Below are 70,000 nucleotides of genomic sequence, written 5' to 3' on the forward strand. Positions count from 1 at the left end.
CGTCACCACCTCCACGCACCAGCCCTCCGGTGGCAGCCCCCCGCACCAGGCTGTCTCTCCGGCTCATCCTTATAGGGCCTCCTGCCTGTCCAGCGCTGCCGGAGCCTTCCTCCTCTCCAGCTCAGCCGGAGTCTCCCGCCTGTTCGGCGCTACCAGAGCTCCCGCCCCTCATTCCAGAGGCGCTAGAGCCCCTCATTCCAGAGGCGCCAGAGCTACTCAGTCCAGCGCTGCCAGAGCCTTCCTCTCCAGCGTTGCCGGAGCTTCCCGTCTGCCCAGCGCCATCTGAGCCTCCCGTCTGCCCAGCGCCGCCTGAGCCACCCTCAGCCCAGCGCCGCCTGACGCCACCACCCAGCCCAGTGCCGCCTGAGCCACCCCTCAGCCCAGCGCCGCCCTGAGCCACCCCTCAGCCCAGAGCCGCCTGAGCCACCCCTCAGCCATAGCCGCCTGAGCCACCCCTCAGCCCAGAGCCGCCCTGAGCCACCCCTCAGCCCAGAGCCGCCTGAGCCACCCCCCAGCCCAGCGCCGCCTGAGCCACCCCCCAGCCCAGCGCCGCCTGAGCCACCACCCCCCTCAAGCCCAGCGCGCCTGAGCCACCACCCCTCAGCCAGTGCCGCCTGAGCACCACTCAGCCCCAGCGCCGCTCCTGAGCCACCCCTCAGCCCAGAGGCGCCAGAGCCCCTCAGCCCAGAGGCGCCAGAGCCCCTCAGCCCAAGAGGCGCCAGAGCCCCTCAGCCCAGAGGCGCCAGAGCCCCTCAGCCCAGAGCTTCCACCCCCTCTCGTCCCGGACTGCCCTCAGTCCAGTGGGGTCCATTTAGAGGGGTCGCCGTGGTTAGGAGGCCACGGAGGCAGACAATAAGGCGGACTAAGACAATGGTGAAGTGGGGTCCGCGGTCCCGCGCCAGAGCCGCCACCGCGGACAGACGCCACCCAGACCCTCCCCTATAGGTTAAGGTTTTGGCGGCCGGAGTCCGCACCTTGGGGGGGGGGGGGTACTGTCACATTCTGACCTTTATTTCCTTTGTTGTGTATTTATTTAGTATGGTCAGGGCGTGAGTTGGGTGGGCAGTCTATGTTTGTTTTTCTAGGTTTTGGGTATTTCTATGTTTCGGCCTAGTAGGTTCTCAATCAGAGGCAGGTGTCATTAGTTGTCTCTGATTGAGAATCATACTTAGGTAGCCTGGGTTTCACTGTGTGTTTGTGGGTGATTGTTCCTGTCTCTGTGTTTGCACCAGATAGGACTGTTTTTGGTTTTCCACATTTATTGTTTTGTTAGTTTTTTCACGTCTAGTTCCTTTATTAAAGAACATGAATAACCACCACGCTGCATTTTGGTCCGCTTCTCCTTCACCACAGGAAAACCCTTACACAATGTGATTTTCTGGATTTTGTTTTAGATTCCGTCTCTCACAGTTGAAGTGTACCTATGTTAAAAATTACAGACCTCTACATGCTTTGTAAGTAGGTGAACCTGCAAAATCGGCAGTGTATCAAATATTTGTTCTTCCCACTGTATATCCATCCTACCCTGCCTTTCTAAGGTCTTCGAAAGCCAAGCTAACAAACAGATTACCGACCATTTCGAATCTCACCGTACCTTCTCCGCTGTGCAATCCGGTTTCTGAGCTGGTCGTGGGTGCACCTCAGCGACGCTCAAGGTCCGAAACAATATCATAACACCATCGATAAGAGACAATACTGTGCAGCTGTATTCATCGACCTGGCCAAGGCTTTCAACTCTGTCAATCACAAACATTCTTATCGGCAGACTCAACAGCCTTGGTTTCTCAAATGGCTGCCTCGCCTGGTTCCCCAACTACTTCTTAGACAGAGATCAGCGTGTCAAATCGGAGGGCCTGTTGTCCGGACCTCTGGCAGTCTCTATGGGGTGTGACATGGTTCAATTCTCGGGCCAACTCTTTTCTCTGTATACATCAATCATGTTGCTCTTGCTGCTGGTGATTCTGTGATCCACCTCTACGCAGACGACACCATTCTGTATACTTCTGGCCCTTCTTTGGACACTGTGTTAATTAACTAACCTCCAGACGAGCTTCAATGTCATACAACTCTCCTTCCATGGCTGCCAACTGCTCTTAAATGCAAGCTAAACTAAATGCATGCTCTTCAATCGATCGCTGCACACACCTACCCACCCGTCCTATTCTGGATGGTTCTGACTTAGAATATGTGGACAACTATAAATACCTAGGTGTCTGGCTAGACTGTAAACTCTCCTCTCCTTCAGACTAACATTAAGCATCTCGAATCCAAAATTAAATCTAGAATCGGCTTCCTATTTCGCAANTTTTTTTTATTTAGTTAGTATGGTCAGGGTGTGAGTTGGGTGGGCAGTCTATGTTTTTTTCTACGTTTTGGGTATTTCTATGTTTCGGCCTAGTATGGTTCTCAATCAGAGGCAGGTGTCATTAGTTGTCTCTGATTGAGAATCATACTTAGCCTGGGTTTCACTGTGTGTTTGTGGTGATTGTTCCAGTCTCTGTGTTTGCACCAGATAGGACTGTTTTTGGTTTTCCACATTTATTGTTTTGTTAGTTTTTAATGTCTAGTTCCTTTATTAAAGAACATGAATAACCACCACGCTGCATTTTGGTCCGCTTCTCCTTCACCACAGGAAAACCCTTACAGAATCACCCACCACAACAGGACCAAGCGGCGTGGTAACGGGTAGCAGCAGGAGCAGCGTAAAAAGGACTTCTGGACCTGGGAAGAAATCCTCGACGGGATAGGCACCCTGGGCAAAGCCAGGGGAGTGTCGCCGCCCCAAGGTGCAGCAGGAGAAACGGCAGCAGGAGCAGCGAGAGGAATGGACATGGGAGGACGAATTGGTCGGAGTAGGACCCTGGGCTCAGCCTGGTGAATATCGCCGCCCCAAAGAAGAACTGGAGGCGTGGAAAGCGAGAGGCGCTGGTATGAGGAGGCAGCACGGCGACGCGGATGGAAGCCAGAGAGTCAGCCCCCAAAATTTATTGGGGGGGCACACAGGAAGTGTGGCGAAACCAGGTAGGAGACCTGCGCCAACTTCCTGTGCTTACCGGGTGGCTAGAGAGACCGGACAGGCACCGTGTTATGCTGTGAAGTGCACGGTGTCCCCAGTGCGGGTGCATAGCCCGGTGCGGTACATTCCAGCTCCGCGTATCGGCCGGTCTAGAGTGAGCATTGAGCCAAGTGCCATGAAGCCGGCTCTACGCAGCTGGTCTCCAGTGCGTCTCCTTGGGCCGGCTTACATGGCACCAGCCTTGCGCACGGTTGTCCCCGGTTCGCCTGCATAGCCCAGTGCGGGCTATTCCACCTCGCCGCACTGGCAGGGCGACCGGGGACCATTCAACCGGGTAAGGTTGGGCAGGCTCGGTGCTCAAGAGCTCCAGTGCGCCTGCACGGTCCGGTCTATCCGTCACCACCTCCACGCACCAGCCCTCCGGTGGCAGCCCCCAGCACCAGGCTGTTCTCTCCGGCTCATCCTTATAGGGCCTCCTGCCTGTCCAGCGCTGCCGGAGCCTTCCTCCTCTCCAGCTCAGCCGGAGTCTCCCGCCTGTTCGGCGCTACCAGAGCTCCCGCCCCTCATTCCAGAGGCGCTAGAGCCCCTCATTCCAGAGGCGCCAGAGCTACTCAGTCCAGCGCTGCCAGAGCCTTCCTCTCCAGCGTTGCCGGAGCTTCCCGTCTGCCCAGCGCCATCTGAGCCTCCCGTCTGCCCAGCGCCGCATGAGCCACCCTCAGCCCAGCGCCGCCTGAGCCACCACCCAGCCCAGTGCCGCCTGAGCCACCCCTCAGCCCAGCGCCGCCTGAGCCACCCCTCAGCCCAGAGCCGCCTGAGCCACCCCTCAGCCCAGAGCCGCCTGAGCCACCCCTCAGCCCATAGCCGCCTGAGCCACCCCTCAGCCCAGAGCCGCCTGAGCCACCCCTCAGCCCAGAGCCGCCTGAGCCACCCCCCAGCCCAGCGCCGCCTGAGCCACCCCCCAGCCCAGCGCCGCCTGAGCCACCACCCCTCAGCCCAGCGCCGCCTGAGCCACCCCTCAGCCCAGTGCCGCCTGAGCCACCACTCAGCCCAGCGCCGCCTGAGCCACCCCTCAGCCCAGAGGCGCCAGAGCCCCTCAGCCCAGAGGCGCCAGAGCCCCTCAGCCCAGAGGCGCCAGAGCCCCTCAGCCCAGAGCTTCACCCCTCTGTCCCGAGCTGCCCCTCAGTCCAGTGGGGTCATTTAGAGGGGTCGCCGTGGTTAGGAGGCCACGGAGGCAGACAATAAGGCGGACTAAGACAATGGTGAAGTGGGGTCCGCGTCCCGCGCCAGAGCCGCCACCGCGGACAGACGCCCACCCAGACCCTCCCCTATAGGTTAAGGTTTTGCGGCCGGAGTCCGCACCTTTGGGGGGGGGGGTACTGTCACATTCTGACCTTTATTTCCTTTGTTTTGTATTTATTTAGTATGGTCAGGGCGTGAGTTGGGTGGGCAGTCTATGTTTGTTTTTCTAGGTTTTGGGTATTTCTATGTTTCGGCCTAGTATGGTTCTCAATCAGAGGCAGGTGTCATTAGTTGTCTCTGATTGAGAATCATACTTAGGTAGCCTGGGTTTCACTGTGTGTTTGTGGGTGATTGTTCCTGTCTCTGTGTTTGCACCAGATAGGACTGTTTTTGGTTTTCCACATTTATTGTTTTGTTAGTTTTTTCACGTCTAGTTCCTTTATTAAAGAACATGAATAACCACCACGCTGCATTTTGGTCCGCTTCTCCTTCACCACAGGAAAACCCTTACACAATGTGATTTTCTGGATTTTTGTTTTAGATTCCGTCTCTCACAGTTGAAGTGTACCTATGTTAAAAATTACAGACCTCTACATGCTTTGTAAGTAGGTGAACCTGCAAAATCGGCAGTGTATCAAATATTTGTTCTTCCCACTGTATATCCATCCTACCCTGCCTTTCTAAGGTCTTCGAAAGCCAAGCTAACAAACAGATTACCGACCATTTCGAATCTCACCGTACCTTCTCCGCTGTGCAATCCGGTTTCTGAGCTGGTCGTGGGTGCACCTCAGCGACGCTCAAGGTCCGAAACAATATCATAACCACCATCGATAAGAGACAATACTGTGCAGCTGTATTCATCGACCTGGCCAAGGCTTTCAACTCTGTCAATCACAACATTCTTATCGGCAGACTCAACAGCCTTGGTTTCTCAAATGGCTGCCTCGCCTGGTTCCCCAACTACTTCTTAGACAGAGATCAGCGTGTCAAATCGGAGGGCCTGTTGTCCGGACCTCTGGCAGTCTCTATGGGGGTGTGACATGGTTCAATTCTCGGGCCAACAACTTTTCTCTGTATACATCAATCATGTTGCTCTTGCTGCTGGTGATTCTGTGATCCACCTCTACGCAGACGACACCATTCTGTATAATTCTGGCCATTCTTTGGACACTGTGTTAATTAACTAACCTCCAGACGAGCTTCAATGTCATACAACTCTCCTTCCATGGCTGCCAACTGCTCTTAAATGCAAGCTAAACTAAATGCATGCTCTTCAATCGATCGCTGCACACACCTACCCACCCGTCCTATTCTGGATGGTTCTGACTTAGAATATGTGGACAACTATAAATACCTAGGTGTCTGGCTAGACTGTAAACTCTCCTTCCAGACTAACATTAAGCATCTCGAATCCAAAATTAAATCTAGAATCGGCTTCCTATTTCGCAACAAAGCATCCTTCACTCATGCTGCCAAACATACCCTCATAAAACTGACCATCCTACCGATCCTCGACTTCAGCGATGTCATTTACAAATTAGACTCCAACACTCTACTCAGTAAATTGGATGCAGTCTATCACAGTGCCATCTGTTTTGTCATTAAAGCCCCATATACTACCCACCACTGCGACCTGTATTCTTGTTGGCTGGCCCTCGCTTCATATCCGTCGCCTAACCCACTGGCTCCAGGTCATCTATAAGTCTCTGCTAGGTAAAGCCCCGCCTTATCTCAGCTCACTGGTCACCATAGCAGCACCCACCTGCAGCACGTGCTCCAGCAGGTATACTTCACTGTTCACCCCTAAAGCCAACTCCTCCGTTGGCCGCCTTTCCTTCCAGTTCTCTGCTGCCAATGACTGGAACGAATTGCAAAAATCACTGAAGCTGGAGACTCATATCTCCCTCACTAACTTTAAGCACCAGCTGTCAGAGCAGCTCACAGATCATTGCACCTGTACATAGCCTATCTGTAAATAGCCCACCCAACTTCCTCATCCCCATTCTGTATTTATATATGCTTATTTAGCTCCTTTGCACCCCAGTATCACTACTTGCACACTCATCTTCTGCACATCTATCACCCCAATGTTTAATTTGCCATACTGTAATTATTTCACCACTACGGCCTATTTATTGCCTCACCTACCTTATCTTACCTCATTTGCACACACTGTATATAGACTTTCTCTATTGTATTATTGACTGTACGTTTGTTTATTCCATGTGTAACTCTGTGATGTTGTTTGTGTCACACTGCTTTGCTTTATCTTGGCCAGGTCGCAGTTGTAAATGAGAACTTGTTCTCAACTAGCCCACCTGGTTAATTAAAGGTGATCTGGCCTAACCTGGTTAAATAAAGGTGATCTGGTCTACCTGGTTAAATAAAGGTGATCTGGCCTAACCTGGTTAAATAAAGGTGATCTGGTCTACCCGGTTAAATAAAGGTGATCTGGTTAAATAAAGGTGATCTGGTCTACCCGGTTAAATAAAGGTGATCTGGTTAAATAAAGGTGAACTGGTTAAATAAAGGTGATCTGGTTAAATAAAGGTGATCTGGTCTACCTGGTTAAATAAAGGTTAAATAAATACAAAAATATAAGCAGGAAGTGAACTGTACACAGTCAGGCAAGATAAAAACATGACAGAACAAGTTAGACACTTCCTCCAGTAACCGGAAGCTGTGGTCTTCATAAATACATACACTTTCGCTGTATAATTTCTCAAAGCTATTTTCTAAACTTTGTAACTGTGTAACATCACTATCTTGGATGTGAACTTGTTTTAAACGGAAATGTAAAGATATTTGCAAAAGGAACAGGACTGAAACTAGATGTAAAAAGCGAAACCTTCCTGACACGACACGGCCGACAGGAGCAACAGTGACTCGCCACAAACCACTGTCTGTATCTGACACCACAGTGTACGAAACATACAGGCATACAGTCTGATCATTTCACAAGGCTTCACTTGAGACAAACACTACCGTTCAAAAGTTTGAGGTCACTTCGAAATGTCCTTGTTTTTGAAAGAAAAGCACGTATTTTTTGTCCATTAAAATAGCATCAAATTGATCAGAAATACAGTGTAGACATTGTTAATGTTGTAAATGACTATTGTAGCTGGAAACGACAGATTTTTTATAGAATATCTACATAGGCATACAGAGGCCCATTATCAGCAACCATCACTCCTGTGTTCCAATGGCACGTTGTGTTAGCTAATCCAAGTGGATCATTTTAAAAGGCGAATTGATCATTAGAAAACCCTTTTGCAATTATGTTAGCACAGCTGAAAACTGTTGTCCTGATTAAAGAAGCAATAAAACAGGCCTTCTTTAGACTAGTTGAGTATCTGGAGCATCAGCTTTGGTGGGTTCGATTACAGGCTCTAAATTTGCCAGAAACAAAGAACTTTCTTCTGAAACACGTTAGTCTATTCATGTTCTGAGAAATGAAGGCTATTCCATGCGAGAAATTGCCAAGAAACTGAAGATCTGGTACAACACTATGTAGTACTCCCTTCACTGAACAGTGCCAACTGACAAATACATAGGAGTGTCTAGTTTGAGAAACGGATATTATCACAAGTCCTCAACTGGCAGCTTCATTAAATAGTACCCGCAAAACACCAGTCTCAATGTCAACAGTGAAGAGGCGACTATATTAATCCTTATATTAATCCTTCTAGGCAGAGTTCCTCTGTCCAGTCTCAACGTCAACAGTGAAGAGGTGACTCCGGGATGCTGGCCTTCTAGGCAGAGTTCCTCTGTTCAGTGTCTGTGTTCTTTTGCCTATATTCATCTTTTCTTTTTATTGGCCAGTCTGAGATATGCCTTTTTCTTTGCAACTCTGCCTAGAAGACCAGCATCCCGGAGTCGCCTCTTCACTGTTGACGTTGAGACTGGTGTTTTGCGGGTACTATTTAATGAAGCTGCCAGTTGAGGACTTGTGAGGCATCTGTTTCTCAAACTAGACACTCTATTGTACTTGCCCTCTTGCTCAGTTGCGCGCCGGGGCCTCCCACTCCTCTTTCTATTCTGGTTAGAGACAGTTTGCGCTGTTCTGTGAAGGGAGTAGTACACAGCACTGTATGTGATCTTCAGTTTAGCTAACACAACGTGCCATTGGAACATAGGAGTATTGGTTGCTGATAATGGGCCTCTGTACGCCTATATAGATATTCCATAAAAAATCAGCCATTTCCAGCTTCAATAGCCATTTACATTAACAATATTAACAATGTCTACACTGTATTTCCGATCAATTTGATGTTATTTTAATTAATGGACAAAAACCTTTTATTTTCTATCGAAAACAAGGACATTTCTAAGTGACCCCAAACCTTTTAACACTCGGTACTGACTACTGTTAACAGACTCTTCAATCAACTTAGAGGACTGACAAACATAACCATACTATGAGTCCGAAGTAACTTGCTGTTAAAGAGCTTGTTTTTGGTTTGTTACGATTGACCTCCATTTTGTTTTTTTTCTAGTGACAAAGATCCCGATGTAATGATCAGTCACTGGGGGACGTGCACCAAGATCTTCCTGGTACTGGTGTCGCTGAGGGTCATATACTATACCGTTCTGGAATATCCCAACAACCCAAACCACCCCTACCAGCGTCCCCGTTCCAGGAGGACTCCAGAGCCTTCAAGAGGAGAGGACTTGTCCCCCGAGAGCATCAGTTCAACGACTAACGATGAATCAACATATTATGTGGAATCTGAAACTCCAGACCCTTCAAGAGGAGAGGACTTGTCCTCCGAGAGCATCAGTTCAACGACTAACGATGAATCAACATATTATGTGGAATCTGAAACTCCAGACAACAAGGACACACCTACAATGTCTGTTGACGTTGAACCACAAGCTGAATAAGAAGATTACCTGGACACAATATCCATTCAGGACTGGCCATCAATAACACCGACCACTGGACTGGCCACTCCTCCTCCGTATGTGTCCCCAGGACCGTACCATGTAGAATACCCATCAGAGTACATCTTCATCCTGGATGAGCCAGAGAAATGCCGGGAGCAGAACCCCTTCCTGGTTCTGATGGTGCCAGTGGCGCCCTATAACAGGGAGGCCCGTGAGGCCGTCCGCAGGACTTGGGGCAGTGAGAGGCAGGTACTGGGCAGAGAGGTCCGTCTGTTCTTCCTGCTGGGACTGCCCAGTGGAGAGGAGACAGAGCAGCTCCAGGAGAAGGCGCTGCAGGAGAGCAAAGAGCACCAGGATCTGCTGCAGAGCGACTTCATAGACAGCTACAAAAACCTGACCATCAAGACCATGGTGATGATGGAGTGGCTGAGCTCTCGCTGCCCCAACGCCTCCTACGCCATGAAGATCGACTCAGACATATTCCTCAACGTGAACACCTTGGTCAACATGCTGCTTCAAGCTCCAACGCAGAACTTCATGACTGGACTGGTGGAAAGTAGCGCCGCAGTTCTCCGGGACCCGAGCTCCAAATGGTACCTTCCAAAGGAGGTGTTTCCTGAACCAGTATATCCACCTTATGCTCTGGGCCTGGGCTATGTCTTCACCTTAGACCTCCCCAGGAAGCTGGTGGAGGCGTCCAGGCATGTTAAAGCCGTCTACATAGAGGATGTGTATCTGGGACTGTGTATGAGACACCTGGGCATCCGGCCTACTGACCCCCCCAGTGGAAACCTTTTTCAGGGGTATGCAGGAGCCCAGGACCGCTGTCACTACATGGCTGTTATCACGACCATCCTCGACACTCCTCAGGAGTGTCTGGACGTATGGAGAAACTTGCACCAACCTGGGCCTGTCTGTTATTGAAAACAACACCCTGGGAAAGACAAATAGCCTTGAGGTTAGAGTGTTGGGCCAATAACCCAAAAGGGTGATGGTTCCAATCCCGGAGCTGACAAAATGGCAAATCTGTCACTCTGCCTTTGAGCAAACACTTAACCCCAGTGCTCCATGGGTGGTGGACAATGGTGTCCCTTACCGGGACCTCGCTCCCTGTGGGTGTCTTGTTTGAGCTGTGACTTCCTCTTGGATGCTTTTCTCTGGGTGTGGTAGAGAAGGGTCGCCTTATCTCTGTGTTTCTGTGGGTGTGGTAGAGAGGGATCACCTTATCGCTGTGTTTCTGTGGGTGTGGTAGAGAAGGGTCACATTATCTCTGTGTTTCTGTGGGTGTGGTAGAGAAGGATCACCTTATCCCTGTGTTTCTGTGGGTGTGGTAGAGAAAGGTCACCTTATCCCTGTGTTTCTGTGGGTGTGGTAGAGAAGGATCACCTTATCTCTGTGTTTCTGTGGGCGTGGTAGAGAAGGATCACCTTATCCCTGTGTTTCTGTGGGTGTGGTAGAGAGGGATCACCTTATCCCTGTGTTTCTGTGGGTGTGGTAGAGAGGGATCGCCTTATCTCTGTGTTTCTGTGGGTGTGGTAGAGAAGAGTCACCTTATCTCTGTGTTTCTGTGGGTGTGGTAGAGAAGGGTCACCTTATCTCTGTGTTTCTGTGGGTGTGGTAGAGAAGGGTCACCTTATCTCTGTGTTTCTGTGGGTGTGGTAGAGAAGGGTCACCTTATCTCTGTGTTTCTGTGGGTGTGGTAGAGAAGGGTCACCTTATCCCTGTGTTTCTGTGGGTGTGGTAGAGAGGGATCACCTTATCCCTGTGTTTCTGTGGGTGTGGTAGAGAAGGATCGCCTTATCTCTGTGTTTCTGTGGGTGTGGTAGAGAAGAGTCACCTTATCTCTGTGTTTCTGTGGGTGTGGTAGAGAAGGGTCACCTTATCTCTGTGTTTCTGTGGGTGTGGTAGAGAAGGGTCACCTTATTTCTGTGTTGCTGTGGGTGTGGTAGAGAAGGATCGCCTTATCTCTTTGTTTCTGTGGGTGTGGTAGAGAAGGATCACCTTATCTCTGTGTTTCTGTGGGTGTGGTAGAGAAGGATCACCTTATCTCTGTGTTTCTGTGGGTGTGGTAGAGAAGGGTCACCTTATCTCTGTGTTTCTGTGGGTGTGGTAGAGAAGGGTCGCCTTATCTCTGTGTTTCTGTGGGTGTGGTAGAGAAGGATCGCCTTATCCCTGTGTTTCTGTGGGTGTGGTAGAGAAGGGTCACATAATCTCTGTGTTTCTGTGGGTGTGGTAGAGAAGGATCACCTTATCCCTGTGTTTCTGTGGGTGTGGTAGAGAAGGGTCACCTTATCTCTGTGTTTCTGTGGGTGTGGTAGAGAAGGGTCACCTTATCCATGTGTTTCTGTGGGTGTGGTAGAGAAGGGTCACATTATCTCTGTGTTTCTGTGGGTGTGGTAGAGAAGGGTCACATTATCTCTGTGTTTCTGTGGGTGTGGTAGAGAAGGGTCACATTATCGCTGTGTTTCTGTGGGTGTGGTAGAGAAAGGTCACCTTATCCCTGTGTTTCTGTGGGTGTGGTAGAGAAGGATCACCTTATCTTTGTGTTTCTGTGGGTGTGGTAGAGAAGGATCACCTTATCCCTGTGTTTCTGTGGGTGTGGTAGAGAGGGATCACCTTATCCCTGTGTTTCTGTGGGTGTGGTAGAGAGGGATCACCTTATCTCTGTGTTTCTGTGGGTGTGGTAGAGAAGAGTCACCTTATCTCTGTGTTTCTGTGGGTGTGGTAGAGAAGGGTCACCTTATCTCTGTGTTGCTGTGGGTGTGGTAGAGAAGGATCGCCTTATCTCTGTGTTTCTGTGGGTGTGGTAGAGAAGGATCACCTTATCTCTGTGTTTCTGTGGGTGTGGTAGAGAAGGATCACATTATCTCTGTGTTTCTGTGGGTGTGGTAGAGAAGGGTCACCTTATCCCTGTGTTTCTATGGGTGTGGTAGAGAAGGGTCACCTTATCCCTGTGTTTCTGTGGGTGTGGTAGAGAAGGGTCACATTATCTCTATGTTTCTGTGGGTGTGGTAGAGAAGGGTCACCTTATCCCTGTGTTTCTGTGGGTGTGGTAGAGAAGGGTCACATTATCCCTGTGTTTCTGTGGGTGTGGTAGAGAAGGGTCACATTATCTCTGTGTTTCTGTGGGTGTGGTAGAGAAGGGTCACCTTATCCCTGTGTTTCTGTGGGTGTGGTAGAGAAGGGTCACCTTATCCCTGTGTTTCTGTGGGTGTGGTAGAGAAGGGTCACCTTATCCCTGTGTTTCTGTGGGTGTGGTAGAGAAGGGTCACCTTATCCCTGTGTTTCTGTGGGTGTGGTAGAGAAGGGTCACCTTATCCCTGTGTTTCTGTGGGTGTGGTAGAGAAGGGTCACATTATCTCTGTTTCTGCCAGGGGCACACTCCAATACTCAGACATAATTTACAGATATCCAGGGGCACACTCCAATACTCAGACATCATTTACAGATAGCCAGGGGCACACTCCAATACTCAGACATCATTTACAGATAGCCAGCGGCACACTCCAATACTCAGACATCATTTACAGATAGCCAGGGGCACACTCCAACACTCAGACATCATTTACAGATAGCCAGGGGCACACTCCAATACTCAGACATCATTTACAGATAGCCAGGGGCACACTCCAACACTCAGACGTCATTTACAAACAAAGACTTTATGTTAAGTGAGTCCTCCAGACCAGAGGCAGTAGGAATGACCAGGGATGTTCTCTGTTTAGTGAGTCCTCCAGACCAGAGGCAATAGGAATGACCAGGGATGTTCTCTGTTTAGTGAGTCCTCCAGACCAGAGGCAATAGGAATGACCAGGGATGTTCTCTGTTTAGTGAGTCCTCCAGACCAGAGGCAATAGGAATGACCAGGGATGTTCTCTGTTTAGTGAGTCCTCCAGACCAGAGGCAATAGGTATGACCAGGGATGTTCTCTGTTTAGTGAGTCCTCCAGACCAGAGGCAATAGGAATGACCAGGGATGTTCTCTGTTTAGTGAGTCCTCCAGACCAGAGGCAATAGGAATGACCAGGGATGTTCTCTGTTTAGTGAGTCCTCCAGACCAGAGGCAGTAGGAATGACCAGGGATGTTCTCTGTTTAGTGAGTCCTCCAGACCAGAGGCAATAGGAATGACCAGGGATGTTCTCTGTTTAGTGAGTCCTCCAGATCAGAGGCAATAGGAATGACCAGGGATGTTCTCTGTTTAGTGAGTCCTCCAGATCAGAGGCAATAGGAATGACCAGGGATGTTCTCTGTTTAGTGAGTCCTCCAGACCAGAGGCAATAGGAATGACCAGGGATGTTCTCTGTTTAGTGAGTCCTCCAGACCAGAGGCAATAGGAATGACCAGGGATGTTCTCTGTTTAGTGAGTCCTCCAGATCAGAGGCAATAGGAATGACCAGGGATGTTCTCTGTTTAGTGAGTCCTCCAGATCAGAGGCAGTAGGAATGACCAGGGATGTTCTCTGTTTAGTGAGTCCTCCAGACCAGAGGCAGTAGGAATGACCAGGGATGTTCTCTGTTTAGTGAGTCCTCCAGACCAGAGGCAGTAGGAATGACCAGGGATGTTCTCTGTTTAGTGAGTCCTCCAGACCAGAGGCAGTAGGAATGACCAGGGATGTTCTCTGTTTAGTGAGTCCTCCAGACCAGAGGCAATAGGAATGACCAGGGATGTTCTCTGTTTAGTGAGTCCTCCAGATCAGAGGCAGTAGGAATGACCAGGGATGTTCTCTGTTTAGTGAGTCCTCCAGACCAATGGCAGTAGGAATGACCAGGGATGTTCTCTATTTAGTGAGTCCTCCAGACCAGAGGCAATAGGAATGACCAGGGATGTTCTCTGTTTAGTGAGTCCTCCAGATCAGAGGCAGTAGGAATGACCAGGGATGTTCTCTGTTTAGTGAGTCCTCCAGACCAGAGGCAATAGGAATGACCAGGGATGTTCTCTGTTTAGTGAGTCCTCCAGACCAGAGGCAATAGGAATGACCAGGGATGTTCTCTGTTTAGTGAGTCCTCCAGACCAGAGGCAATAGGAATGACCAGGGATGTTCTCTGTTTAGTGAGTCCTCCAGACCAGAGGCAGTAGGAATGACCAGGGATGTTCTCTGTTTAGTGAGTCCTCCAGACCAGAGGCAATAGGAATGACCAGGGATGTTCTCTGTTTAGTGAGTCCTCCAGACCAGAGGCAATAGGAATGACCAGGGATGTTCTCTGTTTAGTGAGTCCTCCAGACCAGAGGCAATAGGAATGACCAGGGATGTTCTCTGTTTAGTGAGTCCTCCAGATCAGAGGCAGTAGGGAAGACCAGGGATGTTCTCTGTTTAGTGAGTCCTCCAGACCAGAGGCAGTAGGAATGACCAGGGATGTTCTCTGTTTATTGAGTCCTCCAGACCAGAGGCAGTAGGAATGACCAGGGATGTTCTCTGTTTAGTGAGTCCTCCAGATCAGAGGCAGTAGGGATGACCAGGGATGTTCTCTGTTTAGTGAGTCCTCCAGATCAGAGGCAGTAGGGATGACCAGGGATGTTCTCTGTTTAGTCAGTCCGCCAGATCAGAGGCAGTAGGGATGACCAGGGATGTTCTCTGTTTAGTGAGTCCTCCAGACCAGAGGCAATAGGAATGACCAGGGATGTTCTCTGTTTAGTGAGTCCTCCAGACCAGAGGCAATAGGGATGACCAGGGATGTTCTCTGTTTAGTGAGTCCTCCAGACCAGAGGCAATAGGAATGACCAGGGATGTTCTCTGTTTAGTGAGTCCTCCAGACCAGAGGCTGTAGGGATGACCAGGGATGTTCTCTGTTTAGTGAGTCCTCCAGACCAGAGGCAATAGGGATGACCAGGGATGTTCTCTGTTTAGTGAGTCCTCCAGACCAGAGGCAATAGGGATGACCAGGGATGTTCTCTGTTTAGTGAGTCCTCCAGATCAGAGGCAGTAGGGATGACCAGGGATGTTCTCTGTTTAGTGAGTCCTCCAGATCAGAGGCAATAGGAATGACCAGGGATGTTCTCTGTTTAGTGAGTCCTCCAGACCAGAGGCAGTAGGAATGACCAGGGATGTTCTCTGTTTAGTGAGTCCTCCAGACCAGAGGCAGTAGGAATGACCAGGGATGTTCTCTGTTTAGTGAGTCCTCCAGATCAGAGGCAGTAGGAATGACCAGGGATGTTCTCTGTTTAGTGAGTCCTCCAGACCAGAGGCAATAGGAATGACCAGGGATGTTCTCTGTTTAGTGAGTCCTCCAGACCAGAGGCTGTAGGGATGACCAGGGATGTTCTCTGTTTAGTGAGTCCTCCAGACCAGAGGCAATAGGAATGACCAGGGATGTTCTCTGTTTAGTGAGTCCTCCAGACCAGAGGCAATAGGAATGACCAGGGATGTTCTCTGTTTAGTGAGTCCTCCAGACCAGAGGCAATAGGAATGACCAGGGATGTTCTCTGTTTAGTGAGTCCTCCAGATCAGAGGCAGTAGGAATGACCAGGGATGTTCTCTGTTTAGTGAGTCCTCCAGACCAGAGGCAATAGGAATGACCAGGGATGTTCTCTGTTTAGTGAGTCCTCCAGATCAGAGGCAGTAGGAATGACCAGGGATGTTCTCTTGATAGGTGTGTGAATTGGACCATTTTCCTGTCCTGCTAAGAAAATTGAATGGAGTAAAAATAACATTATTTTCTTTAGGAATGTAGTGAAGTAAAGGTAAAAGTTGTCAAAAATGACCATATTTCCCTCAGATTACACAGACCCACAAAGAATTTGAAAACAAATCCAATTTTGAAAATCTGTCGTTCTGCCCCTTGAACAAGGCAGTTAACCCACTGTTCCTAGACCAGTTAACCCACTGTTCCCAGACCAGTTAACCCACTGTTCCTAGACCAGTTAACCCACTGTTCCTAGACCAGTTAACCCACTGTTCCTAGACCAGTTAACCCACTGTTCCTAGGCCAGTTAACCCACTGTTCCTAGGCCAGTTAACCCACTGTTCCTAGACCAGTTAACCCACTGTTCCTAGGCCAGTTAACCCACTGTTCCTAGGCCAGTTAACCCACTGTTCCTAGGCCAGTTAACCCACTGTTCCTAGGCCAGTTAACCCACTGTTCCTAGACCAGTTAACCCACTGTTCCTAGGCCAGTTAACCCACTCTTCCTAGACCAGTTAACCCACTGTTCCCAGACCAGTTAACCCACTGTTCCTAGACCAGTTAACCCACTGTTCCTAGGCCAGTTAACCCACTGTTCCTAGACCAGTTAACCCACTGTTCCTAGACCAGTTAACCCACTGTTCCTAGGCCAGTTAACCCACTGTTCCTAGACCAGTTAACCCACTGTTCCTAGACCAGTTAACCCACTGTTCCTAGGCCAGTTAACCCACTGTTCCTAGGCCAGTTAACCCACTGTTCCTAGGCCAGTTAACCCACTGTTCCTAGGCCAGTTAACCCACTGTTCCTAGACCAGTTAACCCACTGTTCCCAGACCAGTTAACCCACTGTTCCCAGACCAGTTGACCCACTGTTCCTAGACCAGTTAACCCACTGTTCCCAGACCAGTTGACCCACTGTTCCTAGACCAGTTAACCCACTGTTCCCAGACCAGTTAACCCACTGTTCCTAGGCCAGTTAACCCACTGTTCCTAGACCAGTTAACCCACTGTTCCTAGACCAGTTAACCCACTGTTCCTAGGCCAGTTAACCCACTGTTCCTAGGCCAGTTAACCCACTGTTCCTAGGCCAGTTAACCCACTGTTCCTAGGCCAGTTAACCCACTGTTCCTAGACCAGTTAACCCACTGTTCCCAGACCAGTTAACCCACTGTTCCCAGACCAGTTGACCCACTGTTCCTAGACCAGTTAACCCACTGTTCCCAGACCAGTTAACCCACTGTTCCTAGGCCAGTTAACCCACTGTTCCTAGGCCGTCATTGAAAATAAGAATTTGACCTTAACTGACTTCCCTAGTTAAATAAAAATATCTACTGGGTGAAATACCACAGTGCGACATCACAGCAGCAAGACGTGTGACTTTTTGCTACAACAAAAGGTCAACCAGTGAAGAAAAAACACCATTGTAAATACAACCCATATTTATGCTTATTTACTTTCCTTTTTGTACATGAACTATTTCCACATCATTACAACACTGTATATAGACATAATATGAGCTGACAAAATGGCAAATCTGTCGCTGTGCCCTTGAGCAAGGCACTTAACCCCAATGCTCCATGGGTGCTGGACAAAGGTGTCCCTGTCCGTGACCCCTCTCCCTGTGGGTGTCCTGGGGGCAGTTGGGATATGAAGAAACACTTTACCATTACACACCTGTGAGTAACAGGACAAATATATCCCCCTCATACTATTTCAACGCCTTTGTTTTCTCTTACTGACGTTCAGTGTCTAGAAACCAAGACAACAGTCACAGCTCAAACAAGACAACAGTCACAGCTCAAACAAGACAACAGCCACAGCTCAAACAAGACAACAGTCACAGCTCAAACAACACAACAGCCACAGCTCAAACAAGACAACAGTCACAGCTCAAACAAGACAACAGTCACAGCTCAAACAAGACAACAGTCACAGCTCAAACAAGACAACAGCCACAGCTCAAACAAGACAAACAACACAACAGCCACAGCTCAAACAACACAACAGCCACAGCTCAAACAACACAACAGCCACAGCTCAAACAAGACAACAGTCACAGCTCAAACAACACAACAGTCACAGCTCAAACAACACAACAGCCACAGCTCAAACAACACAACACAATAGCCACAGCTCAAACAACACAACAGCCACAGCTCAAACAAGACAAACAACACAACAGCCACAGCTCAAACAAGACAAACAACACAACAGTCACAGCTCAAACAACACAACAGCCACAGCTCAAACAACACAACAGCCACAGCTCAAACAATCATTATGTAGGGAATAGGGTGCCATATAGGGGATAAAAAGTAGTGTATTATATAGGGAATAGGGTGCCACTGAGATAATAGTGCACAAGGATGAGAACGATAAACAACACTGATCATTTGGTTCACAGTAGTTTACCGACAGATCAGGATCACCCTGGTTTGAGAGAACTTCAGGATTTCATTATTTACCAGGCAAGTCAGTTCAGAACAAATTCTTATTTTCAACGGCAGCCTAGGAACAGTGGGTAAACTGCCTAGTTCAGGGGAACAGTGGGTAAACTGCCTAGTTCAGGGGAACAGTGGGTAAACTGCCTTGTTCAGGGGAACAGTGGGTAAACTGCCTTGTTCAGGGGAACAGTGGGTAAACTGCCTTGTTCAGGGGAACAGTGGGTAAACTGCCTTGTTCAGGGGAACAGTGGGTAAACTGCCTTGTTCAGGGGAACAGTGGGTAAACTGCCTTGTTCAGGGGAACAGTGGGTAAACTGCCTTGTTCAGGGGAACAGTGGGTAAACTGCCTTGTTCAGGGGAACAGTAGGTTAAACTGCCTAGTTCAGGGGAACAGTGGGTAAACTGCCTTGTTCAGGGGAACAGTGGGTAAACTGCCTTGTTCAGGGGAACAGTGGGTAAACTGCCTTGTTCAGGGGAACAGTGGGTAAACTGCCTAGTTCAGGGGAACAGTAGGTTAAACTGCCTTGTTCAGGGGAACAGTGGGTTAAACTGCCTTGTTCAGGGGAACAGTGGGTAAACTGCCTTGTTCAGGGGAACAGTGGGTTAACTGCCTTGTTCAGGGGAACAGTGGGTAAACTGCCTTGTTCAGGGGAACAGTGGGTAAACTGCCTAGTTCAGGGGAACAGTAGGTTAACTGCCTTGTTCAGGGGAACAGTGGGTTAACTGCCTTGTTCAGGGGAACAGTGGGTAAACTGCCTTGTTCAGGGGGCAAAACGACAGATTTTCAGCTCAGCTCAGGGATTCGATCTTGCTACCTTTCGGTTACTAGTCCAATGCTATAACCACTAGGCTACCTGCCGCCCCTCCACTCTAACCACTAGGCTACCTGCCGCCCTCCACTCTAACCACTAGGCTACCTGCCGCCCCTCCACTCTAACCACTAGGCTACCTGCCGCCCCTCCACTCTAACCACTAGGCTACCTGCCGCCCCTCCACTCTAACCACTAGGCTACCTGCAGCCCCTCCACTCTAACCACTAGGCTACCTGCCGCCCCTCCACTCTAACCACTAGGCTACCTGCCGCCCCTCCACTCTAACCACTAGGCTACCTGCCGCCCCTCCACTCTAACCACTAGTCTACCTGCCGACCCTCCACTCTAACCACTAGTCTACCTGCAGCCCCTCCACTCTAACCACTAGTCTACCTGCCGCCCCTCCACTCTAACCACTAGGCTACCTGCCGCCCCTCCACTCTAACCACTAGGCTACCTGCCGCCCCTCCACTCTAACCACTAGTCTACCTGCCGCCCCTCCACTCTAACCTCTAGTCTACCTGCCGCCCCTCCACCCCTCCACTCTAACCACTAGGCTGCCGCCCCTCCACTCTAACCACTAGTCTACCTGGCGACCCTCCACTCTAACCACTAGGCTACCTGCCGCCCCTCCACTCTAACCACTAGGCTACCTGCCGCCCCTCCACTCTAACCACTAGTCTACCTGCCTCCCCTCCACTCTAACCACTAGTCTACCTGCCGCCCCTCCACTCTAACCACTAGGCTGCCGCCCCTCCACTCTAACCACTAGGCTACCTGCCGCCCCTCCACTCTAACCACTAGGCTACCTGCCGCCCCTCCACTCTAACCACTAGGCTACCTGCCTCCCCTCCACTCTAACCACTAGGCTACCTGCCGCCCCTCCACTCTAACCACTAGGCTACCTGCCGCCCCTCACTCTAACCACTAGGCTACCTGCAGCCCCTCCACTCTAACCACTAGGCTACCTGCCGCCCCTCCACTGTAACCACTAGGCTACCTGCCTCCCCTCCACTCTAACCACTAGGCTACCTGCCGCCCCTCCACTCTAACCACTAGGCTACCTGCCGCACCTCCACTGTAACCACTAGGCTACCTGCCTCCCCTCCACTCTAACCACTAGGCTACCTGCCGCCCCTCCACTCTAACCACTAGGCTACCTGCCGCCCCTCCACTCTAACCACTAGTCTACCTGCCTCCCCTCCACTCTAACCACTAGGCTACCTGCCGCCCCTCCACTCTAACCACTAGTCTACCTGCCTCCCCTCCACTCTAACCACTAGGCTACCTGCCGCCCCTCCACTCTAACCACTAGGCTACCTGCCGCCCCTCCACTCTAACCACTAGGCTACCTGCCACCCCTCCACTCTAACCACTAGGCTACCTGCCGCCCCTCCACTCTAACCACTAGGCTACCTGCCGACCCAGAATGGTGTATGAACTCTGAAATAAAGTTATTTTTTTATACATCTGGACATGAATGATTGTAGACGTAAGTCCTACATCAAATATTAGTCTATGTTGCCTATTTGTTTACCACTGTCAAGAACGGCAAGCAATTTTCGTTGAATATATTGACTTAGTTTTCATCCTGTATTTGAATATATACGTGGTTGGTTGTTCACATCCATGTGCTCTTTCAGATGTTGGCTAGGTGTCTACTCTCTCCTTGATCAACAGGGCTTGGTTTGGCCTGGCCCAACAGTCCTGTTCCAAGTTCCCTGTCTAAATCCACCAAGACACATTCAGCCGGGCGGTTGCCCGGAAACACAGCCTGGTCTCATAGACCGGACGTGACATAGTAAAGGTAAAAACACCAAGACACATTCAGCCGGGCGGTTGCCTGGAAACACAGCCTGGTCTCATAGACTGGACGTGACATAGTAAATGTAAAAACACCAAGACACATTCAGCCAGGCGGTTGCCTGGAAACACAGCCTGGTCTCATAGACTGGACGTGACATAGCAAATGTAAAAAACACCAAGACACATTCAGCCAGGCGGTTGCCCGGAAACACAGCCTGGTCTCATCGACTGGACGTGACATAGTAAATGTAAAAAAACAGACATTCAAATTAGAATGATATGTTTGGTATGGTTACATAAGACAGAAGGTTAGTCAGAAACGAGAGGAGGGTGGCTGGTCAGGGGTGGATAGGTGGGTGTGTAACGTGAACGTCTAGCAACCCAAAGGTTATGTGTTAGAATTTCATCACGTATTAGCAACTTTTCAACTACTTACTACTTTTTAGTCTTTTCTTTTTTTTTTTTTTGTACAGTCTTTTCAGAAATGGATCACTCAGATAGATATTTAGTGTAAAATCCGACTCAAAGGTTATAAATGAAGCCCATGATCCCCCACTGAACACTGTCTCATCATCATGTCCCTTAGCTTATCTCCCCTTCAGAAGAGTCCTGATGGACTGACTCATGAGATAGTTTATCTCCCCTTCAGTGTGTGTGTGTGTGTGTGTGTGTGTGTGTGTGTGTGTGTGTGTGTGTATGTGTGTGTGTATGTGTGTGTGTGTGTGTATGTGTATGTGTGTGTGTGTGTGTGTGTGTGTGTGTATGTATGTATGTGTGTGTGTGTGTATGTATGTGTGTGTGTGTGTATGTGTGTGTGTTTGTGTGTGAAAGAGAGAGAGAGAAATAGATACACACACACACAGTTGAAGATGTTCTACCTGTTCACACAGGTAACAAAATAAAACTGCCTCTGCCAGACGGTGGCCTGTGCTGATGGACGACGACGCAGAGCTACATGAGCCTTTGCCACTCCCCCTGAGCTAACCTGGTGATATGGCTCAAAGGTGGAAGCATGGCTCAAACATTAACTAGACAGGCCCAGGTGTTATGTAGACAGGTGCTTTGCTTTCACTCGTGGTTTACACACAGACGGTATAACTCACTTCATACGGGACTGTCTGGAAGAAAGAAAGGAATCCACAAACACAGGTACGTAATGATCCATTAAAACAGACTTGTCTGGGCAGGAAGGGGAGGTACGTAATGATATGTAAAACAGACTTGTCTGGGCAGGAAGGGGAGGTACGTAATGATATGTAAAACAGACTTGTCTGGGCAGGAAGGGGAGGGTCGGTACATAATGATATGTAAAACAGACTTGTCTGGGCAGGAAGGGGAGGTACGTAATGATATGTAAAACAGACTTGTCTGGGCAGGAAGGGGAGGTACGTAATGATATGTAAAACAGACTTGTCTGGGCAGGAAGGGGAGGGGAGGTACATAATGATATGTAAAACAGATTTGTCTGGGCAGGAAGGGGAGGGGAGATACATAATGATATGTAAAACAGGCTTGTCTGGGCAGGAAGGGGAGGTACGTAATGATATGTAAAACAGACTTGTCTGGGCAGGAAGGGGAGGGTAGGTACATAATGATATGTAAAACAGGCTTGTCTGGGCAGGAAGGGGAGGTACGTAATGATATGTAAAACAGACTTGTCTAGGCAGGAAGGGGAGGGTAGGTACGTAATGATATGTAAAACAGACTTGTCTGGGCAGGAAGGGGAGGGTAGGTACGTAATGATATGTAAAACAGACTTGTCTGGGCAGGAAGGGGAGGTACATAATGATATGTAAAACAGGCTTGTCTGGGCAGGAAGGGGAGGTACATAATGATATGTAAAACAGACTTGTCTGGGCAGGAAGGGGAGGGGAGGTACATAATGATATGTAAAACAGACTTGTCTGGCCAGGAAGGGGAGGGTAGGTACATCATGATATGTAAAACAGACTTGTCTGGGCAGGAAGGGGAGGTACGTAATGATATGTAAAACAGACTTGTCTGGGCAGGAAGGGGAGGTACATAATGATATGTAAAACAGACTTGTCTGGGCAGGAAGGGGAGGGTAGGTACGTAATGATATGTAAAACAGACTTGTCTGGGCAGGAAGGGGAGGGTAGGTACGTAATGATATGTAAAACAGACTTGTCTGGGCAGGGAGGGGAGGGTAGGTACATAATGATATGTAAAACAGACTTGTTTGGGCAGGAAGGGGAGGGTAGGTACATAATGATATGTAAAACACACTTGTCTGGGCAGGAAGGGGAGGTACGTAATGATATGTAAAACAGACTTGTCTGGGCAGGAAGGGGAGGGTCGGTACATAATGATATGTAAAACAGACTTGTCTGGGCAGGAAGGGGAGGGTAGGTACATAACGATATGTAAAACAGACTTGTCTGGGCAGGAAGGGGAGGTACGTAATGATATGTAAAACAGACTTGTCTGAGCAGGAAGGGGAGGGTAGGTACGTAATGATATGTAAAACAGACTTGTCTGGGCAGGAAGGGGAGGGTAGGTACATCATGATATGTAAAACAGACTTGTCTGGGCAGGAAGGGGAGGGTAGGTACATAATGATATGTAAAACAGACTTGTCTGGGCAGGAAGGGGAGGTACGTAATGATATGTAAAACAGACTTGTCTGGGCAGGAAGGGGAGGTACGTAATGATATGTAAAACAGACTTGTCTTGGCAGGAAGGGGAGGGGAGGTACATAATGATATGTAAAACAGACTTGTCTGGGCAGGAAGGGGAGGGGAGATACATAATGATATGTAAAACAGGCTTGTCTGGGCAGGAAGGGGAGGTACGTAATGATATGTAAAACAGACTTGTCTGGGCAGGAAGGGGAGGGTAGGTACATAATGATATGTAAAACAGGCTTGTCTGGGCAGGAAGGGGAGGTACGTAATGATATGTAAAACAGACTTGTCTAGGCAGGAAGGGGAGGGTAGGTACATAATGATATGTAAAACAGACTTGTCTGGGCAGGAAGGGGAGGTACGTAATGATATGTAAAACAGACTTGTCTGGGCAGGAAGGGGAGGGTAGGTACGTAATGATATGTAAAACAGACTTGTCTGGGCAGGAAGGGGAGGTACATAATGATATGTAAAACAGGCTTGTCTGGGCAGGAAGGGGAGGTAGATAATGATATGTAAAACAGACTTGTCTGGGCAGGAAGGGGAGGGGAGGTACATAATGATATGTAAAACAGACTTGTCTGGCCAGGAAGGGGAGGGTATGTACATAATGATATGTAAAACAGACTTGTCTGGGCAGGAAGGGGAGGGGAGGGGAGGTACATAATGATATGTAAAACAGACTTGTCTGGCCAGGAAGGGGAGGGTAGGTACATCATGATATGTAAAACAGACTTGTCTGGGCAGGAAGGGGAGGTACGTAATGATATGTAAAACAGACTTGTCTGGGCAGGAAGGGGAGGTACATAATGATATGTAAAACAGACTTGTCTGGGCAGGAAGGGGAGGGTAGGTACGTAATGATATGTAAAACAGACTTGTCTGGGCAGGAAGGGGAGGGTAGGTACGTAATGATATGTAAAACAGACTTGTCTGGGCAGGGAGGGGAGGGTAGGTACATAATGATATGTAAAACAGACTTGTTTGGGCAGGAAGGGGAGGGTAGGTACATAATGATATGTAAAACACACTTGTCTGGGCAGGAAGGGGAGGTACGTAATGATATGTAAAACAGACTTGTCTGGGCAGGAAGGGGAGGGTCGGTACATAATGATATGTAAAACTGACTTGTCTGGGCAGGAAGGGGAGGGTAGGTACATAACGATATGTAAAACAGACTTGTCTGGGCAGGAAGGGGAGGTACGTAATGATATGTAAAACAGACTTGTCTGAGCAGGAAGGGGAGGGTAGGTACGTAATGATATGTAAAACAGACTTGTCTGGGCAGGAAGGGGAGGGTAGGTACATCATGATATGTAAAACAGACTTGTCTGGGCAGGAAGGGAAGGTACGTAATGATATGTAAAACAGACTTGTCTGGGCAGGAAGGGGAGGTACGTAATGATATGTAAAACAGACTTGTCTGGGCAGGAAGGGGAGGGGAGGTACATAATGATATGTAAAACAGACTTGTCTGGGCAGGAAGGGGAGGGGAGATACATAATGATATGTAAAACAGGCTTGTCTGGGCAGGAAGGGGAGGTACGTAATGATATGTAAAACAGACTTGTCTGGGCAGGAAGGGGAGGGTAGGTACGTAATGATATGTAAAACAGACTTGTCTGGGCAGGAAGGGGAGGTACATAATGATATGTAAAACAGGCTTGTCTGGGCAGGAAGGGGAGGTACATAATGATATGTAAAACAGACTTGTCTGGGCAGGAAGGGGAGGGGAGGTACATAATGATATGTAAAACAGACTTGTCTGGCCAGGAAGGGGAGGGTAGGTACATCATGATATGTAAAACAGACTTGTCTGGGCAGGAAGGGGAGGTACGTAATGATATGTAAAACAGACTTGTCTGGGCAGGAAGGGGAGGTACATAATGATATGTAAAACAGACTTGTCTGGGCAGGAAGGGGAGGGTAGGTACGTAATGATTTGTAAAACAGACTTGTCTGGGCAGGAAGGGGAGGGTAGGTACGTAATGATATGTAAAACAGACTTGTCTGGGCAGGGAGGGGAGGGTAGGTACGTAATGATATGTAAAACAGACTTGTCTGGGCAGGAAGGGGAGGTACATAATGATATGTAAAACAGACTTGTCTGGGCAGGAAGGGGAGGGTAGGTACATAATGATATGTAAAACAGACTTGTTTGGGCAGGAAGGGGAGGGTAGGTACATAATGATATGTAAAACACACTTGTCTGGGCAGGAAGGGGAGGTACGTAATGATATGCTCCTTGCTGTCCCCAGTCCACCTGGCCATGCTGCTGTTCCAGTTTCAACTGACCTGAGCCCTAGGACCATGCCCCAGGACTACCTGACATGATGACTCCTTGCTGTCCCCAGTCCACCAGGCCATGCTGCTGCTCCAGTTTCAACTTCCACCTGACTGTGCTGCTGCTCCAGTTTTAACTGTTCTGCCTTATTATTATTCGACCATGCTGGTCATTTATGAACATTTGAACATCTTGGCCATGTTCTGTTATAATCTCCACCCGGCACAGCCAGAAGAGGACTGGCCACCACACATAGCCTGGTTCCTCTCTAGGTTTCTTCCTAGGTATTGGCCTTTCTAGGGAGTTTTTCCTAGCCACCGTGCTTCTACACCTGCATTGCTTGCTGTTTGGGGTTTTAGGCTGGGTTTCTGTACAGCACTTTGAGATATCAGCTGATGTACGAAGGGCTATATAAATAAATTTGATTTGATTTGATATGTAAAACAGACTTGTCTGGGCAGGAATGGGAGGGGAGGTACATAATGATATGTAAAACAGACTTGTCTGGGCAGGAAGGGGAGGTACATAATGATATGTAAAACAGACTTGTCTGGGCAGGAAGGGGAGGGTAGGTACGTAATGATATGTAAAAACAGACTTGTCTGGGCAGGAAGGGGAGGTACATAATGATATGTAAAACAGACTTGTCTGGGCAGGAAGTGGAGGTACATAATGATATGTAAAACAGACTTGTCTGGTCAGGAAGGGGAGGGTAGGTACATAATGATATGTAAAACAGACTTGTCTGGGCAGGAAGGGGAGGTACGTAATGATATGTAAAACAGACTTGTCTGGGCAGGAAGGGGAGGTACATAATGATATGTAAAACAGACTTGTCTGGGCAGGAAGGGGAGGGTAGGTACGTAATGATATGTAAAACAGACTTGTCTGGGCAGGAAGGGGAGGGTAGGTACGTAATGATATGTAAAACAGACTTGTCTGGGCAGGAAGGGGAGGGTAGGTACATCATGATATGTAAAGGTGGAAGAAACCCTCACCAATTTAAGCGAGGTGCCGGCTAGCGGAGTAGAACACCTAAAGAAATAAAGGACAGCCGCACTCTAGGAGCTCAGACGCAAAAAACGTCCAACGTTTTCGACAGACAAGCTATCTTCATCAGGGTATAATGGCAAACACTGCGGAGTGACTCGTTTATATAGTGTCAAAAGGAAACACACAGGTGTCTGTAATCATGGCCAGGTGTGGCCTGATCTCATTGGTTCATTCTCATATTAAAATAGCATACAAAAAAACATAAATGGATAGCGTACGATCATAGACACAATGTGGCTACAAACATTTACAATGAAACGCAAAAACACACTAATCACATGAATGGCTTCAGATCAAAGTCTACGTTGAGACCGGAGGGAGCAAAGGTTTTTAAAATTAAAGATCCAGGCAGCCTCTGGTTTTAAGAATAAATTGTCGAGGTCACCCCCTCTCCTGGGGAGGGTGACATGTTCGATGCCAATATAACGTAGAGACGAAATCGAGTGGTTTGCTTCCAAGAAGTGGGCCGCAACTGGGTAAGTCGAGTTTTTGCACCTAATAGTGATACGATGCTCTGAGATACGTACTTTTAACTTGAGCTTTGTTCTACCCACATGATTTATTTATTTATTTAAGGGGGGGGGGGTCAGCTTAATATAGAGGAAAGATTGTTGCTTCCAATGTAATTGTCTGCATCATTTCCAATCCCCCATATTTTGGGGGTAAATATATATATCCACATACATACACGCATGCATACAGATACACATATATACATACCTATACCTATATATACACATATATACATACCTATACCTATATATACACATATATACATACCTATACCTATATATACACATATATACCTACACATACCTATATAGATACACATATATACATACCTATACACATATATACCTACACATACCTACACATACCTACACATACCTATATATACACATATATACATACCTATACCTATATATACACATATATACCTACACATACCTATATAGACATGCATATACACATATATACATACCTATACATATATATACACATATATACATACCTATACCTATATATACACATATATACATACCTATACCTATATATACACATATATACATACCTATACCTATATATACACATATATACATACCTATACCTATATATACACATATATACATACCTATATAGACATACCTATATAGACATACCTCTATAGACATACCTCTATAGACATACCTCTATAGATATACCTATAGAGACATACCTATATAGACATACCTATATAGACATACCTATATATACACATATATACCTACCTATACCTATATATACACATATATATACCTATATAGACATATATATACACATATATACATACCTATACCTATATAGATATACCTATATATACACATATATACCTACCTATACCTATATATACACATATATATACCTATATAGACATATATATACACATATATACATACCTATACCTATATAGATATACCTATATATACACATATATACCTACCTATACCTATATATACACATATATATACCTATATAGACATATATATACACATATATACATACCTATACCTATATAGATATACCTATATAGACATACATATACACATATATACCTACCTATACCTATATATACACATATATATACCTATATAGACATATATATACACATATATACATACCTATACCTATATAGATATACCTATATAGACATATATATACACATATATACATACCTATACCTATATATACACATATATATACCTATATAGACATATATATACACATATATACATACCTATACCTATATATACACATATACATACCTATACCTATATATACACATATATACATACCTATACCTATATATACACATATATACATACACATACCTATATAGACATATATATACACATATATACATACACATACCTATATAGACATACCTATATAGACATACCTATATATACATACCTATATAGACATACCTATATAGACATACCTATATAGACATACCTATATAGACATATATACCTACACAGACATACATATACACATATATACATACACATACCTATATAGACATACCTATAGAGACATACCTATATAGACATACCTATATAGACATACCTATATAGACATACCTATATAGACATACCTATATAGACATACCTATATAGACATACCTATATAGACATATATACCTACACAGACATACATATACACATATATACATACACATACCTATATAGACATACCTATATAGACATATATACCTATATAGACATACATATACACATATATACATACACATACCTATATAGACATACCTATATAGACATATATACCTATATAGACATATATACCTACACAGACATACATATACACATATATACATACACATACCTATATACATATACAAATACCTACAGTGGGGCAAAAAAGTATTTAGTCAGCCACCAATTGTGCAAGTTCTCCCACTTAAAAAGATGAGAGAGGCCTGTAATTTTCATCCTAGGTACACTTCAACTATGACAGACAAAATGCAAAAAGAAATCCAGAAAATCACATTGTAGGATTTTTTATGAATTTATTTGCAAATGATGATGGAAAAGGCTCAGATTATTGAGGGGGCAGTGCTGCCCTTGGTCCCTGACCATCATTTTGGCTGCATACAGACCGCTTACAGGAGACCCATAAAACAGTTAAGGACTTCTCCTTAGTATCTGGGTTATTCAGGTGGGTGTCTACGGTATAGGGTCATGGACCGTACCATTAAAATAGGATCATAAATAAATGATTAGATATAAATTATTTTAAAAATGTAGTTCCCCATGATAGGACAATAACAAATGAAATGTATCATCTATTTTAAAATGATAGGACAATAAATATGATAGGACAATAAATAAATGAAATGTATCATCTATTTTAAAACTGTTCCACCGTGATAGGACAATAAATATGATAGGACAATAACAAATGAAATGTATCATCTATTTTAAAACTGTTCCACCATGATAGGACAATAAATATGATAGGACAATAACAAATGAAATGTATCATCTATTTTAAAACTGTTCCACCATGATAGGACAATAAATAAATATGACGTATAATTCATTCTAAAAGTATATCCGTCATCTGAACAGCATTGAAAGCCCTCTCATACCCCGGCTCACAGCAATACATTGGCTCTGGGATATGCAACCATTTCATTACTCACTCACTCAATTTACAAACATACCAAATCAAAATAAACACACACCACACATACTGTGCCTTCTGTTTACTTCGTTTTTATCTTCACTATGTTGAATTAGTGCTTGTGTGTTCAATTAGTTATATGTGAAGATATATAGAAAAGCTATATTTTTTATTGTATTGTTACAATTCATAACTGGGCTAGAATTGTGTTTATTTTCCTCATCTATGAGAACTTTGTCATTTTTTAAATAACCATGGAGTGGTCTTTGTGTCTCTGAACAACTGGTTATCAATATATAGTTTATCGACGACGAGAGCTACTCGTTTCGCTTTTAATCGATTTTCTTTGAAAATTGGATACAGAACTTTGCGCCGTTCTGCAATTTCCTTCGGAAACTGATCATTCATGTCAATTTTGGTCCCAGCAAGTCTTTTAACCATTGTTTTATCTTTAAATTAAGCAAATTTGGCAACGATTGGGCGTTCATAGCTTTGGCCTCTCTGTCGGAAGCGGTGTACACGTTCAAGTTGGATTTAGTCGATAGCTTCGCGTGGGATCTGAAGCGCTGTAAAGGAGGAACTCTCTAACTACAGATTCTGGAACTTCCCCTTCTTTCTCCTGGATACCTGTAAGTACCCGAATCTCTCTCATTGATCTAGTTTGTATGTCCAGTAAGGCTTCCCTCAGAACGGTGTTCTCCTTTTTAATTTCATTCATTTCGGTTTCAATCTTATTGACTGTCCCTTTTAGCGTGTGTGTTTCCTTCTCCAATATCACAGCTTTTTCATCACTCATCTCGAGGCTTGCCTTCAACTCTTTTATATCCTTACTAACTAATTCAAGTATACCCAGGTTGTCATTTATTGATTTTAACAGGTCGATTTTGACCTTTACCATTCCCGGTGGTGAAAATATTAAATCGTCTGTGTCTGTAGAAGTCACGTTTCCGTATTGAAATCGGTTCCCCTGTCTCACTCTTCGTCTTGTTTGGGTGTTGCTTGTTTTCGTAATATTTGTCGATAAATGTCTCTAGTCTTAAAATGTGTTTTGTGTTATTATCCCGATTGAAGGTTATCACCCACCGGATTATGTAGTGCTGTATATTTTAGTCTAATTTGCCAATTTTACACGTTATATTTATATCTGAATATTAACCAATGATATCAGGCCACACCCGGACATTATTACAGACACCTGAGTGTGTTTTTTAACACTTTATAAACGAGTCACCCCGCAGTGTTTGTCATTATACCCTGATCGAAACGATGGACGTTACATTTTTTTGCATCTGAGCTCCTAGTCTGCGCTCTTCTTTGTTTGTTTACAGAATGATATGTAAAACAGACTTGTCTGGGCAAGAAGGGGAGGGTAGAGGTGAGATACATTCACACATGGATCCATGTGTCATTGTTAATGTAGTAACAGGAAGTGAATTGAGCCTGATCCAGGTAGACCGCTACAGCAGCCGCACTCAATAGGGGTATCGCGGAACGGACCCAGAACGGGGTCAATACGGTCCCCACTGTAATTATTTTAATGATTGTTATAATTATTATTATTTTTTAACGAAGTTAGTTGAGCTTTCAACTTTCTGCTGTAGAGAGCTATAGCAACACAATGCACAAGGTCCAGTGACACAGTGTAGAATTGCACAAGTAGTTGTTATGCCACCAAGTAGGTGTCCTCTTGTTATGCCACCGATAGACATTAGAGAGGTATTTATAACCTGTCAAATTTCACGTTGATCAACTACAGGTCAAAGTAGTTGTCAAAGTAGTTATCAAAGTGTCCAGACTACGACCACAGGGGCCTCGAAGCCCAGGGGGCCACCATTGATTTTAGACATGTTAAAATGTGTAGAATTGGGGTGTGGTACTACCTTTTTATTTATTTTACCTTTATTTAAACTAGGCAAGTTAGTTGAAGAACAAATTCTTATTTTCAATGACGGCCTAAAAAAAACCTTTGGTTAACTGCCTTGTTCAGGAGCAGAACGGCAGATTTATTTACCTTGTCAGCTCAGGGATTCAATCTTGCAAACTTTCGGTTACTAGTCCAATGCTCTAACCACTAGGCTAGCTGCCACCCCACTATGTGGTGTGGTATTATGTGGTGTGGTACCACCACTGCAGAAACACAGGGATAAGGTGATCCTTCTCTACCACACCTAAAGAAACAAAGGGATAAGGCCACCAACAATTCAGAGATTTCCATACCCAGCTACAACATTTTCCGTCAAGATAGAACTGCCAAAGGGGGAGGAGTTTCAATCTACTGCAGAGAGAGTCTGCAAAGTTCTCATACTTTCCAGGTCTATACCCAAACAGTTTGAACTTCTAATTTTATAAAATTAACCTCTCCAGAAATAAGTCTCTCACTGTTGCCGCCTGCTATCGACCCCCCTCCGCTCCCAGGTGTGCCCTGGACACCATTTGTGAATTGATCGCGCCCCATCTAGCTTCAGAGTTCGTTCTGTTAGGTGACCTAAACTGGGATATGCTTAACACCCCGGCAGTCCTCCAATCTAAGCTAGATGCCCTCCAATCTCACACAAATCATCAAGGAACCCACCAGGTACAACCCTAAATCCATAAACATGGGCTCCCTCATAGACAATATCCTGACCAACTTGCCCTCCAAATACTCCTCCGCTGTTTTCAATCAGGATCTCAGCGATCCCTGCCTCATTGCCTGTATCCCCTATGGGTCCGCGGTCAAACGACCACCCCTCATCACTGTCAAACGCTCCCTAAAACACTTCTGCGAGCAGGCCTTTCTAATCGACCTGGCCCGGATATCCTGGAAGGATATTGACCTCATCCAGTCAGTCGAGGATGCCTGGTCATTCTTTAAAAGTAATTTACTCACCATCTTAGATAAGCATGCCCTGTTCAAAAAATGCAGAACTAAGAACCGAGATAGCCCTTGGTTGACTCCAGACCTGACTGCCCTTGACCGGCACAAAAACATCCTGTCCAGTCCTATGCCGGACTGCCATAGCATCGAATAGTCCCCACGATATGCAACTGTTCAGGGAAGTCAGGAACCAATACACACAGTCAGTCAGGAAAGCAAAGGCCAGCTTTTTCAAGCAGAAATTTGCATCCTGTAGCTCTAACTCCAAAAGGTTTTGGGACACTGTAAAGTCCATGGAGAACAAGAGCACCTCCTCCCAGCTGCCCACTGCACTGAGGCTAGGTAACACGGTCACCACCAATAAATCCATGATTATCGAAAACTTCAACAAGCATTTCTCAACAGCTGGCCATGCCTTCATCCTGGCTACTCCAACCCCGGCCAACAGCTCCGCCCCCCTGCAGCTACTCGCCCAGCCTCCCCAGCTTCTCCTTCACCCATATCCAGACAGCAGATGTTCTGAAAGAGCTGCAAAACCTGGACCTGTACAAATCAGCTGGGCTAGACAATCTGGACCCTCTCTTTCTAAAACTATCCACCGCCATTGTTGCAACCCCTATTACCAGCCTGTTCAACCTCTCTTTCGTATTGTCCGAGATCCCTAAAGATTGGAAAGCTGCCCCGGTCATCCCCCTCTTCAAAGGAGGTGACACCCTAGACCCAAACTGCTACATACCTATATCCATCCTGCCCTGCCTATCTAAAGTCTTCGAAAGCCAAGTTAATAAACAGATCACTGACCATTTCGAATCCCACCGTACCTTCTCCGCTGTGCAATCTGGCTTCCGAGACGGTTACGTGTGCACCTCAGCCACGCTGAAGGTACTAAACGATATCATAAACGCCATCGAGAAAAGACAGTACTGTGCAGCCATCTTCATCGACCTGGCTTTCGACTCTGTCAATCACCGTATTCGACTCCGTCAATCACCGTATTCTTATCGGCAGACTCAATAGCCTTGGTTTTTCTAATGACTGCCTCGCCTGGTTCACCAACTACTTTGCAGACAGAGTTCTGTGTGGTAAATCGGAGGGCATGTTGTCCGGACCTCTGGCAGTTTCTATGGGGGTACCACAGGGTTAAATTCTCGGGCCGACTCTTTTCTCTGTATATATCAATGATGTCGCTCTTGCTGCGGGTGATTCCCTGTTTCACCTCTACGCAGACGACACCATTCTGTATACTTCTGGCCCTTCCTTGGACACTGTGCTAACTAACCTCCAAACGAGCTTCAATGCCATACAACACTCCTTCTGTGGCCTCCAACTGCTCTAAAACGCTAGTAAAACCAAATGCATGCTTTTCAACCGTTCGCTGCCCACACCCGCCCGCCCGACTAGCATCACCATCCTGGATGGTTCCGACCTAGAATATGTGGACGTCTATAAGTACCTAGGTGTCTGGCTAGACTGTAAACTCTCCTTCCAGACTCATATTAAACATCTCCAATACAAAATCAAATCTAGAATCGGCTTTCTATTTCGCAAGAAAGCCTCCTTCACTCACGCCGCCAAACTTACCACAGTAAAACTGACTATCCTACCGATCCTCGACTTCGGCGATGTCATCTACAAAATAGCTTCCAACACTCTACTCAGCAAATTGGATGCAATCTATCACAGTGCCATCCGTTTTGTCACCAAATCACCTTATACCACCCACCACTGCGACCTGTATGCTGTAGTCGGCTGGCCCTCGCTACATATTCGTCGCCAGACCCACTGGCTCCAGGTCATCTATAAGTCTATGCTAGGTAAAGCTCTGCCTTATCTCAGTTCACTGGTCACGATAACAACACCCACCTGTAGCCCACGTTCCAGCAGGTATATCTCACTGATCATCCCCAAAGCCAACACCTCATTTGGCCAGCTTTCCTTCCAGTTCTCTGCTGCCAGTGACTGGAACGAATTGCAAAAATCGCTGAAGTTGGAGACTTATTTCCCTCACCAACTTTAAACATCAACTATCTGAGCAGCTAACCGATCGCTGCAGCTGTACATAGTCCATCTGTAAATAGCCCACCCAATCTACCTACCTCATCCCCATACTGTTTTTATTTGATTTACTTTTCTGCTCTTTTGCACACCAGTATCCCTACTTGCACATCATCATCTGCTCATGTATCACTCCAGTGTTAATCTGCTAAATTGTAATTATTAGCTCCTATCTCATGCCTTTTGCACACACTGTAAATAGAGTTTCTTTTTTCTACTGTGTCATTGACTTGTTAATTGTTTACTCCATGTGTAACTCTGTTGTCTGTCACACTGCTTTGCTTTATCTTGGCCAGGTCGCAGTTGCAAATGAGAACTTGTTCTCAACTGGCCTACCTGGTTAAATTAAAAGAATCTTACCCAAATGCATGATGGGGGTCTGCCACAACTTCTGGACCCAGCGCCCCCCACCTGACGCCCATGATGCCCAGCCCCTCATCGCTAAACAATGGTGAGCCACAGAGGGAGAGGGGTGGGGGGGGGACTTCTCTTCTCTTCTCTTCTAAACATCGAACATTCAAATAAAATCTAGTGCATGATGTTAATTGATTGTATATAGTATGTTGAAGTGAACATAGTTAATATGTAAAAAGATAAGATGGTTTATCTTACTAACTATAAAATATATTAACTTCCATTGTGAATTTAAACCAACGTAATGAGTAATTAATCAATTAGAGAAACAGTGGTCAAACACTGACAGTCGATGTATGTTTCTCAACCTTGTGTTTCAGCAGTACTGATGATAGCCAGAAGGGGGCAGACAAGACACAGGTCAAAAAGAGACGCTGGTGTCGCAACAGCTGCCTTTGCCTGTTTCTGTTCCTCGTCGTGATGATGACTGTGGTCATCCTGGAAGTTGACCTCAAAGAACGGATCTCACCTTCAACAACCAATCCAGCAGCAAACGTGTCCCGAGGACCGTACCATGTACAATACCCACATGAGTACTCCTTCATCCTGGATGAGACAGAGAAATGTCGGGAGCAGAACCCCTTCCTGGTTCTGATGGTGCCAGTGGCGCCCTATAACAGGGAGGCCCGTGAGGCCGTCCGCAGGACTTGGGGCAGTGAGAGGCAGGTACTGGGCAAAGAGGTCCGTCTGTTCTTCCTGCTGGGACTGCCCAGTGGAGAGGAGACAGAGCAGCTCCAGGAGAAGGTGCTGCAGGAGAGCAAAGAGCACCAGGATCTGCTGCAGAGCGACTTCATAGACAGCTACAAAAACCTGACCATCAAGACCATGGTGATGATGGAGTGGCTGAGCTCTCGCTGCCCCAACGCCTCCTACGCCATGAAGATCGACTCAGACATGTTCCTCAACGTGAACACCTTGGTCAACATGCTGCTTCACGCTCCAACGCAGAACTACCAGACTGGACTAGTGGCCCGACGGGGCGCTGTTCTAAGAGACCGTAACTCCAAATGGTACCTTCCAAAGGAGGTGTTTCCTGAACCGGTATATCCACCTTATGCTCTGGGCCTGGGCTATGTCTTCACCTTAGACCTCCCCAGGAAGCTGGTGGAGGCGTCCAGGCATGTTAAAGCCGTCTACATAGAGGATGTGTATCTGGGACTGTGTATGAGACACCTGGGCATCCGGCCTACTGACCCCCCCAGTGGAAACCTTTTTCAGGGGTATGCAGGAGCCCAGGACCGCTGTCACTACATGGCTGTTATCACGACCATCCTCGACACTCCTCAGGAGCTTCTGGACGTATGGAGAAACTTGCACCAACCTGGGCCTGTCTGTTATTGAAAACAACACTCTGGGAAAGACAAAGAGCCTTGAGGTTAGAGCGTTGGGCCAATAACCCAAAAGGGTGATGGTTCCAATCCCGGAGCTGACAAAATGGAAAATCTGTCACTGTGCCTTTGAGCAAGCACTTAACCCCAGTGCTCCACGGGTGCTGGACAATGGTGTCCCTTACCGGGACCTCGCTCCCTGTGGGTGTCTTGTTTGAGCTGTGACTTTCTCTTGGATGCTTTTCTCTGGGTGTGGTAGAGAAGGGTCGCCTTATCCCTGTGTTTCTGTGGGTGTGGTAGAGAAGGATTGCCTTATCCCTGTGTTTCTGTGGGTGTGGTAGAGAGCGATCACCTTATCCCTGTGTTTCTGTGGGTGTGGTAGAGAAGGGTCACATTATCTCTGTTTCTGCAGTGGTGGAAAAGGTACTTAATCATCATACTATAGTAAAAGTAGACGGCACACTCCAATACTCAGACATCATTTACAAACCAAGCCTTTATGTTTAGTGAGTCCTCCAGACCAGAGGCAGTAGGAATGACCAGGGATGTTCTCTGTTTAGTGAGTCCACCAGACCAGAGGCAGTAGGAATGACCAGGGATGTTCTCTGTTTAGTGAGTCCACCAGATCAGAGGCAGTAGGAATGACCAGGGATGTTCTCTGTTTAGTGAGTCCTCCAGACCAGAGGCAGTAGGAATGACCAGGGATGTTCTCTGTTTAGTGAGTCCACCAGATCAGAGGCAGTAGGAATGACCAGGGATGTTCTCTGTTTAGTGAGTCCTCCAGATCAGAGGCTAGTAGGGATGACCAGGGATGTTCTCTGTTTAGTGAGTCCACCAGATCAGAGGCAGTAGGAATGACCAGGGATGTTCTCTGTTTAGTGAGTCCTCCAGATCAGAGGCAATAGGAATGACCAGGGATGTTCTCTGTTTAGTGAGTCCTCCAGATCAGAGGCAGTAGGAATGACCAGGGATGTTCTCTGTTTAGTGAGTCCTCCAGACCAGAGGCAGTAGGAATGACCAGGGATGTTCTCTGTTTAGTGAGTCCTCCAGACCAGAGGCAGTAGGAATGACCAGGGATGTTCTCTGTTTAGTGAGTCCTCCAGACCAGAGGCAGTAGGAATGACCAGGGATGTTCTCTGTTTAGTGAGTCCTCCAGACCAGAGGCAGTAGGGATGACCAGGGATGTTCTCTGTTTAGTGAGTCCTCCAGACCAGAGGCAGTAGGAATGACCAGGGATGTTCTCTGTTTAGTGAGTCCTCCAGACCAGAGGCAATAGGAATGACCAGGGATGTTCTCTGTTTAGTGAGTCCTCCAGACCAGAGGCAATAGGAATGACCAGGGATGTTCTCTGTTCAGTGAGTCCTCCAGACCAGAGGCAGTAGGAATGACCAGGGATGTTCTCTGTTTAGTGAGTCCACCAGACCAGAGGCAGTAGGAATGACCAGGGATGTTCTCTGTTTAGTGAGTCCACCAGATCAGAGGCAGTAGGAATGACCAGGGATGTTCTCTGTTTAGTGAGTCCTCCAGACCAGAGGCAGTAGGAATGACCAGGGATGTTCTCTGTTTAGTGAGTCCACCAGATCAGAGGCAGTAGGAATGACCAGGGATGTTCTCTGTTTAGTGAGTCCTCCAGATCAGAGGCAATAGGAATGACCAGGGATGTTCTCTGTTTAGTGAGTCCTCCAGATCAGAGGCAGTAGGAATGACCAGGGATGTTCTCTGTTTAGTGAGTCCTCCAGACCAGAGGCAGTAGGAATGACCAGGGATGTTCTCTGTTTAGTGAGTCCTCCAGACCAGAGGCAGTAGGAATGACCAGGGATGTTCTCTGTTTAGTGAGTCCTCCAGACCAGAGGCAGTAGGAATGACCAGGGATGTTCTCTGTTTAGTGAGTCCTCCAGACCAGAGGCAGTAGGGATGACCAGGGATGTTCTCTGTTTAGTGAGTCCTCCAGACCAGAGGCAGTAGGAATGACCAGGGATGTTCTCTGTTTAGTGAGTCCTCCAGACCAGAGGCAATAGGAATGACCAGGGATGTTCTCTGTTTAGTGAGTCCTCCAGACCAGAGGCAATAGGAATGACCAGGGATGTTCTCTGTTCAGTGAGTCCTCCAGACCAGAGGCAATAGGAATGACCAGGGATGTTCTCTGTTTAGTGAGTCCTCCAGACCAGAGGCAATAGGAATGACCAGGGATGTTCTCTGTTTAGTGAGTCCTCCAGACCAGAGGCAATAGGAATGACCAGGGATGTTCTCTGTTTAGTGAGTCCTCCAGACCAGAGGCAGTAGGGATGACCAGGGATGTTCTCTGTTTAGTGAGTCCACCAGATCAGAGGCAGTAGGAATGACCAGGGATGTTCTCTGTTTAGTGAGTCCTCCAGACCAGAGGCAATAGGAATGACCAGTGATGTTCTCTGTTTAGTGAGTCCTCCAGACCAGAGGCAATAGGAATGACCAGGGATGTTCTCTGTTTAGTGAGTCCTCCAGACCAGAGGCAGTAGGGATGACCAGGGATATTCTCTGTTTAGTGAGTCCTCCAGACCAGAGGCAGTAGGGATGACCAGGGATGTTCTCTGTTTAGTGAGTCCTCCAGACCAGAGGCAGTAGGAATGACCAGGGATATTCTCTGTTTAGTGAGTCCTCCAGACCAGAGGCTAGTAGGGATGACCAGGGATGTTCTCTGTTTAGTGAGTCCTCCAGACCAGAGGCAATAGGGATGACCAGGGATGTTCTCTGTTTAGTGAGTCCTCCAGACCAGAGGCAGTAGGAATGACCAGGGATATTCTCTGTTTAGTGAGTCCTCCAGACCAGAGGCTAGTAGGGATGACCAGGGATGTTCTCGGTTTAGTGAGTCCTCCAGACCAGAGGCAGTAGGGATGACCAGGGATGTTCTCTGTTTAGTGAGTCCTCCAGACCAGAGGCAGTAGGAATGACCAGGGATGCTCTCTTGATAGGTGTGTGAATTGGACCATTTTCCTGTCCTGCTAAGCGTTCAAAATGTATTGACTATTTTTGGGTGTCGGGAAATTGTATGGAGTAAAAATAACATTATTTTCTTTAGGAATGTAGTGAAGTAAAAGTTGTCAAAAATGACCATATTTCCCTCAGATTACACAGTTCACTGGTCACAATAACAACACCCACCTGTAGCACACGTTCCAGCAGGTATATCTCACTGATCATCCCCAAAGCCAACACCTCATTTGGCCAGCTTTCCTTCCAGTTCTCTGCTGCCTGTGACTGGAACGAATTGTAAAAATCGCTGAAGTTGGAGACTTTTATTTCCCTCACCAACTTTAAACATCAACTATCTGAGCAGCTAACCGATCGCTGCAGCTGTACATGGTCCATCAGTAAATAGCCCACCCAATCTACCTACCTCATCCCCATACTGTTTTTATTTATTTACTTTTCTGCTCTTTTGCACACCAGTATCTCTACTTGCACATCATCATCTGCTCATGTATCACTCCAGTGTTAATCTAAATTGTAATTATTCGCTCCTATCTCATGCCTTTTGCACACACTGTATATAGACTTTCTTTTTTCTACTGTGTCATTGACTTGTTTGTGTTATTGGCTTGTTTATTGTTCACTCCATGTGTAACTCTGTCTGTCACACTGCTTTGCTTTATCTTGACCAGGTCGCAGTTGCAAATGAGAACTTGTTCTCAACTAGCCTACCTGGTTAAATAAAGGTGATCTGGTCTACCTGGTTAAATAAAGGTGATCTGGTTAAATAAAGGTGATCTGGTCTACCTGGTTAAATAAAGGTGATCTGGTCTACCTGGTTAAATAAAGGTGATCTGGTCTACCTGGTTAAATAAAGGTGATATGGCCTACCTGGTTAAATAAAGGTGATATGCCCTACCTGGTTAAATAAAGGTGATCTGGTTAAATAAAGGTGATATGGTCTACCTGGTTAAATAAAGGTGATATGGCCTACCTGGTTAAATAAAGGTGATATGGCCTACCTGGTTAAATAAAGGTGATCTGGTTAAATAAAGGTGATATGGTCTACCTGGTTAAATAAAGGTGATCTGGTTAAATAAAGGTGATATGGTCTACCTGGTTAAATAAAGGTGAAATGGTTAAATAAAGGTGATATGGTTAAATAAAGGTGAAATGGTTAAATAAAGGTGATATGGTCTACCTGGTTAAATAAAGGTGATATGGTTAAATAAAGGTGAAATGGTTAAATAAAGGTGATATGGTCTACCTGGTTAAATAAAGGTGAAATGGTTAAATAAAGGTGATATGGTCTACCTGGTTAAATAAAGGTGAAATAAAAGAAGTAATACAAATATATATATATAGTCTATGGTCAAGAATAGTGTCCTATATAGTTTATATAATTTTTACTAGCAATAAATGTCAGGAATTGTGAAACACTGAGTTTAAAATGTTTTTGGTTAAGGTTTATGTCAACTGTACATTTGAGCAGCGTACAGGACAAACAAACTGGTTCAACGTTGGTTTAGTGGAAAACATATTAAAACGGACTACAGGTACAATGTATTGGAAGACTTCTAACAGATTTTGTTCTTAAAATACCAGAAAAGTATGATTGCTAATATTACCGAAATCATAATATGTACGTCTTCATGACAGAAGTCAAAGTATATTATATCCCAGAACCCTTCTGTGATCTCTTTCTCTCTCTCAGACACACACAGGTGATAGGTGGTTGTAAATGTTGACATTGACAGTGATATAAGTACTATTGTTCATATTTGGTTCAAGGTCTTAAAAGTCTGACTTATTTTCTGTTTGTAACACTTCATGACACATCACTGACAGAAGGAAAATGGTTACCATGAGAGTGATGCCAACAACACAGGAAACCACAGAGAAAGCAGCTGTGCTACTGACATGCTGAGACCCATAGAGTCAGACAGCAGCCCTCCCACCGATGCTCCACCCACTGCCAATCAACCATCAGAGACGGAAGAGAAAGTGATAAATCTCACTGGCTCTTTTTCCTGGTTCGTTTGAAGTCAACTAAATAAGCAGAACAGACCCAGCTACTATCGCAATTGGTGTTTATGGGAGAACTATCCCTTAAGCAGAGCCTGGAACGGTGACCAACGTAAATGGACAACGGTAAACAGCGTCTTAATTTACCTGAAACGTAATAAAGCCCTTCTTTTTTTTTTAAACATAGTCGTTGACATTCAGAGAGCTGATATTCTGAGCCTCAGGTTGTTAGAGTAAATTATCTCTGTCAGACTTTTATACACCCTCTTTGATACAATCTTACCCAAATGCAGGATGGGGGTCTGCCACAACTTCTGGACCCAGCGCCCCCCACCTGACGCCCATGATGCCCAGCCCCTCATCGCTAAACAATGGTGAGCCACAGAGGGAGAGGGGTGGGGGGGGGGGGACTTCTCTTCTAAACATCGAACATTCAAATAAAATCTAGTGCATGATGTTGATTGATTGTATATAGTATGATGAAGTGAACATAGTTAATATGTAAAAAGATAAGATGGTTTATCTTACTAACTATAAAATATATTAACTTCCATTGTGAATTTAAACCAACGTAAGGAGTAATGAATCAAATAGAGAAACAGTGGTCAGACACTGACAGTCGATGTATTTTTCTCAACCTTGTGTTTCAGCAGTACTGATGATAGCCAGAAGGGGGCAGACAAGACACAGCTCAAAAAGAGACGCTGGTGTCGCAACAGCTGCCTTTGCCTGTTTCTGTTCCTGGTCGTGATGATGACTGTGGTCATCCTGGAAGTTGACCTCAAAGAACGGATCTCACCTTCAACAACCAATCCAGCAGCAAACATGTCAGTTGCGATTCTGGCTGCCCCTCCCCCGTACGTGTCCCGAGGACCGTACCATGTACAATACCCACATGAGTACTCCTTCATCCTGGATGAGCCAGAGAAATGCCTTGAGAAGAACCCCTTCCTGGTTCTGATGGTGCCAGTGGCGCCCTATAACAGGGAGGCCCGTGAGGCCGTCCGCAGGACTTGGGGCAGTGAGAGGCAGGTACTGGGCAAAGAGGTCCGTCTGTTCTTCCTGCTGGGACTGCCCAGTGGAGAGGAGACAGAGCAGCTCCAGGAGAAGGTGCTGCAGGAGAGCAAAGAGCACCAGGATCTGCTGCAGAGCGACTTCATAGACAGCTACAAAAACCTGACCATCAAGACCATGGTGATGATGGAGTGGCTGAGCTCTCGCTGCCCCAACGCCTCCTACGCCATGAAGATCGACTCAGACATGTTCCTCAACGTGAACACCTTGGTCAACATGCTGCTTCACGCTCCAACGCAGAACTACCAGACTGGACTAGTGGCCCGACGGGGCGCTGTTCTAAGAGACCGTAACTCCAAATGGTACCTTCCAAAGGAGGTGTTTCCTGAACCGGTATATCCACCTTATGCTCTGGGCCTGGGCTATGTCTTCACCTTAGACCTCCCCAGGAAGCTGGTGGAGGCGTCCAGGCATGTTAAAGCCGTCTACATAGAGGATGTGTATCTGGGACTGTGTATGAGACACCTGGGCATCCGGCCTACTGACCCCCCCAGTGGAAACCTTTTTCAGGGGTATGCAGGAGCCCAGGACCGCTGTCACTACATGGCTGTTATCACGACCATCCTCGACACTCCTCAGGAGCTTCTGGACGTATGGAGAAACTTGCACCAACCTGGGCCTGTCTGTTATTGAAAACAACACTCTGGGAAAGACAAAGAGCCTTGAGGTTAGAGCGTTGGGCCAATAACCCAAAAGGGTGATGGTTCCAATCCCGGAGCTGACAAAATGGCAAATCTGTCACTGTGCCTTTGAGCAAGCACTTAACCCCAGTGCTCCACGGGTGCTGGACAATGGTGTCCCTTACCGGGACCTCGCTCCCTGTGGGTGTCTTGTTTGAGCTGTGACTTTCTCTTGGATGCTTTTCTCTGGGTGTGGTAGAGAAGGGTCGCCTTATCCCTGTGTTTCTGTGGGTGTGGTAGAGAAGGATTGCCTTATCCCTGTGTTTCTGTGGGTGTGGTAGAGAGCGATCACCTTATCCCTGTGTTTCTGTGGGTGTGGTAGAGAAGGGTCACATTATCTCTGTTTCTGCAGTGGTGGAAAAGGTACTTAATCATCATACTATAGTAAAAGTAGACGGCACACTCCAATACTCAGACATCATTTACAAACCAAGCCTTTATGTTTAGTGAGTCCTCCAGACCAGAGGCAGTAGGAATGACCAGGGATGTTCTCTGTTTAGTGAGTCCACCAGACCAGAGGCAGTAGGAATGACCAGGGATGTTCTCTGTTTAGTGAGTCCACCAGATCAGAGGCAGTAGGAATGACCAGGGATGTTCTCTGTTTAGTGAGTCCTCCAGACCAGAGGCAGTAGGAATGACCAGGGATGTTCTCTGTTTAGTGAGTCCACCAGATCAGAGGCAGTAGGAATGACCAGGGATGTTCTCTGTTTAGTGAGTCCTCCAGATCAGAGGCTAGTAGGGATGACCAGGGATGTTCTCTGTTTAGTGAGTCCACCAGATCAGAGGCAGTAGGAATGACCAGGGATGTTCTCTGTTTAGTGAGTCCTCCAGATCAGAGGCAATAGGAATGACCAGGGATGTTCTCTGTTTAGTGAGTCCTCCAGATCAGAGGCAGTAGGAATGACCAGGGATGTTCTCTGTTTAGTGAGTCCTCCAGACCAGAGGCAGTAGGAATGACCAGGGATGTTCTCTGTTTAGTGAGTCCTCCAGACCAGAGGCAGTAGGAATGACCAGGGATGTTCTCTGTTTAGTGAGTCCTCCAGACCAGAGACAGTAGGAATGACCAGGGATGTTCTCTGTTTAGTGAGTCCTCCAGACCAGAGGCAGTAGGAATGACCAGGGATGTTCTCTGTTTAGTGAGTCCTCCAGACCAGAGGCAATAGGAATGACCAGGGATGTTCTCTGTTTAGTGAGTCCTCCAGACCAGAGGCAATAGGAATGACCAGGGATGTTCTCTGTTCAGTGAGTCCTCCAGACCAGAGGCAATAGGAATGACCAGGGATGTTCTCTGTTTAGTGAGTCCTCCAGACCAGAGGCAATAGGAATGACCAGGGATGTTCTCTGTTTAGTGAGTCCTCCAGACCAGAGGCAATAGGAATGACCAGGGATGTTCTCTGTTTAGTGAGTCCTCCAGACCAGAGGCAGTAGGGATGACCAGGGATGTTCTCTGTTTAGTGAGTCCACCAGATCAGAGGCAGTAGGAATGACCAGGGATGTTCTCTGTTTAGTGAGTCCTCCAGACCAGAGGCAATAGGAATGACCAGTGATGTTCTCTGTTTAGTGAGTCCTCCAGACCAGAGGCAATAGGAATGACCAGGGATGTTCTCTGTTTAGTGAGTCCTCCAGACCAGAGGCAGTAGGGATGACCAGGGATATTCTCTGTTTAGTGAGTCCTCCAGACCAGAGGCAGTAGGGATGACCAGGGATGTTCTCTGTTTAGTGAGTCCTCCAGACCAGAGGCAGTAGGAATGACCAGGGATATTCTCTGTTTAGTGAGTCCTCCAGACCAGAGGCTAGTAGGGATGACCAGGGATGTTCTCTGTTTAGTGAGTCCTCCAGACCAGAGGCAATAGGGATGACCAGGGATGTTCTCTGTTTAGTGAGTCCTCCAGACCAGAGGCAGTAGGAATGACCAGGGATATTCTCTGTTTAGTGAGTCCTCCAGACCAGAGGCTAGTAGGGATGACCAGGGATGTTCTCTGTTTAGTGAGTCCTCCAGACCAGAGGCAGTAGGAATGACCAGGGATGCTCTCTTGATAGGTGTGTGAATTGGACCATTTTCCTGTCCTGCTAAGCGTTCAAAATGTATTGACTATTTTTGGGTGTCAGGAAATTGTATGGAGTAAAAATAACATTATTTTCTTTAGGAATGTAGTGAAGTAAAAGTTGTCAAAAATGACCATATTTCCCTCAGATTACACAGTTCACTGGTCACAATAACAACACCCACCTGTAGCACACGTTCCAGCAGGTATATCTCACTGATCATCCCCAAAGCCAACACCTCATTTGGCCAGCTTTCCTTCCAGTTCTCTGCTGCCTGTGACTGGAACGAATTGTAAAAATCGCTGAAGTTGGAGACTTTTATTTCCCTCACCAACTTTAAACATCAACTATCTGAGCAGCTAACCGATCGCTGCAGCTGTACATGGTCCATCAGTAAATAGCCCACCCAATCTACCTACCTCATCCCCATACTGTTTTTATTTATTTACTTTTCTGCTCTTTTGCACACCAGTATCTCTACTTGCACATCATCATCTGCTCATGTATCACTCCAGTGTTAATCTAAATTGTAATTATTCGCTCCTATCTCATGCCTTTTGCACACACTGTATATAGACTTTCTTTTTTCTACTGTGTCATTGACTTGTGTTATTGGCTTGTTTATTGTTCACTCCATGTGTAACTCTGTCTGTCACACTGCTTTGCTTTATCTTGACCAGGTCGCAGTTGCAAATGAGAACTTGTTCTCAACTAGCCTACCTGGTTAAATAAAGGTGATCTGGTCTATCTGGTTAAATAAAGGTGATCTGGTCTACCTGGTTAAATAAAGGTGATCTGGTCTATCTGGTTAAATAAAGGTGATCTGGTCTACCTGGTTAAATAAAGGTGATCTGGTTAAATAAAGGTGATCTGGTCTACCTGGTTAAATAAAGGTGATCTGGTCTACCTGGTTAAATAAAGGTGATCTGGTCTACCTGGTTAAATAAAGGTGATATGGCCTACCTGGTTAAATAAAGGTGATATGCCCTACCTGGTTAAATAAAGGTGATCTGGTTAAATAAAGGTGATATGGTCTACCTGGTTAAATAAAGGTGATATGGCCTACCTGGTTAAATAAAGGTGATATGGCCTACCTGGTTAAATAAAGGTGATCTGGTTAAATAAAGGTGATATGGTCTACCTGGTTAAATAAAGGTGATATGGTCTACCTGGTTAAATAAAGGTGAAATGGTTAAATAAAGGTGATATGGTCTACCTGGTTAAATAAAGGTGAAATAAAAGAAGTAATACAAATATATATATATAGTCTATGGTCAAAAATAGTGTCCTATATAGTTTATATAATTTTTACTAGCAATAAATGTCAGGAATTGTGAAAAACGGAGTTTAAAATGTTTTTGGTTAAGGTTTATGTCAACTGTACATTTGAGCAGCGTACAGGACAAACAAACTGGTTCAACGTTGGTTTAGTGGAAAACATATTAAAACGGACTACAGGTACAATGTATTGGAAGACTTCTAACAGATTTTGTTCTTAAAATACCAGAAAAGTATGATTGCTAATATTACCGAAATCATAATATGTACGTCTTCATGACAGAAGTCAAAGTATATTATATCCCAGAACCCTTCTGTGATCTCTTTCTCTCTCTCAGACACACACAGGTGATAGGTGGTTGTAAATGTTGACATTGACAGTGATAAGTACTATTGTTCATATTTGGTTCAAGGTCTTAAAAGTCCGACTTATTTTCTGTTTGTAACACTTCATGACACATCACTGACAGAAGGAAAATGGTTACCATGAGAGTGATGCCAACAACACAGGAAACCACAGAGAAAGCAGCTGTGCTACTGACATGCTGAGACCCATAGAGTCAGACAGCAGCCCTCCCACCGATGCTCCACCCACTGCCAATCAACCATCAGAGACGGAAGAGAAAGTGATAAATCTCACTGGCTCTTTTTCCTGGTTCGTTTGAAGTCAACTAAATAAGCAGAACAGACCCAGCTACTATCGCAATTGGTGTTTATGGGAGAACTATCCCTTAAGCAGAGCCTGGAACGGTGACCAACGTAAATGGACAACGGTAAACAGCGTCTTAATTTACCTGAAACGTAATAAAGCCCTTTTTTTTTTTAAACATAGTCGTTGACATTCAGAGAGCTGATATTCTGAGCCTCAGGTTGTTAGAGTAAATTATCTCTGTCAGACTTTTATACACCCTCTTTGATACAATCTTACCCAAATGCAGGATGGGGGTCTGCCACAACTTCTGGACCCAGCGCCCCCCACCTGACGCCCATGATGCCCAGCCCCTCATCGCTAAACAATGGTGAGCCACAGAGGGAGAGGGGTGGGGGGGGGGGACTTCTCTTCTAAACATCGAACATTCAAATAAAATCTAGTGCATGATGTTGATTGATTGTATATAGTATGATGAAGTGAACATAGTTAATATGTAAAAAGATAAGATGGTTTATCTTACTAACTATAAAATATATTAACTTCCATTGTGAATTTAAACCAACGTAATGAGTAATGAATCAAATAGAGAAACAGTGGTCAGACACTGACAGTCGATGTATTTTTCTCAACCTTGTGTTTCAGCAGTACTGATGATAGCCAGAAGGGGGCAGACAAGACACAGCTCAAAAAGAGACGCTGGTGTCGCAACAGCTGCCTTTGCCTGTTTCTGTTCCTGGTCGTGATGATGACTGTGGTCATCCTGGAAGTTGACCTCAAAGAACGGATCTCACCTTCAACAACCAATCCAGCAGCAAACATGTCAGTTGCGATTCTGGCTGCCCCTCCCCCGTACGTGTCCCGAGGACCGTACCATGTACAATACCCACATGAGTACTCCTTCATCCTGGATGAGCCAGAGAAATGCCGGGAGAAGAACCCCTTCCTGGTTCTGATGGTGCCAGTGGCGCCCTATAACAGGGAGGCCCGTGAGGCCGTCCGCAGGACTTGGGGCAGTGAGAGGCAGGTACTGGGCAAAGAGGTCCGTCTGTTCTTCCTGCTGGGACTGCCCAGTGGAGAGGAGACAGAGCAGCTCCAGGAGAAGGTGCTGCAGGAGAGCAAAGAGCACCAGGATCTGCTGCAGAGCGACTTCATAGACAGCTACAAAAACCTGACCATCAAGACCATGGTGATGATGGAGTGGCTGAGCTCTCGCTGCCCCAACGCCTCCTACGCCATGAAGATCGACTCAGACATGTTCCTCAACGTGAACACCTTGGTCAACATGCTGCTTCACGCTCCAACGCAGAACTACCAGACTGGACTAGTGGCCCAATGGGCCGCTGTTCTAAGAGACCGTAACTCCAAATGGTACCTTCCAAAGGAGGTGTTTCCTGAACCGGTATATCCACCTTATGCTCTGGGCCTGGGCTATGTCTTCACCTTAGACCTCCCCAGGAAGCTGGTGGAGGCGTCCAGGCATGTTAAAGCCGTCTACATAGAGGATGTGTATCTGGGACTGTGTATGAGACACCTGGGCATCCGGCCTACTGACCCCCCCAGTGGAAACCTCTTCCAGGTTTTCCCTGTGGCTTATGACCGCTGCACCTACTCACGGCTGATAGCCACCACCACACACAGTATCACTCACCAGGTCAACGCATGGACAGACCTACACAAACCTGGTCCTCCCTGCTGATCTCATACAGTAACAGACTGACTGCTGTACCAATCACTTCCTCGTTGTTTGTTCATACACTAACTAACTAACAAACAAAAAACAAAGATGGCGACACCTCCAGGGGATGGGAAAAGGATATACAACATTTCTGGATAGATCTGAAAATATCTGTGTAGCAACTCTCCCCATCCAACCTGACAGAGCTGGAGAGGCTCTGCAGAGAAGAATGGGAGAAACTCCCCAAATACAGGTGTGCCAAGCTTCTAGCGTCATACCCAAGAAGACTCAAGGCTGTAATCACTGCCAACGGTGATTCAACAAAGTACTGAGTAAAGGGTCTGAATAGTTATGTAATATCTCAGTTTTTAGTTTTTATTTAAAAAATAAATCCTGTTTTTGCTTTGTCATTATGGGGTATTGTGTGTAGATTGATGAGGGGAAAGAACTATTTAATCAATTTTAGAATAAGGCTTTAACCAAAATGTGGAAAAAGTCAAGGTGTCTGAACACTTTCCAAAGGCACTGTATACCTTGGTGAAGAACATTAACACCCTGAATGACCAGTTTCTTCACGTTACGTCCTTTGGGAGAATGTTGTTTTTCTCTGAACCGAGGCAGACACCTTGCTACACCAGTTCTTTGATTCCTAAGGCTTTTTTTAACAAAGACTGAGAGCAGCAGTTATCTGTCTAACGTGGACATGGTGATGGACTGGACAGGACTAAGAAATGGATGCAATGGGTTGGGTCTGTCTGTGGTGAATGTGTGCACTACACTGAAGCAGCAGAAACCCAGAACAAGTTAAACAGGTTTATCTTAATAGAGACTAGTTGGCTGTGTTTAGACAGGCAGCCCAATTCTGATCTTTTTCCCACTAATTGTTCATTTGACAAATCACATCTCTTTCAGAGCTGATGTGATGGTGGAAAGTCTAAACACAGCCACTGCACTTAATAATCAGCTTTGCCCCTTTTCCCAGAGCAAACTGTAACAGGTTCATTTGACCCAGCTTCTCACAACAAGAAAAAGAATACTGGAGCAACAGGAAATATATATAAATATATTAGTTTTCGTGAGGGAAAATCAAGTTTGAAATGTTAAACCTGAAATGACAAACTTCAGAAGCCTGTTTAAACCACTAAAATTGGCATTTCCTGCTCTGCAGGAAAATGATCTGTGACAACAGAGTGACCAAATATATATATCAGATCTGTATCAGTTAGTGATGGAAATAAGTGAAGGGGATCTGTGAAGGCTTTGGCTGTAGAGTCAATAGACCAGGATGAAGGGTGTCATTTGCACTGTCACCAAAGTCACAAGTCTAATGAGGCAATTCAGTAAAGAAACCTATTGTTATTTACAACGACGGCCTACACCGAACAGACCCAGATGACACTGGGCCAATTGTGCGCCGCCCTATCGGACTCCTAATCACGTCCGGATGTGATACTGCCTGGAATCAAGACATGGTTTCTGTAGTGACGCCTCAAGCACTGAGATGCAGTGCCTTAAACCGCTGCGCCACTCAGGGGCCCCAAGTGAAGTAGCTTTGTATGAGTTGTAGTTTTTTTAATATGTGGTGGAAGGAGGAAGTTTGAGTCGAGCGATCAGGAAGAGATGATGCTTGCATTCATTTTGCATTTCGCAGGGTCAGAGGGAATTTGGTTTGCCTGAGAGTTTGTGCCAACTGCATTGAAGACAGCTGAGACGGCACACTAAGGCATTCCTATCACTTCCTCCTTCGTTCCTGCCAGAGATGTAATCTGCTGAATTTGTAATACGTTTCCACTTTGATTAAAAGGTTTTGCTCATTTTTATGATATGTTACTGAATTTGTATTAGAAGAGAGGTGAAACACACAAACCAATATTTATCTGACCAAAGGGCCTGTTGCTCAGATGATGTTTAGGCTACAGTGTGATTATACCAGGGCTGATGTTAGACTGGGGCTGATGTTAGACTACAGTGTGATTATACCAGGGCTGATGTTAGACTGGGGCTGATGTTTAGACTACAGTGTGATTAGACCAGGACTGACGTTAGACTGGGGCTGATGTTTAGACTACAGTGTGATTAGACCAGGGCTGATGTTTAGACTACAGTGTGATTAGACCAGGGCTGATGTTTAGGCTACAGTGTGATTAGACCAGGGCTGATGTTTAGACTACAGGGGGATTATACCAGGGCTGATGTTAGACTGGGACTGATGTTTAGACTACAGTGTGATTAGACCAGGACTGATGTTAGACTGGGGCTGATGTTAGACTGGGGCTGATGTTAGACTGGGGCTGATGTTTAGACTACAGTGTGATTAGACCAGGGCTGATGTTAGACCAGGGCTGATGTTTAAGCTACAGTGTGATTAGACCAGGGCTGATGTTTAGACTACAGTGTGATTAGACCAGGGCTGATGTTTAGGCTACAGTGTGATTAGACCAGGGCTGATGTTTAGACTACAGGGGGATTATACCAGGGCTGATGTTAGACTGGGGCTGATGTTTAGACTACAGTGTGATTAGACCAGGACTGATGTTAGACTGGGGCTGATGTTAGACTGGGGCTGATGTTAGACTGGGGCTGATGTTTAGACTACAGTGTGATTAGACCAGGGCTGATGTTAGACCAGGGCTGATGTTTAAGCTACAGTGTGATTAGACCAGGGCTGATGTTAGACCAGGGCTGATGTTTAGGCTACAGTGTGATTAGACCAGGGCTGATGTTTAGACTACAGTGTGATTAGACCAGGGCTGATGTTAGACTGGGGCTGATGTTTAGACTACAGTGTGATTAGACCAGGGCTGATGTTAGACTGGGGCTGATGTTTAGGCTACAGTGTGATTAGACCAGGGCTGATGTTTAGACTACAGTGTGATTAGACCAGGGCTGATGTTTAGACTGGGGCTGATGTTTAGGCTACAGTGTGATTATACCAGGGCTGATGTTAGACTGGGGCTGATGTTTAGGCTACAGTGTGATTATACCAGGGCTGATGTTAGACTGGGGCTGATGTTTAGGCTACAGTGTGATTAGACCAGGGCTGATGTTTAGACTGGGGCTGATGTTTAGGCTACAGTGTGATTATACCAGGGCTGATGTTAGACTGGTGCTGATGTTTAGGCTACAGTGTGATTATACCAGGGCTGATGTTAGACTGGGGCTGATGTTTAGGCTACAGTGTGATTAGACCAGGGCTGATGTTAGACCAGGGCTGATGTTCAGGCTACAGTGTGATTATACCAGGGCTGATGTTTAGACTGGGGCTGATGTTTAGACTACAGTGTGATTATACCTGGGCTGATGTTAGACTGGGGCTGATGTTTAGACTACAGTGTGATTAGACCAGGGCTGATGTTAGACTGGGGCTGATGTTTAGACTACAGTGTGATTATACCAGGGCTGATGTTAGACTGGGGATGATGTTTAGGCTACAGTGTGATTATACCAGGGCTGATGTTAGACTGGGGCTGATGTTTAGGCTACAGTGTGATTAGACCAGGGCTGATGTTAGACTGGGGATGATGTTTAGGCTACAGTGTGATTATACCAGGGCTGATGTTAGACTGGGGCTGATGTTTAGGCTACAGTGTGATTATACCAGGGCTGATGTTAGACTGGGGATGATGTTTAGGCTACAGTGTGATTATACCAGGGCTGATGTTTAGGCTACAGTGTGATTAGACCAGGGCTGATGTTTAGACTACAGTGTGATTAGACCAGGGCTGATGTTAGACTGGGGCTGATGTTTAGACTACAGTGTGATTAGACCAGGGCTGATGTTAGACTGGGGCTGATGTTTAGACTACCTGTGTGATTATACCAGGGCTGATGTTAGACTGGGGCTGATGTTTAAGCTACAGTGTGATTAGACCAGGGCTGATGTTAGACCAGGGCTGATGTTTAGGCTACAGTGTGATTAGACCAGGGCTGATGTTTAGACTACAGTGTGATTAGACCAGGGCTGATGTTAGACTGGGGCTGATGTTTAGACTACAGTGTGATTAGACCAGGGCTGATGTTAGACTGGGGCTGATGTTTAGGCTACAGTGTGATTAGACCAGGGCTGATGTTTAGACTACAGTGTGATTAGACCAGGGCTGATGTTTAGACTGGGGCTGATGTTTAGGCTACAGTGTGATTATACCAGGGCTGATGTTAGACTGGGGCTGATGTTTAGGCTACAGTGTGATTATACCAGGGCTGATGTTAGACTGGGGCTGATGTTTAGGCTACAGTGTGATTAGACCAGGGCTGATGTTTAGACTGGGGCTGATGTTTAGGCTACAGTGTGATTATACCAGGGCTGATGTTAGACTGGTGCTGATGTTTAGGCTACAGTGTGATTATACCAGGGCTGATGTTAGACTGGGGCTGATGTTTAGGCTACAGTGTGATTAGACCAGGGCTGATGTTAGACCAGGGCTGATGTTCAGGCTACAGTGTGATTATACCAGGGCTGATGTTTAGACTGGGGCTGATGTTTAGACTACAGTGTGATTATACCAGGGCTGATGTTAGACTGGGGCTGATGTTTAGACTACAGTGTGATTAGACCAGGGCTGATGTTAGACTGGGGCTGATGTTTAGACTACAGTGTGATTATACCAGGGCTGATGTTAGACTGGGGATGATGTTTAGGCTACAGTGTGATTATACCAGGGCTGATGTTAGACTGGGGCTGATGTTTAGGCTACAGTGTGATTAGACCAGGGCTGATGTTAGACTGGGGATGATGTTTAGGCTACAGTGTGATTATACCAGGGCTGATGTTAGACTGGGGCTGATGTTTAGGCTACAGTGTGATTATACCAGGGCTGATGTTAGACTGGGGATGATGTTTAGGCTACAGTGTGATTATACCAGGGCTGATGTTTAGGCTACAGTGTGATTAGACCAGGGCTGATGTTTAGACTACAGTGTGATTAGACCAGGGCTGATGTTAGACTGGGGCTGATGTTTAGACTACAGTGTGATTAGACCAGGGCTGATGTTAGACTGGGGCTGATGTTTAGACTACCTGTGTGATTATACCAGGGCTGATGTTAGACTGGGGCTGATGTTTAGGCTACAGTGTGATTATACCAGGGCTGATGTTAGACTGGGGCTGATGTTAGACTACAGTGTGATTATACCAGGGCTGATGTTAGACTGGGGCTGATGTTTAGGCTACAGTGGGTTTAGACCAGGGCTGATGTTAGGACAGGGCTGATGTTTAGGCTACAGTGTGATTATACCAGGGCTGATGTTAGACCAGGGCTAATGTTTAGGCTACAGTGTGATTAGAACAGGGCTGATGTTTAGGCTACAGTGTGATTAGACCAGGGCAGATGTTTAGACTACAGTGTGATTAGACCAGGGCTGATATTTAGACTACAGTGGGATTAGACCAGGGCTGATATTTAGGCTACAGTGTGATTAGACCAGGGCTGATATTTAGACTACAGTGTGATTAGACCAGGGCTGATGTTTAGGCAACATTATGATTAGACCAGGGCTGATGTTTAGGCTACAGTGTGATTAGACCAGGGCTGATGTTTAGACTACAGTGTGATTAGACCAGGGCTGATGTTTAGGCAACATTATGATTAGACCAGGGCTGATGTTTAGGCTACAGTGTGGTTAGACCAGGGCTGATGTTTAGGCTACAGTGGGTTTAGACCAGGGCTGATGTTTAGGCTACAGTGGGTTTAGACCAGGGCTGATGTTTAGGCTACAGTGTGATTAGACCAGGGCTGATGTTTAGACTACAGTGTGATTATACCAGGGCTGATGTTAGACTGGGGATGATGTTTAGGCTACAGTGTGATTATACCAGGGCTGATGTTAGACTGGGGCTGATGTTTAGGCTACAGTGTGATTAGACCAGGGCTGATGTTAGACTGGGGATGATGTTTAGGCTACAGTGTGATTATACCAGGGCTGATGTTAGACTGGGGCTGATGTTTAGGCTACAGTGTGATTATACCAGGGCTGATGTTAGACTGGGGATGATGTTTAGGCTACAGCGTGATTATACCAGGGCTGATGTTTAGGCTACAGTGTGATTAGACCAGGGCTGATGTTTAGACTACAGTGTGATTAGACCAGGGCTGATGTTAGACTGGGGCTGATGTTTAGACTACAGTGTGATTAGACCAGGGCTGATGTTAGACTGGGGCTGATGTTTAGACTACCTGTGTGATTATACCAGGGCTGATGTTAGACTGGGGCTGATGTTTAGGCTACAGTGTGATTATACCAGGGCTGATGTTAGGTTTATACCAGGGCTGATGTTTAGGCTACAGTGGGTTTAGACCAGGGCTGATGTTTAGGCTACAGTGGGTTTAGACCAGGGCTGATGTTTAGGCTACAGTGTGGTTAGACCAGGGCTGATGTTTAGGCTACAGTGGGTTTAGACCAGGGCTGATGTTTAGGCTACAGTGGGTTTAGACCAGGGCTGATGTTTAGGCTACAGTGTGATTAGACCAGGGCTGATGTTTAGGCTACAGTGGGTTTAGACCAGGGCTGATGTTTAGGCTACAGTGGGTTTAGACCAGGGCTGATGTTTAGGCTACAGTGTGATTAGACCAGGGCTGATGTTTAGGCTACAGTGTGATTAGACCAGGGCTGATGTTTAGGCTACAGTGGGTTTAGACCAGGGCTGATGTTTAGGCTACAGTGGGTTTAGACCAGGGCTGATGTTTAGGCTACAGTGGGTTTAGACCAGGGCTGATGTTTAGGCTACAGTGTGATTAGACCAGGGCTGATGTTTAGGCTACAGTGGGTTTAGACCAGGGCTGATGTTTAGGCTACAGTGGGATTAGACCAGGGCTGATGTTTAGGCTACAGTGGGTTTAGACCAGGGCTGATGTTTAGGCTACAGTGTGATTAGACCAGGGCTGATGTTTAGGGTACAGTGGGTTTAGACCAGGGCTGATGTTTAGGCTACAGTGGGTTTAGACCAGGGCTGATGTTTAGGCTACAGTGGGTTTAGACCAGGGCTGATGTTTAGGCTACAGTGGGTTTAGACCAGGGCTGATGTTTAGGCTACAGTGGGTTTAGACCGGGGCTGATGTTTAGGCTACAGTGAGTTTAGACCAGGGCTGATGTTTAGGCTACAGTGGGTTTAGACCAGGGCTGATGTTTAGGCTACAGTGGGTTTAGACCAGGGCTGATGTTTAGGCTACAGTGGGTTTAGACCAGGGCTGATGTTTAGGCTACACTGGGTTTAGACCAGGGCTGATGTTTAGACTACAGTGGGGTTAGACCAGGGCTGATGTTTAGACTACAGTGTGATTAGACCAGGGCTGATGTTTAGGCTACAGTGGGTTTAGACCAGGGCTGATGTTTAGACTACAGTGTGGTTAGACCAGGGCTGATGTTTAGGCTACAGTGGGTTTAGACCAGGGCTGATGTTTAGGCTACAGTGTGATTAGACCAGGGCTGATGTTTAGACTACAGTGTGATTAGACCAGGGCTGATGTTTAGGCTACAGTGGGTTTAGACCAGGGCTGATGTTTAGGCTACAGTGTGATTAGACCAGGGCTGATGTTTAGACTGGGGATGATGTTTAGGCTACAGTGGGATTAGACCAGGGCTGATGTTTAGGCTACAGTGGGTTTAGACCAGGGCTGATGTTTAGACCAGGGCTGATGTTTAGGCTACAGTGGGTTTAGACCAGGGCTGATGTTTAGGCTACAGTGGGTTTAGACCAGGGCTGATGTTTAGGCTACAGTGGGTTTAGACCAGGGCTGATGTTTAGGCTACAGTGGGTTTAGACCAGGGCTGATGTTTAGGCTACAGTGTGGTTAGACCAGGGCTGATGTTTAGGCTACAGTGGGTTTAGACCAGGGCTGATGTTTAGGCTACAGTGGGTTTAGACCAGGGCTGATGTTTAGGCTACAGTGGGTTTAGACCAGGGCTGATGTTTAGGCTACAGTGTGATTAGACCAGGGCTGATGTTTAGGCTACAGTGGGTTTAGACCAGGGCTGATGTTTAGGCTACAGTGGGATTAGACCAGGGCTGATGTTTAGGCTACAGTGGGTTTAGACCAGGGCTGATGTTTAGGCTACAGTGTGATTAGACCAGGGCTGATGTTTAGGGTACAGTGGGTTTAGACCAGGGCTGATGTTTAGGCTACAGTGGGTTTAGACCAGGGCTGATGTTTAGGCTACAGTGGGTTTAGACCAGGGCTGATGTTTAGGCTACAGTGGGTTTAGACCAGGGCTGATGTTTAGGCTACAGTGGGTTTAGACCGGGGCTGATGTTTAGGCTACAGTGAGTTTAGACCAGGGCTGATGTTTAGGCTACAGTGGGTTTAGACCAGGGCTGATGTTTAGGCTACAGTGGGTTTAGACCAGGGCTGATGTTTAGGCTACAGTGGGTTTAGACCAGGGCTGATGTTTAGGCTACACTGGGTTTAGACCAGGGCTGATGTTTAGACTACAGTGGGGTTAGACCAGGGCTGATGTTTAGACTACAGTGTGATTAGACCAGGGCTGATGTTTAGGCTACAGTGGGTTTAGACCAGGGCTGATGTTTAGACTACAGTGTGGTTAGACCAGGGCTGATGTTTAGGCTACAGTGGGTTTAGACCAGGGCTGATGTTTAGGCTACAGTGTGATTAGACCAGGGCTGATGTTTAGACTACAGTGTGATTAGACCAGGGCTGATGTTTAGGCTACAGTGGGTTTAGACCAGGGCTGATGTTTAGGCTACAGTGTGATTAGACCAGGGCTGATGTTTAGACTGGGGATGATGTTTAGGCTACAGTGGGATTAGACCAGGGCTGATGTTTAGGCTACAGTGGGTTTAGACCAGGGCTGATGTTTAGACCAGGGCTGATGTTTAGGCTACAGTGGGTTTAGACCAGGGCTGATGTTTAGGCTACAGTGGGTTTAGACCAGGGCTGATGTTTAGGCTACAGTGGGTTTAGACCAGGGCTGATGTTTAGGCTACAGTGGGTTTAGACCAGGGCTGATGTTTAGGCTACAGTGTGGTTAGACCAGGGCTGATGTTTAGGCTACAGTGGGTTTAGACCAGGGCTGATGTTTAGGCTACAGTGGGTTTAGACCAGGGCTGATGTTTAGGCTACAGTGTGATTAGACCAGGGCTGATGTTTAGGCTACAGTGGGTTTAGACCAGGGCTGATGTTTAGGCTACAGTGGGTTTAGACCAGGGCTGATGTTTAGGCTACAGTGTGATTAGACCAGGGCTGATGTTTAGGCTACAGTGTGATTAGACCAGGGCTGATGTTTAGGCTACAGTGGGTTTAGACCAGGGCTGATGTTTAGGCTACAGTGTGTTTAGACCAGGGCTGATGTTTAGGCTACAGTGGGTTTAGACCAGGGCTGATGTTAGACTGGGGCTGATGTTTAGACTACAGTGTGATTAGACCAGGGCTGATGTTAGACTGGGGCTGATGTTTAGACTACCTGTGTGATTATACCAGGGCTGATGTTAGACTGGGGCTGATGTTTAGGCTACAGTGTGATTATACCAGGGCTGATGTTAGACTGGGGCTGATGTTAGACTACAGTGTGATTATACCAGGGCTGATGTTAGACTGGGGCTGATGTTTAGGCTACAGTGGGTTTAGACCAGGGCTGATGTTAGGACAGGGCTGATGTTTAGGCTACAGTGTGATTATACCAGGGCTGATGTTAGACCAGGGCTAATGTTTAGGCTACAGTGTGATTAGACCAGGGCTGATGTTTAGGCTACAGTGTGATTAGACCAGGGCAGATGTTTAGACTACAGTGTGATTAGACCAGGGCTGATATTTAGACTACAGTGGGATTAGACCAGGGCTGATATTTAGGCTACAGTGTGATTAGACCAGGGCTGATATTTAGACTACAGTGTGATTAGACCAGGGCTGATGTTTAGGCAACATTATGATTAGACCAGGGCTGATGTTTAGGCTACAGTGTGATTAGACCAGGGCTGATGTTTAGACTACAGTGTGATTAGACCAGGGCTGATGTTTAGGCAACATTATGATTAGACCAGGGCTGATGTTTAGGCTACAGTGTGGTTAGACCAGGGCTGATGTTTAGGCTACAGTGGGTTTAGACCAGGGCTGATGTTTAGGCTACAGTGGGTTTAGACCAGGGCTGATGTTTAGGCTACAGTGTGATTAGACCAGGGCTGATGTTTAGACTACAGTGTGGTTAGACCAGGGCTGATGTTTAGGCTACAGTGTGGTTAGACCAGGGCTGATGTTTAGGCTACAGTGGGTTTAGACCAGGGCTGATGTTTAGGCTACAGTGGGTTTAGACCAGGGCTGATGTTTAGGCTACAGTGTGATTAGACCAGGGCTGATGTTTAGACTACAGTGTGGTTAGACCAGGGCTGATGTTTAGGCTACAGTGTGGTTAGACCAGAGCTGATGTTTAGGCTACAGTGGGTTTAGACCAGGGCTGATGTTTAGGCTACAGTGGGTTTAGACCAGGGCTGATGTTTAGGCTACAGTGGGTTTAGACCAGGGCTGATGTTTAGGCTACAGTGGGATTAGACCAGGGCTGATGTTTAGGCTACAGTGGGATTAGACCAGGGCTGATGTTTAGACTACAGTGTGATTAGACCAGGGCTGATGTTTAGGCTACAGTGGGTTTAGACCAGGGCTGATGTTTAGGCTACAGTGTGATTAGACCAGGGCTGATGTTTAGACTACAGTGTGATTAGACCAGGGCTGATGTTTAGGCTACAGTGGGTTTAGACCAGGGCTGATGTTTAGGCTACAGTGTGATTAGACCAGGGCTGATGATTAGACTGGGGATGATGTTTAGGCTACAGTGGGATTAGACCAGGGCTGATGTTTAGGCTACAGTGGGTTTAGACCAGGGCTGATGTTTAGACCAGGGCTGATGTTTAGGCTACAGTGGGTTTAGACCAGGGCTGATGTTTAGGCTACAGTGGGTTTAGACCAGGGCTGATGTTTAGGCTACAGTGGGTTTAGACCAGGGCTGATGTTTAGGCTACAGTGGGTTTAGACCAGGGCTGATGTTTAGGCTACAGTGTGGTTAGACCAGGGCTGATGTTTAGGCTACAGTGGGTTTAGACCAGGGCTGATGTTTAGGCTACAGTGGGTTTAGACCAGGGCTGATGTTTAGGCTACAGTGTGATTAGACCAGGGCTGATGTTTAGGCTACAGTGGGTTTAGACCAGGGCTGATGTTTAGGCTACAGTGGGTTTAGACCAGGGCTGATGTTTAGGCTACAGTGTGATTAGACCAGGGCTGATGTTTAGGCTACAGTGTGATTAGACCAGGGCTGATGTTTAGGCTACAGTGGGTTTAGACCAGGGCTGATGTTTAGGCTACAGTGGGTTTAGACCAGGGCTGATGTTTAGGCTACAGTGGGTTTAGACCAGGGCTGATGTTTAGGCTACAGTGTGATTAGACCAGGGCTGATGTTTAGGCTACAGTGGGTTTAGACCAGGGCTGATGTTTAGGCTACAGTGGGATTAGACCAGGGCTGATGTTTAGGCTACAGTGGGTTTAGACCAGGGCTGATGTTTAGGCTACAGTGTGATTAGACCAGGGCTGATGTTTAGGGTACAGTGGGTTTAGACCAGGGCTGATGTTTAGGCTACAGTGGGTTTAGACCAGGGCTGATGTTTAGGCTACAGTGGGTTTAGACCAGGGCTGATGTTTAGGCTACAGTGGGTTTAGACCAGGGCTGATGTTTAGGCTACAGTGGGTTTAGACCAGGGCTGATGTTTAGGCTACAGTGAGTTTAGACCAGGGCTGATGTTTAGGCTACAGTGGGTTTAGACCAGGGCTGATGTTTAGGCTACAGTGGGTTTAGACCAGGGCTGATGTTTAGGCTACAGTGGGTTTAGACCAGGGCTGATGTTTAGGCTACACTGGGTTTAGACCAGGGCTGATGTTTAGACTACAGTGGGGTTAGACCAGGGCTGATGTTTAGGCTACAGTGGGTTTAGACCAGGGCTGATGTTTAGGCTACAGTGTGATTAGACCAGGGCTGATGATTAGACTGGGGATGATGTTTAGGCTACAGTGGGATTAGACCAGGGCTGATGTTTAGGCTACAGTGGGTTTAGACCAGGGCTGATGTTTAGACCAGGGCTGATGTTTAGGCTACAGTGGGTTTAGACCAGGGCTGATGTTTAGGCTACAGTGGGTTTAGACCAGGGCTGATGTTTAGGCTACAGTGGGTTTAGACCAGGGCTGATGTTTAGGCTACAGTGGGTTTAGACCAGGGCTGATGTTTAGGCTACAGTGTGGTTAGACCAGGGCTGATGTTTAGGCTACAGTGGGTTTAGACCAGGGCTGATGTTTAGGCTACAGTGGGTTTAGACCAGGGCTGATGTTTAGGCTACAGTGTGATTAGACCAGGGCTGATGTTTAGACTACAGTGGGGTTAGACCAGGGCTGATGTTTAGACTACAGTGTGATTAGACCAGGGCTGATGTTTAGGCTACAGTGGGTTTAGACCAGGGCTGATGTTTAGACTACAGTGTGGTTAGACCAGGGCTGATGTTTAGGCTACAGTGGGTTTAGACCAGGGCTGATGTTTAGGCTACAGTGTGATTAGACCAGGGCTGATGTTTAGACTACAGTGTGATTAGACCAGGGCTGATGTTTAGGCTACAGTGGGTTTAGACCAGGGCTGATGTTTAGGCTACAGTGTGATTAGACCAGGGCTGATGTTTAGACTGGGGATGATGTTTAGGCTACAGTGGGATTAGACCAGGGCTGATGTTTAGGCTACAGTGGGTTTAGACCAGGGCTGATGTTTAGACCAGGGCTGATGTTTAGGCTACAGTGGGTTTAGACCAGGGCTGATGTTTAGGCTACAGTGGGTTTAGACCAGGGCTGATGTTTAGGCTACAGTGGGTTTAGACCAGGGCTGATGTTTAGGCTACAGTGGGTTTAGACCAGGGCTGATGTTTAGGCTACAGTGTGGTTAGACCAGGGCTGATGTTTAGGCTACAGTGGGTTTAGACCAGGGCTGATGTTTAGGCTACAGTGGGTTTAGACCAGGGCTGATGTTTAGGCTACAGTGTGATTAGACCAGGGCTGATGTTTAGGCTACAGTGGGTTTAGACCAGGGCTGATGTTTAGGCTACAGTGGGTTTAGACCAGGGCTGATGTTTAGGCTACAGTGTGATTAGACCAGGGCTGATGTTTAGGCTACAGTGTGATTAGACCAGGGCTGATGTTTAGGCTACAGTGGGTTTAGACCAGGGCTGATGTTTAGACCAGGGCTGATGTTTAGGCTACAGTGGGTTTAGACCAGGGCTGATGTTTAGGCTACAGTGGGTTTAGACCAGGGCTGATGTTTAGGCTACAGTGGGTTTAGACCAGGGCTGATGTTTAGGCTACAGTGGGTTTAGACCAGGGCTGATGTTTAGGCTACAGTGTGGTTAGACCAGGGCTGATGTTTAGGCTACAGTGGGTTTAGACCAGGGCTGATGTTTAGGCTACAGTGGGTTTAGACCAGGGCTGATGTTTAGGCTACAGTGTGATTAGACCAGGGCTGATGTTTAGACTACAGTGGGGTTAGACCAGGGCTGATGTTTAGACTACAGTGTGATTAGACCAGGGCTGATGTTTAGGCTACAGTGGGTTTAGACCAGGGCTGATGTTTAGACTACAGTGTGGTTAGACCAGGGCTGATGTTTAGGCTACAGTGGGTTTAGACCAGGGCTGATGTTTAGGCTACAGTGTGATTAGACCAGGGCTGATGTTTAGACTACAGTGTGATTAGACCAGGGCTGATGTTTAGGCTACAGTGGGTTTAGACCAGGGCTGATGTTTAGGCTACAGTGTGATTAGACCAGGGCTGATGTTTAGACTGGGGATGATGTTTAGGCTACAGTGGGATTAGACCAGGGCTGATGTTTAGGCTACAGTGGGTTTAGACCAGGGCTGATGTTTAGACCAGGGCTGATGTTTAGGCTACAGTGGGTTTAGACCAGGGCTGATGTTTAGGCTACAGTGGGTTTAGACCAGGGCTGATGTTTAGGCTACAGTGGGTTTAGACCAGGGCTGATGTTTAGGCTACAGTGGGTTTAGACCAGGGCTGATGTTTAGGCTACAGTGTGGTTAGACCAGGGCTGATGTTTAGGCTACAGTGGGTTTAGACCAGGGCTGATGTTTAGGCTACAGTGGGTTTAGACCAGGGCTGATGTTTAGGCTACAGTGTGATTAGACCAGGGCTGATGTTTAGGCTACAGTGGGTTTAGACCAGGGCTGATGTTTAGGCTACAGTGGGTTTAGACCAGGGCTGATGTTTAGGCTACAGTGTGATTAGACCAGGGCTGATGTTTAGGCTACAGTGTGATTAGACCAGGGCTGATGTTTAGGCTACAGTGGGTTTAGACCAGGGCTGATGTTTAGGCTACAGTGTGTTTAGACCAGGGCTGATGTTTAGGCTACAGTGGGTTTAGACCAGGGCTGATGTTTAGGCTACAGTGTGATTAGACCAGGGCTGATGTTTAGGCTACAGTGGGTTTAGACCAGGGCTGATGTTTAGGCTACAGTGGGATTAGACCAGGGCTGATGTTTAGGCTACAGTGGGTTTAGACCAGGGCTGATGTTTAGGCTACAGCGTGATTAGACCAGGGCTGATGTTTAGGGTACAGTGGGTTTAGACCAGGGCTGATGTTTAGGCTACAGTGGGTTTAGACCAGGTCTGATGTTTAGGCTACAGTGGGTTTAGACCAGGGCTGATGTTTAGGCTACAGTGGGTTTAGACCAGGGCTGATGTTTAGGCTACAGTGGGTTTAGACCAGGGCTGATGTTTAGGCTACAGTGAGTTTAGACCAGGGCTGATGTTTAGGCTACAGTGGGTTTAGACCAGGGCTGATGTTTAGGCTACAGTGGGTTTAGACCAGGGCTGATGTTTAGGCTACAGTGGGTTTAGACCAGGGCTGATGTTTAGGCTACAGTGGGTTTAGACCAGGGCTGATGTTTAGGCTACAGTGGGTTTAGACCAGGGCTGATGTGCTGATGTTTAGGCTACAGTGGGTTTAGACCAGGGCTGATGTTTAGGCTACAGTGGGTTTAGACCAGGGCTGATGTTTAGGCTACAGTGTGATTAGACCAGGGCTGATGTTTAGGCTACAGTGGGTTTAGACCAGGGCTGATGTTTAGGCTACAGTGGGTTTAGACCAGGGCTGATGTTTAGGCTACAGTGTGATTAGACCAGGGCTGATGTTTAGGCTACAGTGTGATTAGACCAGGGCTGATGTTTAGGCTACAGTGGGTTTAGACCAGGGCTGATGTTTAGGCTACAGTGGGTTTAGACCAGGGCTGATGTTTAGGCTACAGTGGGTTTAGACCAGGGCTGATGTTTAGGCTACAGTGTGATTAGACCAGGGCTGATGTTTAGGCTACAGTGGGTTTAGACCAGGGCTGATGTTTAGGCTACAGTGGGATTAGACCAGGGCTGATGTTTAGGCTACAGTGGGTTTAGACCAGGGCTGATGTTTAGGCTACAGCGTGATTAGACCAGGGCTGATGTTTAGGGTACAGTGGGTTTAGACCAGGGCTGATGTTTAGGCTACAGTGGGTTTAGACCAGGTCTGATGTTTAGGCTACAGTGGGTTTAGACCAGGGCTGATGTTTAGGCTACAGTGTGGTTAGACCAGGGCTGATGTTTAGGCTACAGTGGGTTTAGACCAGGGCTGATGTTTAGGCTACAGTGGGTTTAGACCAGGGCTGATGTTTAGGCTACAGTGTGATTAGACCAGGGCTGATGTTTAGGCTACAGTGGGTTTAGACCAGGGCTGATGTTTAGGCTACAGTGGGTTTAGACCAGGGCTGATGTTTAGGCTACAGTGTGATTAGACCAGGGCTGATGTTTAGGCTACAGTGTGATTAGACCAGGGCTGATGTTTAGGCTACAGTGGGTTTAGACCAGGGCTGATGTTTAGGCTACAGTGGGTTTAGACCAGGGCTGATGTTTAGGCTACAGTGGGTTTAGACCAGGGCTGATGTTTAGGCTACAGTGTGATTAGACCAGGGCTGATGTTTAGGCTACAGTGGGTTTAGACCAGGGCTGATGTTTAGGCTACAGTGGGATTAGACCAGGGCTGATGTTTAGGCTACAGTGGGTTTAGACCAGGGCTGATGTTTAGGCTACAGTGTGATTAGACCAGGGCTGATGTTTAGGGTACAGTGGGTTTAGACCAGGGCTGATGTTTAGGCTACAGTGGGTTTAGACCAGGGCTGATGTTTAGGCTACAGTGGGTTTAGACCAGGGCTGATGTTTAGGCTACAGTGGGTTTAGACCAGGGCTGATGTTTAGGCTACAGTGGGTTTAGACCAGGGCTGATGTTTAGGCTACAGTGAGTTTAGACCAGGGCTGATGTTTAGGCTACAGTGGGTTTAGACCAGGGCTGATGTTTAGGCTACAGTGGGTTTAGACCAGGGCTGATGTTTAGGCTACAGTGGGTTTAGACCAGGGCTGATGTTTAGGCTACAGTGGGTTTAGACCAGGGCTGATGTTTAGGCTACAGTGGGTTTAGACCAGGGCTGATGTTTAGACTACAGTGGGGTTAGACCAGGGCTGATGTTTATACTACAGTGGGTTTAGACCAGGGCTGATGTTTAGGCTACAGTGGGTTTAGACCAGGGCTGATGTTTAGGCTACAGTGGGTTTAGACCAGGGCTGATGTTTAGGCTACATTTTTGTTTATTTTATTTTTTTAACTTTATTTAACAAGTCAGTTAAGAACAAATTCTTATTTTCAATGATGGCCTGGGAACAGTGGGTTAACTGCCTGTTCAGGGGCAGAACGACAGATTTGTACCTTGTCAGCTTGGGGGTTTGAACTTGCAACCTTCCGGTTACTAGTTCAACGCTCTAACCACTAGGCTACCCTGCTGCCCCATTATGATTAGACCAGGGCTGATGTTTAGACTACAGTGGGGTTAGACCAGGGCTGATGTTTAGACTACAGTGTGATTAGACCAGGGCTGATGTTTAGACTACAGTGAGATTAGACTAGGGCTGGAATAAAACCCTGCACAACCAGTATCTATCCTGAAGGAACATCCTGACACAACATTGTAGAAAAGGGAAAAGGGAGGACATCTAAAAGGTTTTGTACTGAAACATGGACCACAACACATGAGCTGAGGTACAACCTTGACACAACATTGTAGAAAAGGGAAAAGGGAGGACATCTAAAAGGTTTTGTACTGAAACATGGACCACAACACATGAGCTGAGGTACAACCTTGACACAACATTGTAGAAAAGGGAAAAGGGAGGACATCTAAAAGGTTTTGTACTGAAACATGGACCACAACACATGAGCTGAGGTACAACCTTGACACAACATTGTAGAAAAGGGAAAAGGGAGGACATCTAAAAGGTTTTGTACTGAAACATGGACCACAACACATGAGCTGAGGTACAACCTTGACACAACATTGTAGAAAAGGGAAAAGGGAGGCCATCTAAAAGGTTTTGTACTGAAACATGGACCACAACACATGAGCTGAGGTACAACCTTGACACAACATTGTAGAAAAGGGAAAAGGGAGGACATCTAAAAGGTTTTGTACTGAAACATGGACCACAACACATGAGCTGAGGTACAACCTTGACACAACATTGTAGAAAAGGGAAAAGGGAGGACATCTAAAAGGTTTTGTACTGAAACATGGACCACAACACATGAGCTGAGGTACAACCTTGACACAACATTGTAGAAAAGGGAAAAGGGAGGACATCTAAAAGGTTTTGTACTGAAACATGGACCACAACACATGAGCTGAGGTACAACCTTGACACAACATTGTAGAAAAGGGAAAAGGGAGGACATCTAAAAGGTTTTGTACTGAAACATGGACCACAACACATGAGCTGAGGTACAACCTTGACACAACATTGTAGAAAAGGGAAAAGGGAGGACATCTAAAAGGTTTTGTACTGAAACATGGACCACAACACATGAGCTGAGGTACAACCTTGACACAACATTGTAGAAAAGGGAAAAGGGAGGACATCTAAAAGGTTTTGTACTGAAACATGGACCACAACACATGAGCTGAGGTACAACCTTGACACAACATTGTAGAAAAGGGAAAAGGGAGGACATCTAAAAGGTTTTGTACTGAAACATGGACCACAACACATGAGCTGAGGTACAACCTTGTGGTCAGGAGATATTTATATTTTCCTTCTGTTTATATTGATTTAAAATAATCTATTTTATGGCCGTACTGTCTGTATATAAAGAGTAGTTTTACAACTTGAGTAGTTCTCTCTTCATTATTGTTACAGTGATCTATCCATGCTCATAGGAATGCATGTTCAGTAGAAGGTTTGCATGATTATACGGTTTATGTTTATAAAGTGTACAGACTAGTCTCTAGAGAAGCTAGCTGGGGGACCAGCGCTGGGTTGGCTCTGGGTTCAGAGATTATAAAGTGGATATAGACTAGTCTCTAGAGAAGCTAGCTGGGGGACCAGCGCTGGGTTGGCTCTGGGTTCAGAGATTATAAAGTGTATAGACTAGTCTCTGGAGAAGCTAGCTGGGGGACCAGCGCTGGGTTGGCTCTGGGTTCAGAGATTATAAAGTGGATAGACTAGTCTCTAGAGAAGCTAGCTGGGGGACCAGCGCTGGGTTGGCTCTGGGTTCAGAGATTATAAAGTGGATATAGACTAGTCTCTAGAGAAGCTAGCTGGGGGACCAGCGCTGGGTTGGCTCTGGGTTCAGAGATTATAAAGTGGATATAGACTAGTCTCTGGAGAAGCTAGCTGGGGGACCAGCGCTGGGTTGGCTCTGGGTTCAGAGATTATAAAGTGGATATAGACTAGTCTCTGGAGAAGCTAGCTGGGGGACCAGCGCTGGGTTGGCTCTGGGTTCAGAGATTATAAAGTGTACAGACTAGTCTCTAGAGAAGCTAGCTGGGGGACCAGCGCTGGGTTGGCTCTGGGTTCAGAGATTATAAAGTGTACAGACTAGTCTCTAGAGAAGCTAGCCGGGGGACCAGCGCTGGGTTGGCTCTGGGTTCAGAGATTATAAAGTGTACAGACTAGTCTCTGGAGAAGCTAGCCGGGGGACCAGCGCTGGGTTGGCTCTGGGTTCAGAGATTATAAAGTGTATAGACTAGTCTCTAGAGAAGCTAGCCGGGGGACCAGCACCTCCCCTAACCACGTGTTCTACTCCCCTCAGCCAGCACCTCCCCTAACCAGGTGTTCTACGCTGCTAGCCAGCACCTCCCCTGACCAGGTGTTCTACTCCCCTCAGCCAGCACCTCCCCCTAACCAGGTGTTCTACGCTGCTAGCCAGCACCTCCCCTAACCAGGTGTTCTACTCCCCTCAGCCAGCGCCTCCCCTAACCAGGTGTTCTACTCCCCTCAGCCAGCGCCTCCCCTAACCAGGTGTTCTACTCCCCTCAGCCAGCCCCTTCCCTAACCAGGTGTTCTACTCCCCTCAGCCAGCTCCTCCCCTAACCAGGTGTTCTACTCCCCTCAGCCAGCGCCTCCCCTAACCAGGTGTTCTACTCCCCTCAGCCAGCACCTCCCCTAACCAGGTGTTCTACTCCCCTCAGCCAGCGCCTCCCCTAACCAGGTGTTCTACTCCCCTCAGCCAGCACCTGGTTGTGTAGTGGGGCTAGATGGTAGATGGTTGTGTAGTGGGGTTAGATGGTAGATGGTTGTGTAGTGGGGCTAGATGGTATATGGTAGATGGTTGTGTAGTGGGGGTAGATGGTAGATGGTTGTGTAGTGGGGCTAGATGGTAGATGGTTGTGTAGTGGGGCTAGATGGTAGATGGTAGATGGTAGATGGTTGTGTAGTGGGGGTAGATGGTAGATGGTTGTGTAGTGGGGCTAGATGGTAGATGGTTGTGTAGTGGGGCTAGATGGTAGATGGTTGTGTAGTGGGGCTAGATGGTAGATGGTAGATGGTTGTGTAGTGGGGCTAGATGGTAGATGGTAGATGGTCGTGTAGTGGGGCTAGATGGTAGATGGTTCTGTAGTGGGGCTAGATGGGGGCTAGATGGTAGATGGTTGTGTAGTGGGGCTAGATAGTAGATGGTTGTGTAGTGGGGCTAGATGGTAGATGGTTGTGTAGTGGGGCTAGATGGTAGATGGTAGATGGTCGTGTAGTGGGGCTAGATGGTAGATGGTTCTGTAGTGGGGCTAGATGGGGGCTAGATGGTAGATGGTTGTGTAGTGGGGCTAGATAGTAGATGGTTGTGTAGTGGGGCTAGATGGTAGATGGTTGTGTAGTGTGGCTAGGTGGTAGATGGTTGTGTAGTGTGGCTAGATGGTAGATGGTAGATGTTTGTGTAGTGGGGCTAGATGGTAGCTGGTTGTGTAGTGGGGCTAGATGGTAGATGGTTGTGTAGTGGGGCTAGATGGTAGATGGTTGTGTAGTGTGGCTAGATGGTAGATGGTAGATGGTTGTGTAGTGGGGCTAGATGGTAGATGGTTGTGTAGTGGGGCTAGATGGTAGATGGTTCTGTAGTGGGGCTAGATGGGGGCTAGATGGTAGATGGTTGTGTAGTGGGGCTAGATGGTAGATGGTTGTGTAGTGGGGCTAGATGGTAGATGGTTGTGTAGTGGGGTTAGATGGTAGATGGTTGTGTAGTGGGGCTAGATGGTAGATGGTTGTGTAGTAGGGCTAGATGGTAGATGGTAGATGGTTGTGTAGTGGGGCTAGATGGTAGATGGTTGTGTAGTGGGGCTAGATGGTAGATGGTTGTGTAGTGGGGCTAGATGGTAGCTGGTTGTGTAGTGTGGCTAGATGGTAGATGGTAGATGGTTGTGTAGTGGGGCTAGATGGTAGATGGTTGTGTAGTGGGGCTAGATGGTATATGGTTGTGTAGTGGGGCTAGATGGTAGCTGGTTGTGTAGTGGGGCTAGATGGTAGATGGTAGATGGTTGTGTAGTGGGGCTAGATGGTAGATGGTAGATGGTTGTGTAGTGGGGCTAGATGATAGATGGTAGATAGTTGTGTAGTGGGGCTAGATGGTAGATGGTAGATGGTTGTGTAGTGGGGCTAGATGATA

General features: G+C 46.8%; 4 protein-coding genes across 13 annotated transcripts; all 4 read left to right on the plus strand.

Moving 5' to 3' along the window:
- Positions 1–8,770: 8,770 nt before the first annotated feature.
- Positions 8,771–10,071, plus strand: LOC116371125 (beta-1,3-galactosyltransferase 1-like). Its single transcript, XM_031819996.1, has 2 exons — positions 8,771–8,945; positions 9,141–10,071. The coding sequence occupies exons 1-2, from the start codon at positions 8,771–8,773 to the stop codon at positions 10,064–10,066; spliced, it is 1,101 nt and encodes a 366-aa protein (XP_031675856.1). The 3' UTR covers positions 10,067–10,071.
- A 19,850-nt stretch (positions 10,072–29,921) lies between these two features.
- LOC116371134 (beta-1,3-galactosyltransferase 1-like) lies at positions 29,922–37,200 on the plus strand. 2 transcript variants are annotated; one of them, XM_031820035.1, is made up of 3 exons: positions 29,922–30,616; positions 35,196–35,350; positions 35,637–37,200. In XM_031820035.1, exons 2-3 carry the CDS (start codon positions 35,268–35,270, stop codon positions 36,652–36,654), a joined length of 1,101 nt encoding a protein of 366 aa, XP_031675895.1. In that variant the 5' UTR covers positions 29,922–30,616; positions 35,196–35,267; the 3' UTR covers positions 36,655–37,200. The 2 variants fall into 2 exon arrangements, with proteins under 2 accessions (XP_031675895.1, XP_031675894.1); XM_031820034.1 differs by having other exon boundaries at positions 29,925–30,616; positions 35,634–37,200.
- A 3,728-nt stretch (positions 37,201–40,928) lies between these two features.
- Positions 40,929–43,871, plus strand: LOC116371135 (beta-1,3-galactosyltransferase 1-like). Of its 5 annotated transcripts, XM_031820038.1 has the most exons (4): positions 40,929–41,766; positions 41,906–41,986; positions 42,263–42,437; positions 42,474–43,865. In XM_031820038.1, the coding sequence occupies exons 1-4, from the start codon at positions 41,729–41,731 to the stop codon at positions 43,317–43,319; spliced, it is 1,140 nt and encodes a 379-aa protein (XP_031675898.1). In that variant the 5' UTR covers positions 40,929–41,728; the 3' UTR covers positions 43,320–43,865. The 5 variants fall into 5 exon arrangements, with proteins under 5 accessions (XP_031675898.1, XP_031675897.1, XP_031675896.1 ...); XM_031820037.1 differs by having other exon boundaries at positions 40,930–41,766; positions 42,266–43,865; XM_031820036.1 differs by having other exon boundaries at positions 40,931–41,766; positions 42,263–43,865.
- A 2,826-nt stretch (positions 43,872–46,697) lies between these two features.
- Positions 46,698–50,837, plus strand: LOC116371136 (beta-1,3-galactosyltransferase 1). Of its 5 annotated transcripts, XM_031820043.1 has the most exons (4): positions 46,698–47,491; positions 47,629–47,709; positions 47,985–48,159; positions 48,196–50,831. In XM_031820043.1, exons 1-4 carry the CDS (start codon positions 47,454–47,456, stop codon positions 49,036–49,038), a joined length of 1,137 nt encoding a protein of 378 aa, XP_031675903.1. In that variant the 5' UTR covers positions 46,698–47,453; the 3' UTR covers positions 49,039–50,831. The 5 variants fall into 5 exon arrangements, with proteins under 5 accessions (XP_031675903.1, XP_031675901.1, XP_031675902.1 ...); XM_031820041.1 differs by having other exon boundaries at positions 46,700–47,491; positions 47,985–50,837; XM_031820042.1 differs by having other exon boundaries at positions 46,700–47,491; positions 47,988–50,831.
- The last annotated feature ends 19,163 nt before the right edge of the window (positions 50,838–70,000 follow it).

Source organism: Oncorhynchus kisutch, unplaced genomic scaffold, assembly GCF_002021735.2.
Source record: "Oncorhynchus kisutch isolate 150728-3 unplaced genomic scaffold, Okis_V2 scaffold2951, whole genome shotgun sequence".
Taxonomy (NCBI): domain Eukaryota; kingdom Metazoa; phylum Chordata; class Actinopteri; order Salmoniformes; family Salmonidae; genus Oncorhynchus; species Oncorhynchus kisutch.

Coding starts and splice junctions, on each gene's coding strand:
- LOC116371125 (XM_031819996.1), top strand. CDS start 8,771: ATGATCAGTCACTGGGGGACGTGCACCAAGATCTTCCTGGTACTGGTG. Junction 8,946..9,140: donor CTTGTCCCCCGAGAGCATCA/GTTCAACGACTA, acceptor AAGCTGAATAAG/AAGATTACCTGGACACAATA.
- LOC116371134 (XM_031820034.1), top strand. CDS start 35,268: ATGATGGGGGTCTGCCACAACTTCTGGACCCAGCGCCCCCCACCTGAC. Junction 35,351..35,633: donor CCCCTCATCGCTAAACAATG/GTGAGCCACAGA, acceptor CTTGTGTTTCAG/CAGTACTGATGATAGCCAGA.
- LOC116371135 (XM_031820036.1), top strand. CDS start 41,729: ATGGACAACGGTAAACAGCGTCTTAATTTACCTGAAAC. Junction 41,767..41,905: donor CGTCTTAATTTACCTGAAAC/GTAATAAAGCCC, acceptor ACCCAAATGCAG/GATGGGGGTCTGCCACAACT. Junction 41,987..42,262: donor CCCCTCATCGCTAAACAATG/GTGAGCCACAGA, acceptor CTTGTGTTTCAG/CAGTACTGATGATAGCCAGA.
- LOC116371136 (XM_031820041.1), top strand. CDS start 47,454: ATGGACAACGGTAAACAGCGTCTTAATTTACCTGAAAC. Junction 47,492..47,628: donor CGTCTTAATTTACCTGAAAC/GTAATAAAGCCC, acceptor ACCCAAATGCAG/GATGGGGGTCTGCCACAACT. Junction 47,710..47,984: donor CCCCTCATCGCTAAACAATG/GTGAGCCACAGA, acceptor CTTGTGTTTCAG/CAGTACTGATGATAGCCAGA.